Source organism: Mchenga conophoros, linkage group LG15, assembly GCF_057382185.1.
Source record: "Mchenga conophoros isolate Kocher_MC1m ecotype Shallow Benthic linkage group LG15, M_conophoros_male_GT1.1, whole genome shotgun sequence".
NCBI classification, from domain to species: Eukaryota; Metazoa; Chordata; class Actinopteri; order Cichliformes; family Cichlidae; genus Mchenga; species Mchenga conophoros.
Window position 1 is genome coordinate 39,007,604 of NC_140540.1, and position 60,948 is coordinate 39,068,551.

At 40.3% G+C, this 60,948-nt stretch overlaps 5 protein-coding genes across 5 annotated transcripts; all 5 read left to right on the forward strand.

Annotated features, from left to right (window-relative positions):
• The first annotated feature begins 1,295 nt into the window (after window positions 1-1,295).
• Window positions 1,296-4,610, forward strand: LOC146558874 (uncharacterized). Its single transcript, XM_085248265.1, has 8 exons — window positions 1,296-1,371; window positions 2,091-2,742; window positions 2,854-2,914; window positions 3,008-3,088; window positions 3,172-4,077; window positions 4,190-4,229; window positions 4,338-4,398; window positions 4,501-4,610. Exons 1-2 carry the CDS (start codon window positions 1,296-1,298, stop codon window positions 2,696-2,698), a joined length of 684 nt encoding a protein of 227 aa, XP_085104391.1. The 3' UTR covers window positions 2,699-2,742; window positions 2,854-2,914; window positions 3,008-3,088; window positions 3,172-4,077; window positions 4,190-4,229; window positions 4,338-4,398; window positions 4,501-4,610.
• A 16,904-nt stretch (window positions 4,611-21,514) lies between these two features.
• LOC146558875 (uncharacterized) lies at window positions 21,515-24,922 on the forward strand. The gene is made up of 8 exons (XM_085248266.1): window positions 21,515-21,678; window positions 22,399-23,050; window positions 23,162-23,222; window positions 23,316-23,400; window positions 23,484-24,389; window positions 24,502-24,541; window positions 24,654-24,710; window positions 24,813-24,922. The coding sequence occupies exons 1-2, from the start codon at window positions 21,603-21,605 to the stop codon at window positions 23,004-23,006; spliced, it is 684 nt and encodes a 227-aa protein (XP_085104392.1). The 5' UTR covers window positions 21,515-21,602; the 3' UTR covers window positions 23,007-23,050; window positions 23,162-23,222; window positions 23,316-23,400; window positions 23,484-24,389; window positions 24,502-24,541; window positions 24,654-24,710; window positions 24,813-24,922.
• A 3,756-nt stretch (window positions 24,923-28,678) lies between these two features.
• On the forward strand, window positions 28,679-32,067 carry LOC146558876 (uncharacterized). The gene is made up of 3 exons (XM_085248264.1): window positions 28,679-29,309; window positions 29,923-31,175; window positions 31,534-32,067. The coding sequence occupies exons 1-3, from the start codon at window positions 29,229-29,231 to the stop codon at window positions 31,976-31,978; spliced, it is 1,779 nt and encodes a 592-aa protein (XP_085104390.1). The 5' UTR covers window positions 28,679-29,228; the 3' UTR covers window positions 31,979-32,067.
• A 9,935-nt stretch (window positions 32,068-42,002) lies between these two features.
• Window positions 42,003-43,893, forward strand: LOC146558877 (uncharacterized). The gene is made up of 2 exons (XM_085245923.1): window positions 42,003-42,563; window positions 42,655-43,893. Exon 2 carries the CDS (start codon window positions 42,916-42,918, stop codon window positions 43,891-43,893), a length of 978 nt encoding a protein of 325 aa, XP_085102049.1. The 5' UTR covers window positions 42,003-42,563; window positions 42,655-42,915.
• A 10,668-nt stretch (window positions 43,894-54,561) lies between these two features.
• Window positions 54,562-57,965, forward strand: LOC146558878 (uncharacterized). The gene is made up of 8 exons (XM_085247596.1): window positions 54,562-54,725; window positions 55,446-56,097; window positions 56,209-56,269; window positions 56,363-56,443; window positions 56,527-57,432; window positions 57,545-57,584; window positions 57,693-57,753; window positions 57,856-57,965. The coding sequence occupies exons 1-2, from the start codon at window positions 54,650-54,652 to the stop codon at window positions 56,051-56,053; spliced, it is 684 nt and encodes a 227-aa protein (XP_085103722.1). The 5' UTR covers window positions 54,562-54,649; the 3' UTR covers window positions 56,054-56,097; window positions 56,209-56,269; window positions 56,363-56,443; window positions 56,527-57,432; window positions 57,545-57,584; window positions 57,693-57,753; window positions 57,856-57,965.
• The last annotated feature ends 2,983 nt before the right edge of the window (window positions 57,966-60,948 follow it).

Consider the following 60,948-nt stretch of genomic DNA (forward strand, 5'->3'; position numbering starts at 1 on the left):
TGGCCCACGGTATCCCCCCCCTCTCCCCCCCATGCATGCGGTGGGCCTTCTGTAGTAAGAGAGCAGCTTAATGAAGGTGACAAGGTGAAAACAGGAGGACTGATGTGCCGGTGCTGTGAGGGCATGTGTAACACCACCTACCCAAGTGATGAATATAAGGAGGCTTTGAAGAATCTACAATAATTGTGTGTTGTTTGTACATGTGTGATGTTTTCAGGGTTTTTTAAATAAAAATCAGCTTTCTTTTTAATTGCTATTAACTGACAGTCAGATAACCAGCTTTTAAAAACATATTCATAAACACTTTGCAGTCAACAAAATTTGCACAGAGGTTATAGATGAAATAAAAGTATCACGTGTGTTCTAGGTGTGTTTATAACTCTGTTATTGTACATATTCTGTGTTATACATCATAATCATTCCAGTCATTTTTTAACTGTTTTAATCTTTATAAAACTGTTATTTATTTATTTATTTTTGTGATTTCTGCTGCCCTATTGGTCTGGTCTCTCTTGAAAATCTGAGAATGTGATATTCATAATAAAAGGATTTAAGTTTACTGCCAAAAAATGATTGCACTTCATAACAGAAATGTGCTAACTGGCTTGAAATAGATTGAAACTGTTATGAGATTGCTTCAGGGAGCAGACATGACACCGTCTTTTAGGTTTCGCCATCACTTTGTATTATGCGCACAACACCACCCTCCTCTGGCTTCCACATGAACTGCACCTTAAACATCAACTGTTTACAAATGTCATGACACAAACAAACGTTTCAATACCGTAAATCACTTTTTGGACTGCGATCACTTTTTGGCACAACATCGGCTCTGATAACATTTAAAGCGCATTGAAAAACCATTCTTTAATGCTAAAAACCCATTATCAATTGTAATTATTTATTTATTCATTTAAATTTCAGATATCGATCTTCATTTTTGTAAACTGGTGAATTGATGATTTTTTAAAGAATTAAAACGACAAAGTTTGGCAATATATTTTTTAAAAAGGATGAATAAAGCAGTAAAATAAAATGAGAAATATATATATATATTTTAAAAACTATGATAATTAGATGAACTTTATTTTAAATAAATAAAATTGATTTTCGGTGACCCTGGGTGTCATGGTGATGATGACGTGTTTGAGTGCGGGTATAAAAGCAGGAGGAAAAAGTGGAATTCGGGTTTCACGTTTGAGCGCAAACAGGAGCTTTTTCCCACTAGTGCTGTGAAAACTCGGATTTTTCAAACTACAGCTAACGTTTGAAAATCTTCAAGAAGGATTTGCAAAATGACTTCTTCAGACTTGAGTCGCGAGATGCACCTGCTCTCCCTTTTCATTGAGGAGGTGTTAGATCAACGCTATGGTGAGTACAGCAGGCTAATATGTCAGAGTGCTAGCAAACAAATACAACTTCGATTTTTGTCTTTTATTGTTTGGAAGTAGGACTTCATGAGTGTTAACATTTAGGATGAGATGTTTCATACTTGAGTAACATCAATTTTAACATGTGCCAGTACGCTATAAAGATGGCGCCATGTTTTTTTTTAATTGCTAACGACTTAAGGCGTTGGAGGACGCTGACGTCAGCGCGCGGCCGTTTTTGCATGTAGAGGGTTTGAGTTGACATGTTTGGGCCGCTGGCGCTGAGTTATACGTGAACGTTTCATAGATTGTGAATGTGTAAAGCTGGAGAAGCTGGAGTTTTAAAAGTTCACAGAGTCGCAGGATGAGTTTGAGATTGAAACAGTGTGTGCCTGCAATAAGGAGGTGGGAGGTTTCTCACCTAAATGTAGCTGCTTTATCCTCAAAATATCGATGCTCAACTAATATGAAGATATTACTCCTTAATGTGAATGCGTATTAAAACCTCAGTGAAAATCCACGCAGCCTTACACCACATGAAAACTTTTACCAGGTGAAAAATGTGAAGGCTTTCATAAACAATGAGTTCTGCTGGGAGCTTCTTACTGTTTGTGTGGAAGAGCTTATGATGATGTAAAGCCATGTCTGGACAATTTAAATTCAGGCTTTAATTTGTGTGATCACATGATTAACGTAGACGCACGCTTTGCTTTCTCGTAGCTGATCTGGTGAGTCCAGTCACTGCACCTCAGATGGTCGTCACTAACTTGAGGAACCGTGAACTGAGCAGGAGGCATCTGAACTCCATGTCCCACCTGGTCCTCACTCTTTACCATAACCTGGTGACTGGGTCCAAGGACTTTCCTTGCATACCTTTTAAAGGATGGTTCCACCGGGACCTGGTGACGACACCATTTGTCAATGTGAGGCAGAGCCAGAGAGAGAACACCACTCCTTCTCCTCCTACGGACTCACCAGCTGGCATGATGCTGCCGCCTGCGGGCTCCAGCTCTCATCCACGCTTCCTGACTCCAGTTCTTCCAGAGAAAGCAGATCTTGCTGTGCTGAAGGCAGATCGGAGGAACTGTGTCCGCACCCTGACTGTCGACGGCCTCCCCGTCACCAGAGTCATCTCCACTGTTTACCAAACAGAGGACACTGAGATGAAGAACCGCTGGAGAGTAACAGACTACAGCGCGGACGGCAGAGTTCTCACTTCGGTGCTCTGCCGTTTTCTAAATATGTCGGCAAAGCGTGCTAAGAGGAAGGCGGAGGAAGAGAGCAGCATCCGGAGCCCGACTCAAGCAAGGAAGCGCTTGAGATTATAATATACAGTGAAGCATGTCGAACGTCAGCAAGCCTGAACAAAGTGGTAAGTAGTAAACAGTGCTTAAGGTTGTTTCTAAAAGAATGTCCTAAAATATTTGAAAATCGTTGAGGTTTTAACTTTTATTCTTTCTTTTCTGCCTCTTGTTTCTAAAAGTCAGGCAAAAGAGTCACGCTGCAAAGAAACACCACACAGAAGATTTTCCCTCAGTAAAATGGTGAATATATTCATCTTGTTATGACGTTTGCTCACAATAACCAGGAGTGTTTCTGAAGTGATTCACTCTCATTTGGTGTTATTTGATCCAAAGACAACTGAGGGTCTTCAGAGCAGCGTGAACGGGCGTCATCTGAGAGCAAGACAGTCCTGGCGCCTTTGTGGTTCCCTCCAGGTACTCCAGCTTCATCCCACAGTCCAGAGAGATGCAGTTAGGTTGAATGTGAGTGTGAATGGTTGTCTGTTTCTCTGTGTTAGACTGACCTGTCCAGGTTATACCCCCGCCTCTGGCCCCATAACAGCTGGGATGGCTCCAATGGTTAAGCAGAAGAAATGGATGGAAGGATGATCCAAAGAGAAACATTGAAGGCCCTCTCACAAAAAAAGATAAGAACTCATTTTACACATTGTTGAAACATCCTGAAAGTTATTTGTTGTGTTTAGAAACTGGTTGAACTGTCATTAGAGTTTGTTTCGACTTGTTGTTCATTTCTTATTCGGTTCAGCTGTGTTTCTATGTGTCCTTAGTTCCCATAATCAGCCTCCTGTGTGTAAATATAGTGTCAGTCTCCCTTTGTCCCTTGTCAGAGTGTTAGTCTCCGTCCCCTCGTGTTTCCTTGCCTCAGTAGTTCTGTTTCCTACAGTTTTCCCCCAGTATAGGTTTTGGTTAGACTTTTTCAGTTCCCTTTGTCAGTCTTTGTATTTGGTATTTCCTCATCAGTCTCATCACTTTCCTCTCCAGAAAGAAAACAATAAAAAGACCTGAAGAGACGTCTATGCAAACGCTCTCATTGTGAAAGATAAGTATACATCCAACTAATCTGTGATTCTGTCACAGCTCTGATCAGCAATTCTTTCAGGTTTGTCTGTTTTGATGATGTTATTAATTGTTATTATCCTTTATCCAGTTAACTTTCAGAGAGGAGCGGAGGGAGGAGCGAAGCCAGCGTGCTCTGTAAACTGTCATTAAAAAAAAGATAAGTATATATTGATTTTATATTATTATGACAGCTCCTCCTCAGTGAACACTTCCTCTAGTTGCTGAAATCATTTACTAATTTTTTTCTTCCCATTTGTCTTTTGTTTTTCAGAGAAAACAGAGGAGCCAAGGTGACATTAAGACCTAAGACAGGACGGATTGAACCCTTTCTCGTAAAAAGATAAGTATTCACTCTGCTTTTAATCAGAATATTGATAAATATCTAAAATTCTGCTCACCTGGTTGATAAAGTTACTAAAATGATTCCCTCTTTTCTGTCATTTGTCCTTTAGAGAGAAGATGAGGAGAGTGAACGTCAGCAAGAATGAACAAAGTGGTAAGTAGTAAATAGTGTTTAAGGTTGTTTCTAAAATATCCCAAACATTAAAAAACTTGTTGAGGTTTTAACTTTTATTCTTTCTTTTCTGCCTCTTGTTTCTAAAAGTCAGGAAAAAGAGCCAAGATGAGAAGAAACTCCACACAGAAGATTTTCCCTCAGTAAAATGGTAAATACATTCATCATGTTATGACGTTTGCTCACAATAACCAGGAGTGTTTCTGAAGTGATTCACTCTCATTTGGTGTTATTTGGTGTTTGTCTTTGAAAGGAGAGGAGCAGTAACGACACTGGGAGACAAACAACAGGATGATCCAAAGAGAAACATCAAAGGCCCTCTCACCAGCTTTCATTTATTAAATTTGTCTTTACTGAACGATTTCTGGTGTGTACTTGTGTTGATACTCAGACAACAGCTCGTCTTTCTGTTTGTGCTGGAAGATTCAGGCAAACACATATTACATATATATGATTGTTATATGACACAGTTTCACATTTAGTGCTCTATGATAATGATAAGGTCCAGTTTAATGGTATTGCTAGTGTCTAATGAAATGAACACGTGATTTTCAGATCCAGCAAAGTGAATATTTTTCACTGTGGATAAATTACATGGAAACGTTTAATGAGTCATCAGCTATTTCACTACAAAGATGATGTGATTAAAGGTTCTCATACATGCAGGTCAGAAGTTTTGCTCCATCCTGGATGTTAAATGCTGATCAATGTTTACACATATCTGCACATTTCTAACAGCTCATTTCACAGGTCATCAGTCTCCTGACTGCATATGCAGAGTTTTATCATCACGTGTTCATGGCAGACAAACATAATTATGAATTCTTGTTTTAGTTCCATTCAGTCACTCAACATCAGGTGTCTGCTTGTCCTGAGCTGTGAGAACTACAGTGAGTTGCTTTCCTCTTTAGCTTAGTATTAATAAACCAGGTCGTAGGTGGGCACCTGCATCAAGGAGTCGAGAAGCATATTTTATTGTTTAATGGTGAAAACAATGGATTGTTGTTCATTTGTTTAATGGAAAGACTGAAAGTGCGGCCTGGTGTTGACTTACACTTATTCAAAGTGATGAAGTACCAACAGATACTAAAAGTCACAGCCTGAAACACGTCAACTGCTTTATTATTTCTAGTTATAAATAAACTGTCAGTTTATGGCCCCTGTGGCTCGATCAGGACCCTTCCGGGATGTGGAGATATTTATTATTTACTATAACTTGTGCTTATGTTGGTTTTTGCTGTGGTTTCGCTACTGTGTTTTTCTCTTTTTGCTTGTTTTTATTTTTCCAGCAGGTGATCAAACAGATTTTTAGTGTCTTCTCTCTCTGTGTCTCTCTTCTCCTATCTTTTTGCTTTCCATCTCCTTCTGTTGAGCATCTTCCCAACTTCTCTTCATCTTTCTCTTTCCCATCCCCAGTCCTGTCCGTTCTGATTGTAATAATTTCAAAGTAAAGAAAAGAAAGAAATAATAAAGAGCTAATACACTTTGACAATCAAGTGGACCAGTGTGGCAAAAGCTGTAATGATCCAAATTGGGAAAATAAATCTGTTGGACTGGTAAACTAATATACTATAGTAATACGGTATGAAAAATGGCAAACATGAGAATTCTGTGTGTTTTCCTTCTTATCTGCAGACTAACAGTCCACAGGTTTGGTGCTCAGACTCTGATTTGTTCCCTGGAGATGGAGGAGAGAGAGCACAGAGGACAGCAAGGTGGAGGAGTGAAGGAGAAGGTGGTGCAGCTCAGTGTCCAATCAGGAGTGAGCATCTCTATATATGTATATAGAATATATATATATATATTTCAAGTTGTTGTTGTTTTTTGTTTTTTAAAGCAAACACTAAAACTGTCACCCAGACCTCTGAAGATAAAGATAACTAATCATAAATAAAGGGAATATTATCATGATGAGGACACTATCAGAGGTAGTTCAGGGAACTGTTATAGTTCAGATACCAGAAAAATCGTTTTTCTTTTCTTGTTTTTTTGGCTTGACTTCATGGTAGGCAAAATGAAGAAGAGTGCTTGACTGCGCCTAAGCAAGTAAAAGCTGCATGGCAAAACAACACACACCTTCACTGCAGATGCATGCACAGAAACCAGTATTTTTTGTATCTTAAATATTAAGTAGTGTGTGTACAGTAGTCAATATAATGGGATGTGTCCTAAAGCAGCGAAAGAAGAGTTCTTACAGCATTTTGCAATATTTAGGATTTTATTGAACACTTTTACCTTTCAACATTTGTAACATTAGTGAGTAATGAAGCATTGCAGAATAATCCTGTGTTTTTGATTATTTATTGTACACTACAAGTAAACAACAATAAGTTAAACATCTGTCACATCTGTCAGAAGCTTGGATACATTTACTCCTACAAGGATTTTACTCTTATGAAATGTAAAAAGAACACGGAAATTATATTTTACAGAACACGGAAATTATATTTTACAGTTTTTCACATAAACAGTTTTGCTTTGCTTACAGAAACTATAACTTTAATCTCAGCCAAACCGATTTACTCAGGAACAAATAAAATACTAAAAAAAAGCCAAACGATAACATTTTTAAGTTATCTAAGTGACCTATATATGTTTAACCTGAGTAGCGAAAGACTGCGGTGGGTTTGAAAACGATTTGCCAGGAGTCCGGTGTTCTCACAGCTCTAGTTAGCCTAGCCCCCGGCTCGCTATCGAGCTAGTGGGTAACAGACGTCTCTGAAAACGTCGGAGCGCTTTTGAAAATATGTGGTGTCTTGATAAACTGAGCAGATATTTGAGGTTTACACAGTTACAGTCTCGCCTGAAAATATGTGAAACGTTTATTTTGTGACCCATAAAGAATAATAAGAGTAATACTAAAACTAACTAGCTGCCGCCATTGTTGGAAACTGAGCTGGGCTGCGCTATGAATTCTGGGACACAGCTACTTCTTCTTCTTCGGGGTTTAACGGCAGCTGGCATCCTTGTACATGCAGTGCTGCCATCTTCTGTTTCAGTCCGTTATTACACTCTTAAATCCTGCTACTTATTCCTGCGTCTTTTGGGATCTTACAAAGCTTCAAACGACGCTGAAGCTCTACGGTCTGACCGAGAGGGACAAGCAGGACGTGCGGCAGGAGGTAATCAAAGTCTGTAGATCAGTCATACTGGAGATGCAAGATAAATTCCCCGACGTCGTTGACACCGTCCACCGCATCGGTCCCAAGAGGTCCAACAACAACCAACCCAGGGGAATCATCATCCAGTTTACATCCAGGATCTACCGCGATGCTGTCTGGCGCGCTGCTAAGAAGTCCACCTACCTGAAACGTAACAACCTAAAGCTGGCTGAGGATCTGTCCCCTGACGACCGCGCCCGAAGAAACAGACTCTGGCCGTCTGTGGAAGCTGCGCGCAAAGAAAACAAGCTGGCGTTCTTCGTAGGAGGTCGTGCGTTCGTGGAGGGAAAAGAGATTTTTCCAGCCCTATGTAACAAGTGTCACCTGGCAGTTTGTTGCTCGCTGCCAGGTGATTGGCTGAAGAGCTGTGAAAAGGTAGTGGGTGTGTGGGGTGAAGTCAGCGCTCTTCTGTGGAAAAAAACCAGAGGCAATTAATTCACTCAGGTGCGAGTGGGTATACTGTCGGTAAGAGACTTTTGCCATTTTTTTGTTTGGATCTTTTGCTATTGCATGTGCCTATTTTTTTAATGTGTCATTGGACTTTTTTAGTGTGACCACGAATTTTAATAGAAGAATTGATCAAGCCCTAGATCGACTGCGCGCAGGGAAACTGATCAATATTGTAGGTATATTGAGTGTTTGTTTTAGTTTCATGATTTTGAATGGTTTTATAAAATTGCTATTTTATTGGGTAATATTTTAATTGATAATGTTGTTTGTTTTTCAGTTGTGCTGTCTCTGCTGTCCTTTTTTTTTGTTCTTTTGATTGATTTGTAATTTTGTTTTGGTTAGTCCGTCCAGCCGTAGAGGCGGTTATTGATTGAGAGTAAGTTTTGTAAGGGCGGACTAACCTCTCTTTTGTTTTTTTTATTTTAATTGTTTGTGCCACTTCCCTTTATCTCTCAGATCACAGGCCATACATAGCACTGATTCCCAGCTGCGCTGAGACCCGAATTGTTTGCAGTGTGTGCCACGATTGCAGTGTCACTAAGCGGGGTGTGACGGGTTGTAGTGTTATTTCGCACAGTTTGTGTGGTAAGTCTCATGCGCAGCTGGGATATCGGCAGGATGTGTTGTAAGTCCTGTCTGGAAACGACTGGGAATTTGTATGTTTAACTTATGTAATAAATAAATGATCAATTATTTCTTTGCCCCGTTTACTCATCCCTTGTCCTCGGTTACATTTTGGCGTTGTCGACAGGTTTCAAGGGAGTGGCCATTTTGTTTTGTTATTTTGTAAGGACAGCAGGGACAGGTTTGTAAGATTGGAGAGAAGGAGCAGCCAGGTCTCGATCGCCATCATGGAGGGAAGCGAGCAACAAACAATGGCCCAACGTATACAGGAGTTGGAGAATGAACTTAGAGACTTGAAAACAGCATCTGTGGGTACAGAGAGGCCCTCTACATCAACAGGAGCTACAGGAAGTGAATCAGAGACTGTGAGACCCAATCCTGTGGTATACGTACAACAGGATAGAAAGTTGCCAACATTTTCAGGGAAGTTGGACAATATGGGCTCACTGACTCTAGATGAGTGGATTGAGCAAATGAGAGACTTTGTGCGCACGAGAGGCAGAACAGAAAAAGAGCAAGCTCAAATCATTTTTAACCATTTAGAGGGTACTGCACGCACTGAGATAAAGTTTTTGCCAAAGGAACAGAAAGAAAATGTTGAGAAAATTTTTGATACACTGAAAGAAATGTACAGTTGCTTAGATTCCCACATTTCTTTGCAACGCAGATTTTTCAATCGTAAACAATTAGAAGGCGAGTCCTTAATTGACTTTTCTCATTCCTTGATGGCCTTAATGGACCAGATTATTAAAACGGATGAGGAAGCCGCAAGAAAAGCTTCAAAAGATCTGCGTGATCAATTTTGTGATGGTGTTAGAGATCTGACATTGAGGATCAGGCTGAGAGATTTGATTAATGCCAACCCACAGTGGACGATTCGTGAGGCGAGAGCCGAAGCGACCAGGTGGATGGCACAGTATGAGAATCAGCCTTTTAGGTCTAGATATAATCAGTCTGTTTCAGTCTCTGCAGATATGCAAGCTTCTTGTGAAAGTGTCGATTCTAGAACATCAGAATATGCTGAGTTGGTGTCCCTTTTTAAAGCCCAACAGACACAATTAGAGTTGGTCATTAAGGCATTAAACCCACAGGAGGTGGCTGCTTCTAGCAATCACACTTCTCGACGTAGAAGGACGGTGAATGGTAAACCCATTTGTTTTAGGTGTGAGCAAATTGGACATATTGCCCGATTTTGCCCGACATTACCCAATTCTGATGGAAATCAGCATGAAAGAGCAGCTAGGGCTGATGGCCAAACTACTGGGGCGGTGGAAAACTAGTACCCACCAGTGCACAGAGCCACACACTGGTGGGAGGGTTGCAAGGCTCCAGTAATGTAGAACTCGGTCATCTAGTTGGTGAATGCTTGGAAGGGGAGGTTGATTTGGGTGGGGTTATTATTTCATGTTTGCTGGACACAGGGTCCATGGTCACAACAATCACAGAAAGCTCTTTTAAAAATAACTTTTCTCATCTCAGTGATAAAAAGCTTAAAGACTGTGGTTGGTTGGGACTTAAAGCAGCTAATGGCCTACAAATTCCTTATTCTGGGTATATTGAGTTGGATGTTACAATCCTGGGAATTCACCTACCTCGTCGAGGGGTGTTGATTGTGGGAGATCCAACAGATAGCCACATGGCACAGAAAAAGATATCTGTACCTGGTGTGTTAGGAATGAATGTATTGAACCCCCTTTACTCTGAATTGTGTAAACAATATGGTTCTGACCTCTGGGAAGCTCCAGTTTTGAAGACTGCGCCACGTGGTTGGAGAAGAGCGTTGAGATACTGCCAAATGATGGAGGCCATGGCAAATTCTCCTGAACCCCATCGTGTTAGAGTACAGGGTAAGAAGTCTTTCTGTGTTCCAGCTGGAACGCAAAGTTATGTTCCTGTTACCTGTCCAAAGATGCCTGTGAATACACCTATTGACCTCTTGATTGAACCCCTCGGGCCTGATGATGGTTTTCTCCCGGAAGGCCTATTGGTGTCTCCTTCATTGGTAAAGGGAGAAGGAGGGGAGGCTTTTGTTCCAGTTACTAATGTTGGTAAAACTGATGTCTATTTGACACCTCGTCGGGTGATTGCTACAGTTCAACTGGCCAGTGTGCTAGCAGAGGGTAACTCTGAAATACAGGTCTCTGTAAATTCACAGTGTTGTACAGCTTATATTTCCAGTCATACAATGGCAGACAATGCAGCGGAATTGGATTTGCCTGAATTTGAAAGTCTTGAGGAGAGCAAGAAACGGCAAGCAAAAGTTTTATTGCAGAAGTATAGCGGCGTGTTTGCCAAGAATGAGTTGGATGTTGGTTGTAGTAAATTGATCACTCATGAAATTCCTTTGATAGATGAAACACCAGTGCGACAACCATACAGGCGAATCCCTCCGTCTCAGTATGAACTGGCAAGGGATCATATCAAACAGCTGCTGCAAGCTCGCATCATCAGAGAAAGTAGTAGTCCGTACTCATCCCCAATAGTTCTTGTTCAAAAGAAGGATGGAAGTCTACGCATGTGTGTCGATTATAGACAGTTAAACGCCAAGACCAGAAAGGATGCATTTCCTCTGCCAAGGATTGAAGAATCCTTGGATGCTTTGACTGGTGCTCAGTGGTTTTCCACTTTGGACCTGGCTAGTGGTTATAATCAGGTGGAAATGGCTGAGAAGGATAAGATTAAAACTGCATTTTGTACCCCATTTGGTTTGTTTGAGTTCAACCGCATGCCGTTTGGTTTGTGTAATGCACCCAGTACATTTCAGCGCCTGATGGAGCGTTTGTTTGGAGATTGCAGACATCAGTCGGTGCTTTTGTATTTGGATGATGTGATTGTTTTTTCATCCTCCGTGCAACAGCATTTGGAGCGGTTGGAAGAAATCTTCTCTCGTCTGGATAAAGAGGGGCTTAAAGTGAAACTCTCCAAGTGCCAGTTTTTCCAGAGGCAAGTGAAATATTTGGGGCATGTGGTGTCTGCCGAAGGAGTTTCTACTGATCCAGATAAAATAGCTGCAGTGCGGGATTGGAAAACGCCCAGCAATCTAGCAGAACTGCGTTCCTTTTTAGGATTTGCTAGTTATTATAGGAGATTCATAGCTGGTTTTTCACGCATGGCTGCTCCCTTGCATAGATTGGTCTCTGCACTCCTCCCTCCAGGTAGAAAAGGTAGGACCCCCCCAAAACCGTTATTGGATTTTTGGGATTTGGAGTGTGAACAAAGTTTTCATCAGCTCAAGGCTGCTCTGGTTTCTGCACCAGTGCTTGCTTTTGCTGATTTTCAGAAGCCATTTACATTGGAAGTAGATGCAAGCTATGGGGGTCTAGGGGCAGTGCTTTCCCAGGAGTATGAGGGTAAATTGCGGCCAATAGCTTTTGCCAGTCGGAGCTTAAAGCCTACAGAGAGGAATATGAGAAATTATAGTTCCATGAAGCTTGAGCTTGTAGCTCTCAAGTGGGCCGTCACTGAAAAGTTTAGGGAGTATCTTTTGGGTCATCGTTGCACTGTATTTACAGATAATAACCCACTAAGCCATCTGTCCACGGCAAAGCTAGGTGCCACAGAACAGAGGTGGGCATCAGAGCTGGCCGCTTTTGATTTGACCATAAAATATCGGCCTGGGGCTCAGAATGCTAATGCAGACGCATTGTCCCGCCTACATGGAACTGTAATGGAATTGGATGGTCCATTATCTAATGATATTGGAGTGCAGTGTGAGATGATTCCCAGTGTTCAGGCAGAGATAAGCGTTTTACCTGGTTGTTCTTTCTCTGATCTCTGTACGTTACAGAAACAAGACCCTGTGATTGGTCCCTTCTTAAAGTATTGGGAGGTGGCCAAGTTGCCAGATTCAAAGGAAAGAGATGGTCTTGGTAAGGGTTCGAGGGAATTGGTCCGTCAATGGGGGCGGATGAAACAAAGGGAGTCTGTGTTGTATCGCTGCACTCATACTCCTGATGGAGTGAGGGAGGTTGACCAGCTGGTGCTGCCACAGTGTTTACAGGGCCGCGTCCTTCGTTTACTCCACGATGAGCATGGCCATCAAGGGGTTGAGCGTACACTGCAGTTGGTGCGCTCGCGATATTATTGGCCGCACATGTATGCAGATATTGAGAGATGGTGCAGAGATTGTGAAAGGTGTGTTCTTTCTAAGGCTGTTGTGCCAAAGATTAAAACCTTTATGGGTAGTATTTCTGCATCTCGGCCTCATGAAATTTTGGCAATTGATTTTACAGTACTTGAACCCTCAACTGATGGTAAAGAGAATATTTTGGTAATGACTGACATCTTTTCTAAATATACTCAGACTGTCCCTACAAAAGATCAGCGAGCCAGTACAGTGGCAGAGGCTTTAGTGAAGCATTGGTTTCATTTATTTGGGCCTCCAAGCCGTATACATTCTGATCAGGGGCGAAATTTTGAAAGCGCTTTGGTGCAACAGCTGTGTAAAATTTATAAGATAGAGAAGAGTCGGACGACACCCTATCATCCACAAAGTAATGGTCAATGTGAACGATTTAATCGTACACTTCATGACTTGCTGCGTGCCCTGCCTCCTGAACAAAAGCGCCGGTGGCCGCGGCATCTCTCCCAAGTCACATATGCGTATAACACCACAGTACATCAGTCAACTGGTATGACTCCATATTATTTGATGTTCGGGCGAGAGCCACGGTTGCCAGTGGATTTTTGGTTGGGTGCTGGCAGTGAAGTTGATGAGGACGTCACTCTTGAAGAGTGGGTACAGGAACACCAAAATTCCTTGGCTGCTGCATATGATGTTGTGCAGCAACGGTTAGAAAGGAGAAGGGTTCAGAGAGATTTGAATTCCTCTAAATGTGCTAGTCCTGATTTGGAGCAGGGCGATTTGGTGTATATGAGAAACCACTCTGTAAGAGGTCGCAATAAGATTCAAGATTTTTGGGATCCCACGCCCTTTCAAGTAGTGCGACCTCCTCCTGGTCATGGCGTAGTATATTCAGTCGCTCCTGCTGGGCACACTGGTCCACTTCGACAAGTACATCGAACTGAGTTGAGAAACATTCCAATCAGGGAATTGGATGGAGACCAAGATAGTGGCCTACAAATGTCAAAACAGGATGATCTAACCGGAATGTTGGCCACAAATAACAGTATGGTTGATGAAGTGGAACAGATGTTTACAGAACAGGGAGATGGAGGCGATTCTGCAGTGTTGGAGGAAGGGACGTTGAGTCCCACACATGTGGGGGTGCCCCATTTGGATTGTTCTGGGGACCTAGAACCTGGGGAGGAAGATGTTGCCAGCTTGACGCAAGGGTCTCGTAGGTCAATGAGGAAGACTGCTGGACAGCACTCAAACCCATTTAAATTGCCACAATCCATTATAAAATGAGCAAAATTTTAAGTGTGCTCTCTTTTCAGCTCATCGTCGGGTCGCCGATGCCCTTTGAAGGGGAGGGTTGTAACAAGTGTCACCTGGCAGTTTGTTGCTCGCTGCCAGGTGATTGGCTGAAGAGCTGTGAAAAGGTAGTGGGTGTGTGGGGTGAAGTCAGCGCTCTTCTGTGGAAAAAACCAGAGGCAATTAATTCACTCAGGTGCGAGTGGGTATACTGTCGGTAAGAGACTTTTGCCATTTTTTTGTTTGGATCTTTTGCTATTGCATGTGCCTATTTTTTTAATGTGTCATTGGACTTTTTTAGTGTGACCACGAATTTTAATAGAAGAATTGATCAAGCCCTAGCTCGACTGCGCGCAGGGAAACTGATCAATATTGTAGGTATATTGAGTGTTTGTTTTAGTTTCATGATTTTGAATGGTTTTATAAAATTGCTATTTTATTGGGTAATATTTTAATTGATAATGTTGTTTGTTTTTCAGTTGTGCTGTCTCTGCTGTCCTTTTTTTTTGTTCTTTTGATTGATTTGTAATTTTGTTTTGGTTAGTCCGTCCAGCCGTAGAGGCGGTTATTGATTGAGAGTAAGTTTTGTAAGGGCGGACTAACCTCTCTTTTGTTTTTTTTATTTTAATTGTTTGTGCCACTTCCCTTTATCTCTCAGATCACAGGCCATACATAGCACTGATTCCCAGCTGCGCTGAGACCCGAATTGTTTGCAGTGTGTGCCACGATTGCAGTGTCACTAAGCGGGGTGTGACGGGTTGTAGTGTTATTTCGCACAGTTTGTGTGGTAAGTCTCATGCGCAGCTGGGATATCGGCAGGATGTGTTGTAAGTCCTGTCTGGAAACGACTGGGAATTTGTATGTTTAACTTATGTAATAAATAAATGATCAATTATTTCTTTGCCCCGTTTACTCATCCCTTGTCCTCGGTTACACCTATAATTTGATCCAAGGTATTTTGAGGTGAAAACTGAAGTATCTTAAGATTAACTTGGTTTCACTGCCGTTCTTTTTTTGTTTGTTTGTTTTTGTTGTTGGACTCATAAAACGATCAGAGTTAAACTGATGCAGTTTATTTGTTATAAGTTTATTGGTCTTCAGTTTGGCTGCAATATTTTTACTGAAAATGTTATGAGCAAGCTGGATAAGCTTCTTTTTATTTTTTTTTATTTTTTTTATTTTTTTGAATAATTAGTTATTTAAATGGAGCAAGAAAATTTCTATTAAGCTCCCTTTCAATGCTCATATGTGAAGCGTTTATTTATTTTATTTATTTATTTTTACCACATTGGTTTTATTGTTTTAGGCTATTGTATTCCTATTATTATTCAAGTTCACAATTTCCTTACTCAGGGGTTGCAGTTCTCATCTTATATAGGACTCTCTTAAGTGACCAGGTTCCCAATTCAACTGTTCTTCATTTACTTGGTCTAAGCTTTTTCTTATTTGTCACTTTTAATTTTTGTTACTATCATTATGTCTCTGTCTGTTATTTCTTTAAATGCAAGAGGTTTAAGAAACAATGTTAAACGTAAGGCTATTTTTTTGTTTTGCAAGCAGTTCAATTCAGATTTCTGTTTTATACAAGAGTCTCACTCAACAGAACAAGAAAAAACATTTTGGAGATCGCAATGGGGAGATGATCTGTGGATGTCCCATGGTACAGAGCATGCTGCTGATGTCTGCATACTTAAAGGAAGATTTAATGGTCAAATCTTGAATTCTGACATAGATAAAGATGGTCATTACATTTTTCTAATAGTTGAGGCTGCACACTCTATCTATATTTTAGTCAATGTGTATGGTTTTAACTGTCAGAGGGAGAATAAACTATATTTTGATAGGTTGGAGGAGCGCCTACTGCGCTGGTTATCGAAAAATCCCAATTCTTTTATTATTTTTGGTGGAGACTTTAATACAGTGTTTAACAGCTATTTGGACAGATGGCCTTCTAGAAGTTTAGACTCTAACTCATTCATAAGACTGTTTGCACAAAGATTCAACTTAGTCGATTCTTGGAGGGATTCTCATTCGTCTCAGATAGCTTATACATGGTGTAATAAGACTCAAACCAGACACTCGCGTATCGATTTTTGGCTTATCTCAAAAGATTTAGAAAAAGTTAAAACGGATATTTATCCTACACCACTCTCAGACCACAAAATGGTTAGCTTATCGATCCCGTTGTCATCCTCCCTAATCACTAAAACCTCTTACTGGAAGTTAAATAGTACCATTCTTGAGCATAAAGAAGTGATTTGTGAAGTTCAGAGATTCATTAAACTTTATTGGAGTAAAGCTCTCACAAATAATACATTTTGTAGTAACTGGGAACTTTTGAAATATGAAATTGGAAAATTCTTTAGAAAATATAGCAGTGATTTAGCAAAAAAAAGAAGATCTGATGAGACGCAAGTGATACAAAAGATCACATGCCTTACTTCCAAACCAATAGACACCCTCAGTGAATCTGATAAGATAGAACTGGTTGACCTGCAGCACAGGTTAGATGAGCATAGCAAATAGCACATAGCAAAATATTGTTCAAACTTTTATTGCAAACTTTATTCTTCTAGTTATTGCCCTGAAGGTTGTCTGACTTTTTAAAATTCTTTAGACAAAATTACTCAGCTGAACGAGGAGGATAGTCAGCTTTGCGACAGATCAATTTCTTTGATTGAGGTTGCAGATGCTATAAAACATCTAAAGATTAACAAATCACCTGGAACTGACGGCCTTACTGCCGAGTTTTACAAACAGTTCGCTGACAGTTTAGCCCCGTTTCTTTTAGAAGTTTTTAAGGAAAGTATGGATAGAGGTGCACTCCCTCCCACTTTATGTCAAGGTTTGATCACCCTCATTCCAAAACCAGGAAAGGATCCTTTGCTCTTAGACAATTGGCGACCAATCTCATTACTGAATAATGATTATAAGATATTGGCACAAATTCTGGCTAATAGAATGAAACCTGTATTAGATCAAGTTATTGATGAGAGTCAGTCTGGTTTCATGCAGAATCGTCATATCTCAAACAACATAAGATTAATTTTAGACATAATAGATTACCCAGAACTTGTACAGGATGATAGTCTTATTCTTTTTTTAGATTTCTACAAGGCGTTCGACTCCTTAGAGCATGAGTTTATTTTTACTGCTTTAAATAAATTTGGGTTTGGTCAGTCCTTCTGTAATGCCGTTCGGACACTGTATTCCAATAGTAACAGCTCCATAAAGCTTGCCACTGGTATTTCCCCAAGATTATCTCTAAAGCGTGGAGTGAGGCAGGGTTGCCCCCTATCCGTATATTTATTCCTTCTTTCTGTGCAACTCCTTAATTCACACATTAAACTCAGTTCTTTAAAAGGCCTGGTCATTGCTAACAGAGAAATACTCATAAGTCAGCTGGCAGACGATACGGCTCTCTTCCTCAGAGACGCCTCGCAAGTTTCAGTGGCCATTAACAATATACAGCCATTCTCTAAAGCCTCCGGACTTTCACTCAACCTGCATAAATGTGAACTTTTACCAGTTAAAAGTTGTTTAGCAACTTCAATTCATGGAATACCTGTAAGAAATTCTGTAAGATACCTTGGAATTCAAATAATAAAAAATGAGCAATCCAGATGCTCCACAAACTTCATTCCTATTATAGATAAATCCCAAAAAATCTTTAATCATTGGCTACAGCGACACCTGTCATTGAAGGGTAGAGTTCTGCTATCGAAGGCTGAAGGTATCTCCCGTCTAACCTATGCTGCCCAGTCACTACATGTTGATAATACAACCTGTAAGTCAATTAACAAATTATTATACAATTTTTTATGGAAAAATAAAACTCACTACTTGCGTAAATCAGTAGCTTTAAATTCATATGATAAAGGAGGTATAAATTTTATTGATTTCGGTGCTCTTAACAACACCTTTAAAATAAACTGGATTAAAAAGTATTTAAGAAATCCCACTTCTATCTGGAACTTTATCTCACATCATGTGTTCTCTCATTTAGACGGCCTTAACTTCCTACTGCTCTGCAATTACAGTATTCCAAAAATACCACTGAAACTTTCTCACTTTCATCAACAAATTCTTTTGGCATGGGCGCTGATTTACAAACACAATTTCTCTCCACAAAACTGTTTTATTTGGAATAACTGCAATATTATTTATAAAAATAAAACTTTTTTTTTAAATAACTGGTTTAATAATGGAATAATCTTGGTTAGTCAGTTATATAGAGAAGATGGACTCTTATATAATGACTCTGAGTTCCTCAGGAGATGTACCGATAACGCCTAAAGAATTCTCAATAGTGTTCGATGCCATCCCATCTGGTCTGTCCATGTTACACAGATGCTCCCACAGTGCTCCACTACAGGTCACTCCCCCGGATGTGTTACATTCTTCTCTTGGCAATGTTTGCTCTTCCTCTCATAAGTCTATAAATACCAAAATAAGATCTCTCTTTCAGGATGCAATGGTCTCTGTTCCATCAGCCATATTTTATTGGGCCAATTTTGTAACAGATATTGAATGGAAAAAAGTTTGGACTTGACCACAAAGGTTTTTCTTAACAAACAAAATTAAAGAGATTTCCTTTAAGTCGATTCATAAGTTTTACCCTACCAAACAATATTTGTCCAAATTTATGGCTGAAATAAATGTAAATTGTACCTTCTGTCAAGAGCAACCTGAAACAGTTTCTCATCTGTTTTGGTCATGTAAATTTACGTGTAAATTCTGGAAGGATTTCCACAAGTTTATTACTGACTTTGTTCTCCCTAATCTTCAACTATACTATAAGGATGTTATCTTTGGCTATTATAATTTTAAAGACAAGGACAATGATGCTTTCTTCTTTATAAATTTGGTTTTATTTTTGGCAAAATTTCATATACACAAAAGCAAAGTCCTCGGCAGAAAGCCTGAACTTCTTGGATTAAAAATGGAACTTGCACAATATATAAGGACAATCTCCTCATCAAAAAACACTAAGGCTCTCAAGACTGTTAACATCTATATCCGATTGAAACTGCTAACTTGATTTTGGCTCTTGCAAACTTTTGTTTATTTATGTTCCCCTTAATTTATTTTATTTTTTGTACTCACTTTTGTCTCACTGTCCTTGTCACTCTTTCTGTTCCTCATTGTACTACCACAATGTCATCTTTTATGTGATCCCTGTTTTACTTGACTGTATGTTTAAAATGTGATAAATAAAGTTAAAAAAAAATAAAATAACAAATCGTGAGTCTTCGACTAATCGTGGCAGCTCTAATTACAGATATCATCTTTCACTTGTGTATTTTAATGTGTTTCAGAACAATATTTCTGTTGTGCAGACTTACGGTTGGTAAACAGCAAATATCCAAGTCATTCAAAATAACATCTGTCATGTAGCTCCTGACTCCCTAAGAGTCAAAAGCTTTACAGTATTTTTTGAAGACATACAAACGTTTATTTTCAAACTAATAACTGAGTTACAGGGTCAAAAATAAAAAATTAACAGTCAGTACTTTTGTTGTTCTTTTTGACAAATTCCTGTTAAATGTATTGGACCCTCTGTTTTTAGGTTTTATTTTTTTCATCTTGACTTCCTTGGAAATGCTAGCAAGAAGTCAGTTCAACAGATGTAACTTATAGTGAGATTGGAGGCGGTGCAGTATTAATATCAGAATCCCTTAGTTTTGATTATTAATCCTCTGGCTGACCCCATATTGCATTTTTTCATCTTAAAATGATGCACAGTCTTTATGTGAAATGTACTGTCTTCTTGATATTTATCAACCCATCAGTTTGTATTTCTGTGTGTTAATAAAGTTCCAACTTTTGTATTGTAACATTTTTGTCTTTTTCTTTCTTTAGTTTTTCAGACAACTCAAACTTTTAAACACTTGTAATGAGCTGTGTGTGTGTGTGTGTGTGTGTGTGTGTGTGTGTGTGTGTGTGTGTGTGTGTAAGAAGTACCACTTTAACAACTTCATTAATATTGTTTTGTATCATAGTAATAAAGGTTAGTTTTAATGTCTGTATCTCCTTATTTAATCTGAGATGTTCTTTTCTAAAAACCTCAGGATTGTGCAAGTACTTGTTGAGTTTAGAAGGTAAGTGAAACACTAAACAGAAAAGAAAAGAGACAGAGATGTGTGTTTTCTGTTAATACCATAATTGCAGTCATCTTAAACAAACACATGACATTTCTTTGGCACGATTGCTTTTTCACTGATTTGAAACTTTAATGTGTGGTACAACAATTCTTCTAGTTAAATAGAAAAAAAATGGGCTGTCTGTGTAAAAAGCATAAATGGCTGTTTGTCTTGGTGTATTGGTCTTTTGCCAGCATGGCAAACTAGATCAATCTGCTGGGACATCTGATTTGAGGACAATCACTTGCTTTTCCAAAGGACACTGACAACCAGACATTAGATGCCACAGCCCTGGCCCACGGTATCCCCCCCCCTCTCTCCCCCCCTCTCCCCCCCATGCATGCGGTGGGCCTTCTGTAGTAAGAGAGCAGCTTAATGAAGGTGACAAGGTGAAAACAGGAGGACTGATGTGCCGGTGCTGTGAGGGCATGTATAACACCACCTACCCAAGTGATGAATATAAGGAGGCTTTGAAGAATCTACAATAATTGTGTGTTGTTTGTACATGTGTGATGTTTTCAGGGTTTTTTAAATAAAAATCAGCTTTCTTTTTAATTGCTATTAACTGACAGTCAGATAACCAGCTTTTAAAAACATATTCATAAACACTTTGCAGTCAACAAAATTTGCACAGAGGTTATAGATGAAATAAAAGTATCACGTGTGTTCTAGGTGTGTTTATAACTCTGTTATTGTACATATTCTGTGTTATACATCATAATCATTCCAGTCTTTTTTTTTTTTACTGTTTTAATCTTTATAAAACTGTTATTTATATATTTTTGTGATTTCTGCTGCCCTATTGGTCTGGTCTCTCTTGAAAATCTGAGAATGTGATATTCATAATAAAAGGATTTAAGTTTACTGCCAAAAAATGATTGCACTTCATAACAGAAATGTGCTAACTGGCTTGAAATAGATTGAAACTGTTATGAGATTGCTTCAGGGAGCAGACATGACACCGTCTTTTAGGTTTCGCCATCACTTTGTATTATGCGCACAACACCACCCTCCTCTGGCTTCCACATGAACTGCACCTTAAACATCAACTGTTTACAAATGTCATGACACAAACAAACGTTTCAATACCGTAAATCACTTTTTGGACTGCGATCACTTTTTGGCACAACATCGGCTCTGATAACATTTAAAGCGCACTGAAAAACCATTCTTTAATGCTAAAAACCCATTATCAATTGTAATTATTTATTTATTCATTTAAATTTCAGATATCGATCTTCATTTTTGTAAACTGGTGAATTAATGATTTTTTAAAGAATTAAAACGACAAAGTTTGGCAATATATTTTTTAAAAAGGATGAATAAAACAGTAAAATAAAATGAGAAATATATATATATATTTTAAAAACTATGATAATTAGATGAACTTTATTTTAAATAAATAAAATTGATTTTCGGTGACCCTGGGTGTCATGGTGATGATGACGTGTTTGAGTGCAGGTATAAAAGCAGGAGGCAAAAGTGGAATTCGGGTTTCACGTTTGAGCGCAAACAGGAGCTTTTTCCCACTAGTGCTGTGAAAACTCGGATTTTTCAAACTACAGCTAACGTTTGAAAATCTTCAAGAAGGATTTGCAAAATGACTTCTTCAAACTTGAGTCGCGAGATGCACCTGCTCTCCCTTTTCATTGAGGAGGTGTTAGATCAACGCTATGGTGAGTACAGCAGGCTAATATGTCAGAGTGCTAGCAAACAAATACAACTTCGATTTTTGTCTTTTATTGTTTGGAAGTAGGACTTCATGAGTGTTAACATTTAGGATGAGATGTTTCATACTTGAGTAACATCAATTTTAACATGTGCCAGTACGCTATAAAGATGGCGCCATGTTTTTTTTTAATTGCTAACGACTTAAGGCGTTGGAGGACGCTGACGTCAGCGCGCGGCCGTTTTTGCATGTAGAGGGTTTGAGTTGACATGTTTGGGCCGCTGGCGCTGAGTTATACGTGAACGTTTCATAGATTGTGAATGTGTAAAGCTGGAGAAGCTGGAGTTTTAAAAGTTCACAGAGTCGCAGGATGAGTTTGAGATTGAAACAGTGTGTGCCTGCAATAAGGAGGTGGGAGGTTTCTCACCTAAATGTAGCTGCTTTATCCTCAAAATATCGATGCTCAACTAATATGAAGATATTACTCCTTAATGTGAATGCGTATTAAAACCTCAGTGAAAATCCACGCAGCCTTACACACATGAAAACTTTTACCAGGTGAAAAATGTGAAGGCTTTCATAAACAATGAGTTCTGCTGGGCGCTTCTTACTGTTTGTGTGTGGAAGAGCTTATGATGATGTAAAGCCATGTCTGGACAATTTAAATTCAGGCTTTAATTTGTGTGATCACATGATTAACGTAGACGCACGCTTTGCTTTCTCGTAGCTGATCTGGTGAGTCCAGTCACTGCACCTCAGATGGTCGTCACTAACTTGAGGAACCGTGAACTGAGCAGGAGGCATCTGAACTCCATGCCTCACCTGGTCCTCACTCTTTACCATAACCTGGTGACTGGGTCCAAGGACTTTCCTTGCATACCTTTTAAAGGATGGTTCCACCGGGACCTGGTGACGACACCATTTGTCAATGTGAGGCAGAGCCAGAGAGAGAACACCACTCCTTCTCCTCCTACGGACTCACCAGCTGGCATGATGCTGCCGCCTGCGGGCTCCAGCTCTCATCCACGCTTCCTGACTCCAGTTCTTCCAGAGAAAGCAGATCTTGCTGTGCTGAAGGCAGATCGGAGGAACTGTGTCCGCACCCTGACTGTCGACGGCCTCCCCGTCACCAGAGTCATCTCCACTGTTTACCAAACAGAGGACACTGAGATGAAGAACCGCTGGAGAGTAACAGACTACAGCGCGGACGGCAGAGTTCTCACTTCGGTGCTCTGCCGTTTTCTAAATATGTCGGCAAAGCGTGCTAAGAGGAAGGCGGAGGAAGAGAGCAGCATCCGGAGCCCGACTCAAGCAAGGAAGCGCTTGAGATTATAATATACAGTGAAGCATGTCGAACGTCAGCAAGCCTGAACAAAGTGGTAAGTAGTAAATAGTGCTTAAGGTTGTTTCTAAAAGAATGTCCTAAAATATTTGAAAATCGTCGAGGTTTTAACTTTTATTCTTTCTTTTCTGCCTCTTGTTTCTAAAAGTCAGGCAAAAGAGTCACGCTGCAAAGAAACACCACACAGAAGATTTTCCCTCAGTAAAATGGTAAATATATTCATCTTGTTATGACGTTTGCTCACAATAACCAGGAGTGTTTCTGAAGTGATTCACTCTCATTTGGTGTTATTTGATCCAAAGACAACTGAGGGTCTTCAGAGCAGCGTGAACGGGCGTCATCTGAGAGCAAGACAGTCCGCGCTGGCGCCTTTGTGGTTCCCTCCAGGTACTCCAGCTTCATCCCACAGTCCAGAGAGATGCAGTTAGGTTGAATGTGAGTGTGAATGGTTGTCTGTTTCTCTGTGTTAGACTGACCTGTCCAGGTTATACCCCCGCCTCTGGCCCCATAACAGCTGGGATGGCTCCAATGGTTAAGCAGAAGAAATGGATGGAAGGATGATCCAAAGAGAAACATTGAAGGCCCTCTCACAAAAAAAGATAAGAACTCATTTTACACATTGTTGAAACATCCTGAAAGTTATTTGTTGTGTTTAGAATCTGGTTGAACTGTCATTAGAGTTTGTTTCGACTTGTTGTTCATTTCTTATTCGGTTCAGCTGTGTTTCTATGTGTCCTTAGTTCCCATAATCAGCCTCCTGTGTGTAAATATAGTGTCAGTCTCCCTTTGTCCCTTGTCAGAGTGTTAGTCTCCGTCCCCTCGTGTTTCCTTGCCTCAGTAGTTCTGTTTCCTACAGTTTTCCCCCAGTATAGGTTTTGGTTAGACTTTTTCAGTTCCCTTTGTCAGTCTTTGTATTTGGTATTTCCTCATCAGTCTCATCACTTTCCTCTCCAGAAAGAAAACAATAAAAAGACCTGAAGAGACGTCTATGCAAACGCTCTCATTGTGAAAGATAAGTATACATCCAACTAATCTGTGACTCTGTCACAGCTCTGATCAGCAATTCTTTCAGGTTTGTCTGTTTTGATGATGTTATTAATTGTTATTATCCTTTATCCAGTTAACTTTCAGAGAGGAGCGGAGGGAGGAGCGAAGCCAGCGTGCTCTGTAAACTGTCATTAAAAAAAAGATAAGTATATATTGATTTTATATTATTATGACAGCTCCTCCTCAGTGAACACTTCCTCTAGTTGCTGAAATCATTTACTAATTTTTTTCTTCCCATTTGTCTTTTGTTTTTCAGAGAAAACAGAGGAGCCAAGGTGACATTAAGACCTAAGACAGGACGGATTGAACCCTTTCTCGTAAAAAGATAAGTATTCACTCTGCTTTTAATCAGAATATTGATAAATATCTAAAATTCTGCTCACCTGGTTGATAAAGTTACTAAATTGATTCCCTCTTTTCTGTCATTTGTCCTTTAGAGAGAAGATGAGGAGAGTGAACGTCAGCAAGAATGAACAAAGTGGTAAGTAGTAAATAGTGTTTAAGGTTGTTTGTAAAATATCCCAAACATTAAAAAACTTGTTGAGGTTTTAACTTTTATTCTTTCTTTTCTGCCTCTTGTTTCTAAATGTCAGGAAAAAGAGCCAAGATGAGAAGAAACTCCACACAGAAGATTTTCCCTCAGTAAAATGGTAAATACATTCATCATGTTATGACGTTTGCTCACAATAACCAGGAGTGTTTCTGAAGTGATTCACTCTCATTTGGTGTTATTTGGTGTTTGTCTTTGAAAGGAGAGGAGCAGTAACGACACTGGGAGACAAACAACAGGATGATCCAAAGAGAAACATCAAAGGCCCTCTCACCAGCTTTCATTTATTAAATTTGTCTTTACTGAACGATTTCTGGTGTGTACTTGTGTTGATACTCAGACAACAGCTCGTCTTTCTGTTTGTGCTGGAAGATTCAGGCAAACACATATTACATATATAGATTGTTATATGACACAGTTTCACATTTAGTGCTATATGATAATGATAAGGTCCAGTTTAATGGTATTGCTAGTGTCTAATGAAATGAACACGTGATTTTCAGATCCAGCAAAGTGAATATTTTTCACTGTGGATAAATTACATGGAAACGTTTAATGAGTCATCAGCTATTTCACTACAAAGATGATGTGATTAAAGGTTCTCATACATGCAGGTCAGAAGTTTTGCTCCATCCTGGATGTTAAATGCTGATCAATGTTTACACATATCTGCACATTTCTAACAGCTCATTTCACAGGTCATCAGTCTCCTGACTGCATATGCAGAGTTTTATCATCACGTGTTCATGGCAGACAAACATAATTATGAATTCTTGTTTTAGTTCCATTCAGTCACTCAACATCAGGTGTCTGCTTGTCCTGAGCTGTGAGAACTACAGTGAGTTGCTTTCCTCTTTAGCTTAGTATTAATAAACCAGGTCGTAGGTGGGCACCTGCATCAAGGAGTCAAGAAGCATATTTTATTGTTTAATGGTGAAAACAATGGATTGTTGGTCATTTGTTTAATGGAAAGACTGAAAGTGCGGCCTGGTGTTGACTTACACTTATTCAAAGTGATGAAGTACCAACAGATACTAAAAGTCACAGCCTGAAACACGTCAACTGCTTTATTATTTCTAGTTATAAATAAACTGTCAGTTTATGGCCCCTGTGGCTTGATCAGGCCCTTCTGGGATGTGGAGATATTTATCATTTACTATAACTTGTGCTTATGTTGGTTTTTGCTGTGGTTTCGCTACTGTGTTTTTCTCTTTTTGCTTGTTTTTATTTTTCCAGCAGGTGATCAAACAGATTTTTAGTGTCTTCTCTCTCTGTGTCTCTCTTCTCCTATCTTTTTGCTTTCCATCTCCTTCTGTTGAGCATCTTCCCAACTTCTCTTTTCTTCATCTTTCTCTTTCCCATCCCCAGTCCTGTCCGTTCTGATTGTAATAATTTCAAAGTAAAGAAAAGAAAGAAATAATAAAGAGCTAATACACTTTGACAATCAAGTGGACCAGTGTGGCAAAAGCTGTAATGATCCAAATTGGGAAAATAAATCTGTTGGACTGGTAAACTAATATACTATAATAATACGGTATGAAAAATGGCAAACATGAGAATTCTGCGTGTTTTCCTTCTTATCTGCAGATTAACAGTCCACAGGTTTGGTGCTCAGACTCTGATTTATTCCCTGGAGATGGAGGAGAGAGAGCACAGAGGACAGCAAGGTGGAGGAGTGAAGGAGAAGGTGGTGCAGCTCAGTGTCCAATCAGGAGTGAGCATCTCTATATATGTATATAGAATATATATATATTTCAAGTTTTTGTTTTGAGTTTTTGTTGTTTTTTGTTATTTAAAGCAAACACTAAAACTGTCACCCAGACCTCTGAAGATGAAGATAACTAATCATAAATAAAGGGAATATTATCATGATGAGGACACTATCAGAGGTAGTTCAGGGAACTGTTATACTTCAGATACCAGAAAAATCGTTTTTCTTTTCTTGTTTTTTGGCTTGACTTCATGGTAGTCAAAATGAAGAAGAGTGCTTGACTGCGCCTAAGTAAAAGCTGCATGGCAAAACAACACACACCTTCACTGCAGATGCATGCACAGAAACCAGTATTTTTTGTATCTTAAATATTAACTAGTGTGTGTACAGTAGTCAATATAATGGGATGTGACCTAAAGCAGCAAAAGAAGAGTTCTTACAGCATTTTGCAATATTTAGGATTTTATTGAACACTTTTACCTTTCAACATTTGTAAGATTAATGAGTAATGAAGCATTGCACAATAATCCTGTGTTTTTGATTATTTATTGTACACTACAAGTAAACAACAATAAGTTAAACATCTGTGACATCTGTCAGAAGCTTGGATACATTTACTCCTACAAGGATTTTACTCTTATGAAATGTAAAAAGAACACTGAAATTATATTTTACAGAACACGGAAATTATATTTTACAGAACACGGAAATTATATTTTACAGTTTTTCACACAAACAGTTTTGCTTTGCTTACAGAAACTATAACTTTAATCTCAGCCAAACCGATTTACTCAGGAACAAATAAAATACTAAAAAAAAGCCAAACGATAACATTTTTAAGTTATCTAAGTGACCTATATATGTTTAACCTGAGTAGCGAAAGACTGCGGTGGGTTTGAAAACGATTTGCCAGGAGTCCGGTGTTCTCACGGCTCTAGTTAGCCTAGCCCCCGGCTCGCTATCGAGCTAGTGGGTAACAGACGTCTCCGAAAACGTCGGAGCGCTTTTGAAAATATGTGGTGTCTTGATAAACTGAGCAGATATTTGAGGTTTACACAGTTACAGTCTCGCCTGAAAATATGTGAAACGTTTATTTTGTGACCCATAAAGAATAATAAGAGTAATATTAAAACTAACTAGCTGCCGCCATTGTTGGAAACTGAGCTGGGCTGCGCTATGAATTCTGGGACAGAGCTGCTTCTTCTTCTTCGGGGTTTAACGGCAGCTGGCATCCTTGTACATGCAGTGCTGCCATCTTCTGTTTCAGTCCGTTATTACACTCTTAAATCCTACTACTTATTCCTGCGTCTTTTGGGATCTTACAAAGCTTCAAACAACGCGTCGACTTTTGATAGTCAACGTAATCGTGACTCTTCGAGGGGGGGGGGGGGGAAGCCCAAGATGGCGCTCTGAGCAGTCACATATCGCTGAGCTCTGCGAACCTGGCCTTTTTTAAAATATATATTACACACAGTGAACAGAGACTTTATTTACGCCTACGCAATAGTCATCTTTTACGTCTCATTTTGGTATCTATTTGTGAACCAAAATGAGCAAACCCGAGAAGAGAAAGACCGAATCTAAGAAGTTGCATGCTAACAGCGGCTCCGTTAGCAAGCTTGCTAATGTTAGCCAAGCTGCTCAGTCTTCTCTCGCTACTGAGATGCCCGCCGACACTAAAAATACTCTCATCGACTCCATGCACGACTATTTGGAGGCAGTTTCCGAACCGCTTCAGTATTCACGGATGGAAGAAGAGTTTCCCCCTCTCCCTATCACTCCACGTGCCTCTCCCGCGGGTAAGCTAAGAAAAGTTGCGGATACGGAGACATCTACGGTTCTCTCCCAGCTCTCATCACTTACCATGTTGATTAACTCGAGTTCAGACACTTGAAAAAATGGTGAGTGACAACTCCATAGCCATCTCCGAGATGAAAAAAGCTGTCCAAGAGAACACTGAACATATCACAGCTGTTAAGGAGTCATTTGATGCTGTCTGTGCTGAGTTAAATGATATGAAGAGCAGAGTTGTCAGTGTTGAGGCACAGCTCGAAAAATATAAAGCAATCGCTGAAGCACAGGAAAAGCGCATCTCTCACCTGGAGAGCTATTCACGGCGTTGGAATCTGAAGCTCTACGGTCTGACCGAGAGGGACAAGCAGGACGTGCGGCAGGAGGTAATCAAAGTCTGTAGATCAGTCATACCGGAGATGCAAGATAAATCCCCCGACGTCGTTGACACCGTCCACCGCATCGGTCCCAAGAGGTCCAACAACAACCAACCCAGGGGAATCATCATTCAGTTTACATCCAGGATCTACCGCGATGCTGTCTGGCGCGCTGCTAAGAAGTCCACCTACCTGAAAGGTAGGGTTGCCAACCGTCCCTTAAAATACGGAATCGTCCCGTATTGAGCTAATAAGGGACGCACTTTGTCCCGTAATACAGTGAGAATCACAAAAAGTCTATAAATGTTAATGGATTTAACGCTTTGTTTGAAAACATAATTCCCAGCCCCTCTCCTGCTCTGATACCAATGAGCTGACAGCACACTTAGCACGAGTATAACGATTCAGATTACCGCTTATCTAATTGGTCGAGGAAAGGTGTGCGGAGAAGATACCGGAAGACAACAGATGATCAGCATGGCCAACAGAGAGACAAACACTGACACTGCGGCGCGACTCTGGGACGACAGTACACCTTTGAACAACAGTGCTTGTTCCCCTCCTAGAAAGAAAAAAAAGGTTGCAAAAATACAGGGAGGAATGGGAAAATGAAAACAACTGGCTGGGAAAAGTGCGCGATAACACGTATAAAGCGCACTGCACATTGTGCCGGCGCACTTTTTCCATTTGCCATGGTGGACTGACTGACGTTAAGCAGCATGCTTCTACTTGTGGGCACATGATGAATATGAGGGGCGTGAAAGAAAGAGGAACCCTTGACCAATTTGTTGTCCACCAGGCCACGGCAGAAGCAGATATGGTATGTAAACATTGTTGTTTTTTTAAACCCTCTGGTTAAGGTTAATATGGGCATGTGCAATGAATATCAGCACTGTGTGGCCAGAAGTTTGATAATATAATTTGTTTTGTGTAATAAACAAGGATAGATGATTACAACGAATAGATGACTAATACATAAAAGTAATACATAGATGAATAATGATGATGAGTTATGATGCGTAATCATGGGAACAAGTGGGTTTACAAACTGGAGCAGCTGATTAGCATTAGAAAAGCTGAAATAATACCTCAACTGAAGCCACAAAGCCCGAATAAATTGACACAGAAGAGACTTCCGTTTCAAGGCAAGGCAGAGATCCTTCCTTCCCACAGTGATTGTGGTCTTCAACAACTCTTTGAAGACTTGATTAGTCTGAGCTGCAACAACACCTAATTTCCCTCTGGGATTAATAAAGTATTACTGAATTGAATATATATAAAGAATACACATTATATTGAAAACATACATATATATGACCATACCCATTTCTTACAAGTTGCATGCGTAATTTATACTTTAAAGTCAGTTGATAAACTACACAAACTATACAGATATACTGTAATATATATATATATATATTTCTATTTTATAGGTGACTGCTGCAGAGGTGACCCATGTCTACCACACTGTAAAGCACGGTTTAAGTTATAACTCGGGTGACTGTGCACTCAAACTGACTGTACGAATGCTGAATGACTCCAGTATTGCCAAAAAGATGTCCTGTGGGAGGACGAAAGCTGAAGCAGTTGTCACAGATGTCCTGTCTCCAAAGGCAATAGAAGAGGTGATCAAAAAATTGAAAAGTGGTGCAACTCCACTCCCATTCTCTCTTCACACTGATGCTTCAAACAAGGGAAATCGGAAGATGTTTCCCTTGGCCTTGCAGTTTTTTACACCAGAGGCTGGAGTTGTCAACAAGATGTTGGATTTTGTTGAAAATCCAGATGAGTCTGCAGAGGGAATAGTAAAAATAATACAAAGCTCTCTTGAAAACGTGGGGCTATCCTTAGATCAGGTTTCTGCATTCAGTGCTGACAATGCAAATGTAAATTATGGCATCCACAACTCAGTCTTCACAAAATTGAAAGAGACCAACAGTGAGATCCTTCGTGGCAACTGTCATGCACATATTGTTCATAACACTGTGAAAAAAGCCCTGGACAAGCTCTCAGTAGATGTGGAAAATATTGTCCTGAAGATATACAGCTTCTTTTCCACCTCTGCCAAAAGGAGAGAGTCCCTGAAAGAGTTCTGTGAATTTTGTGACGTTGAATTCCATGATATCCTGCGCCATGTTGTGACGAGATGGCTGTCACTCAACCCTGCAATCACCCGCCTGCTGCAGAACTGGGACCCGCTGAAGTCATATCTCATCAGCATTGGTGAGGAATGTCCAAGGCGCCTGAAGGAATTGCTGAAGTTGACAGAAGATGCTGCTGGAGTTGAGGGAGAGGCAGACATTGTGGAAGTCTACCTCCTCTTCTGTAATAATGTCATGTGTCTGTTTAAAGAAGTGGTGAAAAAACTGGAGAAGAATGTAACCACGTCTGTTGACCTCTATTCCATCATGGAGTGTTTCCTGACAAGACTTATTCAGAGAAGAGATGATGGGTTCTACGGGTACCTAACAAGACAAAAGCTCCAGCATCTCTCGCCATCTGATGCTGATGGTGCCAGGCAGGAGTTTACAGCCTTCCTAGACACTGCCATCAGTTATGTCTGGAAGTGGTTTGACTTTTCAGAAGAAAACTGGCTTTTCCACCTGCAGCCCCTCTCTCTAGCATCTGGGAAGATTTCCTTTGATGACATGGAGAAGATCATTGAACGGCTTCACCTGGCTGGCAGGTAAGAATAAAACATTTAGCAGTGAAATGATAAACCATGTTTTAATAGTATTGATGGTTAAAAATAAACAAATACAATTGATAGATAACATATATAAATAAAACCATAATCATTAACTTTGTTTGGAGTGTATATACACACGCATGCAATCTTTTATACACTATTTTACAAATTGAAGGAGTTCATATACTTAATATAAGGATGGATAAATACATAATAAATAAACTATACTTATTGTATTGTTTAAATGCTATACAACGTTATAAACATATACAATACATTTTTTCCATTTATTTACCACTGTAAATGTTCTATGTACCACTTAGGATTTAGGTCAACTTCTCATCTCTATTGGCAGGTTAAACATCTCTATGGATGAGCGTTATGAAGAGTGTGTCACTGCAACCAGTCTTCTGAAGCACCTCACCAAAGAACATCAGGAGAAGGAAAAGTGGCAGTCCAAGGGAACAGCAGAGAAGTGGATGGAAATTCTTCAGGCAGCTGACCTCCCCAATATGCAGGCTGTTGTATCCTTTGTACTCAGCATCCCATCTTCCACTGGGTTTGAGGAGAGGATTTTCTCTCTTATGAAGAATAAGTGGACTGATGTGCGGAACAAATGTTCTACTGAATTAATTAGAAGTGAGCTCATTGTCAGTCTAAATTATGATATGTCTTGCTCAGAGTTTTACTCTGCAGTACTGAAAGACAAACAACTCCTAACTGCAGCAAGAGCTCAAAAAAATACAAATGGAAAAAGTAGTCTGTTTCCACATAATGTAGCATTGAGCTTGAGTTCATGAGTTTGTTGTTTTTTTTTAACTTCAACTTTCAGCTACAGTCAAGGCCTTTGTATGGAATGCCAGGACTGCCATAATGAATTAATTAAATACACCATTAAATAATTAATTAAATGTGTCAATAATTAATTAAAATTGGAATTAATTAATTAAATAAATAGTTATGACACATGTAATTAATTAATTATTGACACATTTAATTAATTATTTATGTATTTCACATTTTAATTAATTATTGACACATTTAATTAATTAATTATTGACACATTTAATTAATTATTTAATGATATATTTATTTATTTCATTTTGGCAGTCCTGGCGCCTGGCTCTCATCATGAAATAATTTTATCTGTCAGCCTCACCCGTCAAACTCAGGGGGCGGGGTTAACGCTGCCATGCAGCTTCTCTAACATTTGATTGGTTGCCGTGCAAAGTAAGTCAAAACAGGTCGATCCTAGATAATCGATTGCTTGTGTAGACTTGGGGCAGCCAGGTATCCCAGAATGCAGATCAAATCACAGGCAGCAATGGTGGTGGTGTAGTTTTTCTGTCACCAGCTACACTTTTAACAGTGTTTTAGCCGCGAATGTCGCGCCGTATGTCTGGTCAGGTTGTCAACATAGAACATGTTTGCAAAAGTGCTCAGATGTTTTCAGAGATTTCACTAGCTCTGCTAACAGTTAGCATGCAGAGTGCACCGAGGGGGTTACGTTAACCGGTTTGTTTACATATTCCACTCTCCGTGTTCCACATGTTGCATTCGCAGATTCTCATTTTCACCGAACGATCGTCTCTTTCCGCCTGGTCTTGTGTCTCTGTGCTTCTGTAACATAAAGAACGAGCTGACATTTTTCTCACGAAACCAGCGATCAGCTCAACAGACCCTCAGTTTACCTGCATGCATCCTCCTCCTCATCATCTGTCAGCTGTTTAACACCTGCTGCTAATTCAAGAAACACGCCTACGTTTCCTGGTGATAGTCACAGTTTAACTGGGCAGCCGGTGCTCGATATAACGCAATGTCAGCGCATTTTTCTGCACAAGATAAGTAAATATAGTGTTTTCCCCGAGCGCAGAGCTGCTGGAGCTTGTTTCCTTACAGAGCACTTTCTAGGCGAACAGCTTCATCAGCGGCTGATGTCCAATCACCGGCACACAGCTTTGAAACCTCAGCTGAGTTTTAACTCTCAGTGGTTAAATGCTGGACTTCATTCACTCAGGTTCTGTCTGTCGGGTCACGTTTACTTCGCTGTTTTATTTACAACTGAGCAAATCGGTTTGGCTGAGGTTAAAGTTACGTTTCATAACTGCATAGTTTCACAGACGTTTAATGGTTCACTGGCACATGTGTTAGACTGAACTATCATCTAAATATCATCTGTTTTTTAATAGTTATTCAACTGTATTCTAAGCACCAGCTGTCTGTTAGAATGTGATTTTTTCTCTCTCTCTGTTGGCAGAGGTATAAAAATGCGCAGAAAAATCTGACGTGCATGGCGAACTTCACCGACGATATTTAGGGAGGAATAAACACACATCAAACATAAATGAACCATTTGCCTGTCTCCATAATTGAGAGTATTTTCTCTTCTTATTGTTACGCCCCCTAGTCTAGGCGTGTAGGGACGCACATAAGGTTGGAGGAGAGAGAGAGACAAATCCCCGCCCTGGTTCCCAAGCCAAACATCCAAACCAGTTGTGAGTAAAAAGGTGATTTTATTTAAGGAAAAGAAGCATAGCTCCAGGGTGAGCCCAGGCCAAAATAATAAACAAAACCAACTAAGTCCCACCAGAGAAAAACTAACTAAACCCTAGGAAAGAAACAGAACAAACAAATGACAGAGCTATCCCTCGCTCCCTACCCGGAAAACAGGAGAAAACGGTTCCAAAAGAAAAGGCGGCTCACCCCTTCCGCTTCAGCCCAAGAGTGCCTACGCTCTCAGCTAATGCACTAGGAGCAGCTTTCACAATTCACGCTCACACAAATACACAATAAAAATACAGGCTGGGAAAGTCAGGGTCAGGGCCGCGTCGGCTGTCAAGCTACTCGCTCGCTCGCTCCACTCTCTCTCCCTCTCCCTGTAGATCTGTCAGAGCGGCTTTTTGAAGGTAGTCACCCGCTCCATGGTCCAATCAGCCGCTCACTACTCTTCATTAGGGGAGGGACCTGGAAAGAGTCTTAAGCACAGTACAGAAACACAGAAAGAAAACAGCCCACACAGGGTCCTCATGGCCACAGCCGTAACATTATGTCAACACTCTCTCTCTCTCTTTTTTTCTTTCTTTCTTTTTTTTTTTTTTTTTTTGCTTTTTCGGTCATGTGATGTTTACCTATCAAAGGCTTGTTACAAACACATGAAACAACATGAAACACATGGTGCAGACTTCTGGATGTTAGAAGAAAACTAATACTGCTCATGAATGAGACTAAAGGCAGGAAGGTGTCCTTTAAAACTAAACATGTTAATAGGACCTCCCTATTTATATCATAGTTTATGATATAGCACGTGTATTTCAGTAATAGCCTGCTGATTTCAGTGTAGTGGTGAACAGTCGCACAGCTCACGTGGGCGTTATCTGTGATACTCCTTAACTATAATTTATCCAAGTTAACTTCAGTTAACCATTCAGACAGTTCTTTTGCAGTGAAAAACATAAACACCCATATGCTGCCGGGAGGTTTCCTCAGTGCCAGCTGTTTACATTATAGCTGCTTATGCAGTAACCATGGTAACCACGGACTCTGAGCGGCTGGATCGACGGAGGTCAGACAACAATTTTACATGTATGATCTTAAAACAGGACACAGCCACTATACGTGCTGGCCTCATATCAAATGTGAAGGCAGACTGAGTCTATGTTTGACGTTTTTTATATCTAATCTTCCTTTTCAAACATTTAAACAGCAGCGAGTCTGCAGCTGAGGGAATACAAACTCAAATTGTCGGAACAGGTTTGCTCGTTTCTTGGATTCATTTGGTGATTTATTAAATGTATAACTGTTATTCTAATCTGCTGCTGAGTCTCTTACACTTTTCTTTATGCTGTATATTTTCACGTCTCTGGAATAGTTGGAAGTTAGATAGTCAGCTGGGAAACTTTGTGTTAACTCATGGAGCTGAGGATATCGTGGATATGCTGACCTCGCTGCGTGGTGTACAGAGCGAGGTCAGCATGATTAATATTCACAATAAAAATATTAGCCGAACATCATGAAGTCTGTATGTGTTTCATAGTGTCGAACAACCTTTGTACAGTTAAAGCCAGCAGTTACTACATGACGGAAACACCAACGTTATCTCTTTTATGCGTTTATACACAGGTCACGCTGATTACTGAACAAAAACCCAAAGATCAGATGTTAAACAGATTTATTTGCTCTCTCTCCTCCTTAAACATGTTTTTAATGTTAGTTATAATTCAGAATTGGCGACTGAAACACGTAGGACACATAAGAACATCAGGAAATAAAACACCGATAAATATAACCTCAGTGAAAGAAGTCAGCGGGGGTTACTACAGCTGTGTACCGGGGCCTGCGCTTTGTCGGTGGGATTGCTTGCGAGGCGAGCGGGTCTATCCCACGCTTTGCCGTGAGACTGGGCTGGGCAGACATCTCCGAAATCATCGAAGCACTTTTGCAAAGAGGCTGTATCTTGACAAACCGACCAGACACATGAAGATTAAACCACTACATTCTCGGCTAAAAAAATATTAAAACGGTATTTGGTGACACACAAACAGGGTTTTTCAAAGTTCAGTTCTGTTAGCTTCCACATGCCGGTTGTTGTGTGCTAGAAACAATGGCCACCAGGCCAAAGCAATGGTTTTGACTCGATCAGCGTTAACCCCGCCCCCTGAGTTTGATGGGTGAGGCTGACAGATAAAATTATTTCATGATGAGAGCCAGGCGCCAGGACTGCCAAAATTAAATAAATAAATATATCATTAAATAATTAATTAAATGTGTCAATAATTAATTAAATGTGTCAATAATTAATTAAATGTGTCAATAATTAATTAAAATGTGAAATACATAAATAATTAATTAAATGTGTCAATAATTAATTAATTACATGTGTCATAACTATTTATTTAATTAATTAATTCCAATTTTAATTAATTATTGCCTCATTTAATTAATTATTTAATGGTGTATTTAATTAATTCATTATGGCAGTCCTGGCGTTCCATACCTTTGAGGCAGAAATGTTGTGTTTACAGGTGTTCCACAGACTTTTTTTGCACTTTTCTAATTGCACTAAATGTGCACTGTTACAAGAATGTTTTTCTTTCTATTGTTTTCTATTAATTTATATAATTTTAGGTTAAGCAGGACAGAGTTCCTTGTGTTAATTTTGTCATTTTGCACAAAAAGTGAAGCGTACCAGTCTTTCGTTTAGGAAAGAGACCTATTTTATTGTGTTAATGTTGTCATTTTGCGTTAAAAATAAATGGATAAATGATCATTTGTTTCCCATGTGTTCATATCACAAAGAATATGCATCTACTTAAATCAACTTCAAGTCAAATGGTTAAAAAAAAAAAAAATTCACACTCAAAAAAAAGAGCTAAAAAAATTCACCACACAGGGAAGGGTGAAGACAATTGGGTCGCCTGGCCCTGGCCACTAGGTGTCCCTTATTTTTTTTTCAGGGAGTTGGCAACCCTACTGAAAGGTAACAACCTAAAGCTGGCTGAGGATCTGTCCCCTGACGACCGCGCCCGAAGAAACAGACTCTGGCCGTCTGTGGAAGCTGCGCGCAACGAAAACAAGCTGGCGTTCTTCGTAGGAGGTCGTGCGTTCGTGGAGGGAAAAGAGATTTTTCCAGCCCTATAATTTGATCCAAGGTATTTTGAGGTGAAAACTGAAGTATCTTAAGATTAACTTGGTTTCACTGCCGTTCTTTTTTTGTTTGTTTGTTTTTGTTGTTGGACTCATAAAACGATCAGAGTTAAACTGATGCAGTTTATTTGTTATAAGTTTATTGGTCTTCAGTTTGGCTGCAATATTTTTTACTGAAAATGTTATGAGCAAGCTGGATAAGCTTCTTTTTATTTTTTACTTTTATTCTTTTTTGAATAATTAGTTATTTAAATGGAGCAAGAAAATTTCTATTAAGCTCCCTTTCAATGCTCATATGTGAAGCGTTTATTTATTTTATTTATTTATTTTTACCACATTGGTTTTATTGTTTTAGGCTATTGTATTCCTATTATTCAATCAATCAATCTTTATTTATAAAGCACTTTTCATACAGAAAAAATGTAGCACAAAGTGCTTTACATAGTTAAAAGCAGCCCACCCCACCCTCCAACTCACTCCCCACACTCTCAATACACATATATCCCCCCACCCCCACCCACATACACATACACACACGCGCACACTTAAAGAGTAAAAATTGGGCTGGGCTCGCATGAGCCAAGTGAGGAAACATTATAACAGAGAGCCGTCTGCACCGGGAGCCGGTCACAGACCGCAGCCTCCGGGCTGGGCACACAGCAGGAGGGAGGCCAAGGAGCCCCCCAACCAGGCTGAGAGGACCCCAGAGACCCAGCAGTCACGGTCAATAACAGCCCCGGTGCAGAGAGCCCCCTCCGAGGAAACACTGGAGATATGCCACAATAGGCTATATACAGGGTAAAATGATAAAATAAATAAGAACGGGTTACAATATAAATATAAATAGAGTAAGAAGATTAAAAAATGGATAAGAATAAAATCAATAAATATTAGGTAAAACCTGAATTAATAATAAAATAACAGGATAGAATAAATAAGCATAAAATAAATAAACGTTAGGTGAAAGCTAAATTAAAAAGGTGGGTCTTGAGCCTGTTCTTAAAAACATGTACGTTCTCTGCGGCCCTGAGCTCCTCCGGCAGGCTGTTCCACAGACGAGGACCATACCACTGAAAAGCTGCCTCTCCGTGAGTATGTGTCCTGACTTTAGGGACAATCAAAAGGCCAGTGCCAGAGGACCTCAGGGTCCGCGAGGGTTCGTATGGTAAAAGCAGATCTGAGAGATAAGAAGGCCCAAGACCATTAAGACATTTAAAAACCAATAAAAGAACTTTAAAATCGATCCTGAAACACACGGGGAGCCAGTGCAGCGATTCTAAAACCGGTGTAATGTGAGCCCGCCCTCTGGTCTTCGTCAGCACACGAGCTGCCGAGTATTATTCAAGTTCACAATTTCCTTACTCAGTATGGAACGCCAGCACTGCCATAATGAATTAATTAAATACACCATTAAATAATTAATTAAATGTGGCAATAATTAATTAATTAAATGTGGCAATAATTAATTAAAATGTGAAATACATAAATAATTAATTAAATATGTCAATAATTAATTAAAATGTGAAATACATAAATAATTAATTAAATGTGTCAATAATTAATTAATTACATGTGTCATAACTATTTATTTAATTAATTAATTCCAATTTTAATTAATTATTGCCACATTTAATTAATTATTTAATGGTGTATTTAATTAATTCATTATGGCAGTCCTGGCGTTCCATAACTCAGGGGTTGCAGTTCTCATCTTATATAGGACTCTCTTAAGTGACCAGGTTCCCAATTCAACTGTTCTTCATTTACTTGGTTTAAGCTTTTTCTTATTTGTCACTTTTAATTTTTGTTACTATCATTATGTCTCTGTCTGTTATTTCTTTAAATGCAAGAGGTTTAAGAAACAATGTTAAACGTAAGGCTGTTTTTTTGTTTTGCAAGCAGTTCAATTCAGATTTCTGTTTTATACAAGAGTCTCACTCAACAGAACAAGAAAAAACATTTTGGAGATCGCAATGGGGAGATGATCTGTGGATGTCCCATGGTACAGAGCATGCTGCTGGTGTCTGCATACTTAAAGGAAGATTTAATGGTCAAATCTTGAATTCTGACATAGATAAAGATGGTCATTACATTTTTCTAATAGTTGAGGCTGCACACTCTATCTATATTTTAGTCAGTGTGTATGGTTTTAACTGTCAGAGGGAGAATAAGCTATATTTTGATAGGTTGGAGGAGCGCCTACTGCGCTGGTTATCTAAATATCCCAATTCTTTTATTGTTTTTGGTGGAGACTTTAATACAGTGTTTAACAGCTATTTGGACAGATGGCCTTCTAGAAGTTCAGACTCTAACTCATTCATAAGACTGTTTGCACAAAGATTCAACTTAGTCGATTCTTGGAGGGATTCTCATTCGTCTCAGATAGCTTATACATGGTGTAATAAGACTCAAACCAGACACTCACGTATCGATTTTTGGCTTATCTCAAAAGATTTAGAAAAAGTTAAAACGGATATTTATCCTACACCACTCTCAGACCACAAAATGGTTAGCTTATCGATCCCGTTGTCATCCTCCCTAATCACTAAAACCTCTTACTGGAAGTTAAATAGTACCATTCTTGAGCATAAAGAAGTGATTTGTGAAGTTCAGAGATTCATTAAACTTTATTGGAGTAAAGCTCTCACAAATAATACATTTTGTAGTAACTGGGAACTTTTGAAATATGAAATTGGAAAATTCTTTAGAAAATATAGCAGTGATTTAGCAAAAAAAAAGAAGATCTGATGAGACGCAAGTGATACAAAAGATCACATGCCTTACTTCCAAACCAATAGACACCCTCAGTGAATCTGATAAGATAGAACTGGTTGACCTGCAGCACAGGTTAGATGAGCATAGCAAATAGCACATAGCAAAATATTGTTCAAACTTTTATTGCAAACTTTATTCTTCTAGTTATTGCCCTGAAGCTTGTCTGACTTTTTAAAATTCTTTAGACAGTCTGTCTGACATCTGCATTTGCTCATATTTGTTTAACAGCCCGGGTCTGCGCTCAGGTGTCGCACTTTGGATAAATAAGAGCCGCTAAGTCTGACGTGAAAGTCATTTCTCAGTAGTCAAGTACGCGAGTCCGTACAGCGCAATCGTTTGAAAGTGTACTTGATGACATTTCTGTTACAGAGTTTTTACTGCCACCCCCTCTTAATTTAAATATGAACAGAAATTACACAGATAATTAAAAAATGTATTTTAAGCACGTTGGGACCATTAGCTTACATGTTTTCAGTTTTCAGTTTTATTTGTCATATGCAAGTTAGCACAGGGTCAACATTGCAATGAAATGTGTTTGACGAGCAGCAGTCACTCAGCAGCATGATACAGTAGGAGAAAATATAAGAAAATAAAATAATAAGAAAAAATAAAAATAGTAAGGAGCAAAATATTAGAGAGACATGGTAAAAGAGAAAAGATGACTAAATATATATTTATCTATAAATATAAATATATGTACACTAGTGATTAAATAAGAAAATCTTGAAAAGAAATATGACGGGAGGGCAGATGGGATATTGCACAGGAATGAGCAGCAGAAAATTACAGTATTGCACTTTTAAATATAAATATCAATGACAATAACGTGGAGTGACCAGTGCAGATTAAACATTATATGTATTATGAAACAGATGGTTTGGTGACAGTGGTCCAGGTAAATGCTACATGGACACCTGATCAGAGGACAAGGGCTTAAAAGGTGTCTGTGTGTCTGTATGTTTCTATAATTGTACATATGGAGGACAGATAGCTGCATCGATGTGTTGCTCATCAATGACCAGCAATTAAGGGAGAGATACCAAATGACAGTTTGTACAAAGATGGCATTACATCCCAAGCCTCCACTGTCCCAGTAACAACAGATTACCATGGAGAATATGGTTTTCAGCTGAGATTTCAGAAGGGTGGTAAAGCAAAGATGAATACATAAATAAATAAATAAAAAATAAAAACAATAATGAAAATGTCATTCTGCCTAATTCAAAATTTCCTAAAACCATACTGGCTGATCAGTTACCGTACAGTGAGATACCGTTTTCTTACTCAAGTACATAAAGGTTGGCTAGATTATAAGAGCGAAAGGTGAACAGTGAAGCTGTTAGTATGTTACTTGAAATTATAAAAAATGGACTTTATAAAATAAATACCTAAAGGTTTTTCAGAAATTATTACATAGAATAACAAAGCCATACTTTTACATATACTGAAAACAAAAAAAGCTTTATCTTAAATGTACATAGTATCAGGGTAGGGGAGCTTGAAAGGAGCATGAAGGGTTTATATTCTCGATTTATTGGTCCTTTCCCAGCGGAAGCAAAGTTAAATCCTGTTACCATTCAGCTGGTTCTGCCTATTAAGGTGAAGATGGATAATATTTTTCATGTCTCCCAGGTGAGGCGAGTTTGTGCAGAAATAAGTTAAGTGTGTGTGTGTGTGTGTGACAGAGAGACAGACAGAGAGAGAGAGAGAAATCACCAAGCACTAAAATTCAAATTTTGCACTGCAGACCTCACAGTGTCTGTCTGTCTGTGTGTGTGTCTGTGTTTGTGACAGACAGAGAGAGAGAGAGTGACACTTGCTGTGTATTTAAAAAACAAACGAAAGACAATGACAGACGCAGAAGGCGATTGGACTGTTTGTGGCAACAGACGACTCGTTGCTCTCCCCTTGTACAGTGCATCCTGAAGGCATGTGTGGACCAGGAGATGATGCAGTGCTCCAAAGGCCTGGTTCTGCTGTCCCTCTACACCTCTTACTTTTTCAGTTATTCCACTTTTGTCCCATCCTCTCCTGGCTTTTCCCCCATAACCCTAACCTAACCCCTAACCCTGACCTTCGGGGTCCGTGCTCCCAAATTTGATTTACCCTAACCCCTTGTTTTCCCTAGCCCTTCCGGACTCTTTAGTTGTGTTCCCCAGGGACACATAAGCCCTCACGCCACGTCAAGGCAGAGTCCATGTGAGGGTATGTTTTTTTTTTTTTGTTTGTTTTTTTTTTTTTTGGGGGGGGGGGGGGGGGGGTAGGATTTTGGAAAATTTAACTTTTTTTTTTTTCGTTTTCTCTCACAAATGTTTACAAAAATAACATATATTATTTGTTACGGAGTATAGCATGGTGGGAAAGGACGGAGAGAAAACCCCCCCCCCCCCCCTAAGTTTTGTTGGTTTTGTTTTTGAGTTTGTTTTGGATTAATTGCATGTTTTTGTGTTTATTTACGGTTGTTGCACCTGTGTGGGAGGGGAGATTTTACTCTAGCCCAGCTGCCAGTGAGGCGGAGTTGAATACAGGGAGCGGCTGATTGGAGTTCCTCTTTATAAAGGGGAGAGGAAGCAGGAAGTGTTGTTGTTGTTTTTAGTAGGACCTCGGTGAAGCAGGAGAGCCCCGGAGATCCAGGACAAAGTGTGCGCATTTTTAATAGAAAGGATCTTTTTTTAGCCTGGCCTGGTTTTTGCTTTTAACGAAACGGAGGACGTGGAAAGGAGGACGTATTCCTATGGAGCTGTGAGAGGACGTGCTGGAAAAGAGAGGACGTGCTGGAAAAGAGAGGACGTGCTGGAAAAGAGAGGACGTGCTGGAAAAAAAGGGACGTGTTGGAAAAGAGGAAAACGAGCACTAGACTGGAGACCTCCTGCGCCCCGATAAGAAGAACTGGACCAGCTCGGGGAAGTTTAACTGCCGGGAGGTAATGTGGAGACCCAGCCTCGAACAAAGTTAAAGCCTGAAAAGGTGGGTGGCAAACCTGTTTTAGGGAGCTGCAGGATTGATACGGTTGGTTGCGTGTTCGTGCTGTGACCCTCTCTCCCCTGTTTGTAACTAGGCGAAGAACTCGGACCGCGGTGGTCTTTGGGCTTTGGATCCCTGGCCGGGGTTGTCTTCAGCCGGTAGTTTGCCTAGAGGAAGAACAAATAAATTTTGTGTAACCCATTGCAGTGTGTGCGTGGTGGTTTGTTGCTGGTCCCTACTAGAATTCCTATTCTTTTTGCACGGAGGCTCTCTTAACAGACCTCCCGTAACATTTGGCGTTTGTCGACAGGATTTGTGACCAGTATACAAACCTACCTGCCTTAGACTGATTAATATGGCGGATGAGTTATCTGAAACCAGGAATATGGCGTCACCATTTTTTATCGGTGCGCCCTGGGTACCAAAATTTTGTGGGCTTAATACGAATTATGAAGATTGGGAGAGTCAAATTAGCGCAATGCTCCGTGCTCAAAAGTGGTCGATAGAACAGCAATGTGATTTTGTATTGAGTGCATTAGGAGGAGAATCACGACGTGAAATTCTTATTCTGGAACAAGCGGAGCGGGATACGCCAGATAAAATCTTTCTTCAGCTTAAAGAACTGTATGGGGACAAAACAGCCGTGGGTACCCTGCGTGCCATGTTTTATGAAAGGACAGAAGAGCCTATTAGAAAGTTCACGTTACGCTTAAGGGAGTTGGGCCATCGCCTGCAGACAAAAGAGCCACAAGGGTTTCGGCGGGCTGACCTGCACCTGCGTGATCAGTTTGTCTTGGGTCTTAGGGAGGGTGAGATACAGCGTGATCTGCGGCGTTTATTAAGGCACGATCCTGACCTCTCATTTGAACAGGTGCGTAAAGAGGCTCTGCAATTGGAAGCGGATGCGCTGTATGGCGTACATGAGGACTCCGCTTGTGCTGTAGTAAGAGGGGATTTAAAGTGGCAGGATACTCTGAATTGGAGAGATAAGTTTAAAGTGGAGATCCTTGCAGAAATGAAGGAGCAAATTATGGATCTCAAAAATACTCTTCAGGAGGAGCTGAGGGAATTTGTCCGACCAGCACCAATGCCACGGACGTTTTCAGCTCCTAGAGGTGAGCGAGAAAGGTGGAACCTTAGTTCCCCTCAATATAGGGGAGGTGTTGAAGTGTCCGAGCCACCCCCGGTGACAAAGCAAACCCCACGGTTAGTGGAGCGACCACGGCACAAGTGGGATGAGCATGGGCAGCCTATTTGTAGTAGGTGTGGAGTTAGTGGACACATGGCAAGAGAGTGTCGGGGCACTTCATCTCAGATGGCTTTAAACGAGTAAATCCAGTCGCTATGGGCCAGGTGATTGGAAAGGATGATAGTGGTCCAACTCAGTTAAACCACCCTCAATTTTTAGGGGCATGCCGTCAAGTAGAAGTATTCATTGATGGTAAAGAAGTGACATTTTTGCTGGATACTGGGTCTAATGTAACATTAATGCCACAAGCCTGTTTTAGGAGATTGTTTGGTGAACAGGAGCCGGGGAAAGAGAGTGATCTTAATTGGCTAAAGCTGAAGGCCGCGAATGGATTGGCTATTCCTTACGTGGGCTATGTGTTAGCTGAAGTACAGGTGGGAGACATTACCCTGAAAGATATGGGAATTGTGATTTCAAAGGACGACCCCAATAATTCTAATGCATTACCTATATTAGGTATGAACATCATCGTTCCATGTTGGGATGTGTTTTTTTTGAAACCTCAGACGCAGACCCAGACCTGGCCTGTTGGCTCGACTGTAGACGCTCAACAAGCGTGGGCATCTGCTTTTCAGGACTGTCAAAGAATTCAGGCAGCTGTCCCCGTACCACAAGTAGGGACCCTGCGACCCGCTTACCGCCACCCGGTGAAGATCCCTGAGCACAGTGAGCAGGTGATTTGGGCTAGGGCCCCACAGACACTGAGGAAAGGACAATGTATCTTGGTGGAGCCATTGGAAGGGCCTAGTACAGTTGCCGTTGCTCGATCGCTAGGAACTGTCTATAGAGGCCGGGTCCCCATCAAAGTAAGGAATCTCAATCCTTTTCCTATTACGTTACGACGTTATGAGGCCCTGGCTACATTCTCCACGGAAAATGTCGACATTCAGGAACCTTTTGAAGTCACGTTTGAGCAAACCAGGCCAGGCATCGTTGAAGTGGGCGTATCCCAGGTGAGCTCGGAACCATCTGGTAAAGCTCCTCACATTGAAGTTATGACACAAGGGCGGTCGAATCTATCTATGGAGGAGCAGGAAAAGTTAAATGGTCTCTTGAGGAAGTGGGGCGATGTGTTTGCTGCCGACGAAGAGGATTATGGCCACACAGATGTAATTACGCACTCTATTCCGACAGGTATGGCACCTCCTATTAGAGAGCGGTATAGGCCAATCCCCCCTAAAATGTATCAGGAAGTGCGAGAATTGCTGAATAATATGATTCGATCAGGGGTGGTGCGAGAGAGTACAAGTCCCTGGGCAGCACCCATTGTCCTGGTAAGGAAAAAGAATGGGGAATTGAGATTTTGTGTGGATTACCGCAAGTTGAATGCAGTGACACATAAAGACGCCCATCCATTACCTAGAATTGAAGAGACCTTGACGATGCTGACTAAATCAAAATACTACTCCACCCTTGATCTAGCAAGTGGGTATTGGCAAGTGAAAGTTTCTGAAGCTGACAGGGAAAAAACTGCATTTTGTACTCCTTTTGGCTTGTATGAGTTTGAAAGAATGCCTTTTGGATTGTGTAATGCTCCAGCAACATTTCAAAGGTTGATGCAGAGTTGTTTGGGAAGTCAAATCACAGAGTCCGCTTTTGTCTATCTGGATGATGTGATAGTATATTCACCGGATTTTGACAGCCACCTAGAACATCTGCAGGCAGTGTTTGCAAGATTGAAGAGCTATGGGCTGAAGTTGCGACCTGATAAATGTGTTCTTTTCCAGCAACAGGTGAAGTTCCTGGGTCACCTGGTGAACAGTGAGGGTGTGGCTCCGGACCCTGATAAGATTGCCGCTGTACAGAAGTGGCCGGCCCCGCAGACTATTCATCAGGTGCGTTCCTTCTTGGGCTTTGCCGGTTATTATCGGCGGTTCATTGCAGGGTTTGCGGGTGTTGCTAGGCCTCTTAACTCGCTGCTAGTGGGAGTACCGAAGAATAAAAAACAGAATATCCCCATAAATTGGGATGAGGATTGTCAGCAGTCCTTTGATCTTCTGAAGCAGAAATTGCTCGAGGCTCCTATTTTAGCTTTTGCTGATTTCAGATTACCCTTCCGGCTTTATACGGATGCCAGTAAAGTGGGCCTTGGTGCAGTACTGTCTCAAGTACAAGATGGGAAGGAATGTGTGATAGCCTATGCTAGCAGAAGCTTAGCACCCGCCGAAAGGGATGATGCAAACTATAGCTCCTTTAAACTGGAGCTGCTCGCTTTGAAGTGGGCGGTGACTGAGAAATTTAAAGATTATCTATGGGGGTCTCTGTTCACAGTTTATACTGATAATAATCCATTGGTCCATTTATCGACTGCAAAAGTGGGCGCAGTGGAACAACGGTGGGTAGCCCAGCTCGCAAATTATCAATTTGATATTAAGTATCGGCCTGGCCAGGAAAATGTGAATGCTGATGTTCTGTCTAGAATGCCATTGCAGGTGCAACCCCAGGATTTGGTGCCTCCACAGAGTGTGGACGAAAAAGCATGGGTTCAGGCTGTGAACATCGATTGGGATCCAGGATGCTGGCAAGGCTTACAAGAGCAGGACCCCACGCTGCATAGAGTGAGGTACTACATGGCCCGAGGAAAGATGCCATCTGGGGAGGAAAGACGCCAGGAGCCTACTGCAGTCTTAAACTACATGAAACAATGGTCACGGCTGGAGTTGTTGGAGGGTGTTCTGGTCCGCAGGGGGGTGGATTCCAACACCTGTGAGGCGTACTACCAAATCCTTGTTCCTTTGGAGGAACAGCAACCAACATGGAAGGCTTTCCATGAAAGGAATGGTCATTTGGGGGTGGCAAAGACACTTTCGATGCTGCGCCGTAGTTTTTATTGGCTTCAAATGGAGAAGAGAGTGCGGGACTGGACAACATCCTGTGAACGGTGTGTACGTCATAAAGGTCGTGGTGACGGTCGGGCCCCACTTAGCCCTGTTCTTACACACGCACCTCTCCAAACCGTGGCAGTTGATTTCCTGACATTAGGTAGACCGGCAGACTCATACCAGTACATTTTGGTCGCCACTGATTTGTTTACAAAGTATGCTTGGGCAATACCTACCAGGGACCAGACCGCTGCAACTACAGCGAAGATGTTGTTGAGACATATTATTCAGCCAATTGGATGCCCAGAACAACTGCACTCGGATCAAGGTGCTAATTTCGAGTCCACCCTCATAAAGGAGCTCTGTCAGTATTATAATTGTCAGAAAAGTCGAACTACTGCCTATCATCCTCAGGGAAATGGGGCCTGTGAGCGTTTCAATCAGACATTAATAAATATGCTGTCCACCCTAGAGGAAGAGAGGCGGACTCGGTGGGTACAATGTTTGCCCGAACTGCTCCAGGCTTATAATAACTCTGTCCATGCGTCTACAGGTTACACCCCCCATTACCTGATGTTTGGATGGAATGCTCGTCTGCCAGGCGAGCTGTTTATGGGGACGAAGAGACCCATGGAGTCAACCACGACGCAGGAGTGGGTGAGGAGACATCATGAGCGCTTGAGGCTGGCATACCAGATGGTGGAAAAGAGCAGCCAGAAGGCTGCAGGCCGGATGAAGGACAGGTATGATGTTGGGGCTAGGGCAGCACCATTGCTCCCGGGGGAAAGGGTTCTAGTCCATACGACAAGAAGGGACGGACAGGGTAAACTGGCAGCACACTGGGAGGAAGAGATCCAAATTGTAGTTGGCCAGCCAAACCCTATGAACCCAGTCTACAGAGTTCGGCCAGAAGGTAAAGATGGGCCTGTTAGAGTGGTCCATCGTAATCGCCTGCGCATATGTACTTTCTTGCCTTCCGTCAATGATAAAACAGGAGGTGGCGCCTTAGAACCAGGAACGGCAGCTGCGCATGATATAGCGACAGCCTCAGACCAGTGGTTACTTCTATGGAGTATGGCACAGCAGATGCCAGGGCCAAGTCACTATCCGTCCTCCAACAAGTCCGCCCCTGCAACTCAGGAGGGTTTAAGGAGATCTGCCCGTGAAAATCTCGGGAAGCCCCCACCTCGATATACTTAGTAGAGTGCCCGAGGACGGGCTAGGAAAAAGTTGGGGTGGGTGTTACGGAGTATAGCATGGTGGGAAAGGACGGAGAGAAAACCCCCCCCCCCCCCTAAGTTTTGTTGGTTTTGTTTTTGAGTTTGTTTTGGATTAATTGCATGTTTTTGTGTTTATTTACGGTTGTTGCACCTGTGTGGGAGGGGAGATTTTACTCTAGCCCAGCTGCCAGTGAGGCGGAGTTGAATACAGGGAGCGGCTGATTGGAGTTCCTCTTTATAAAGGGGAGAGGAAGCAGGAAGTGTTGTTGTTGTTTTTAGTAGGACCTCGGTGAAGCAGGAGAGCCCCGGAGATCCAGGACAAAGTGTGCGCATTTTTAATAGAAAGGATCTTTTTTTAGCCTGGCCTGGTTTTTGCTTTTAACGAAACGGAGGACGTGGAAAGGAGGACGTATTCCTATGGAGCTGTGAGAGGACGTGCTGGAAAAGAGAGGACGTGCTGGAAAAGAGAGGACGTGCTGGAAAAAAAGGGACGTGTTGGAAAAGAGGAAAACGAGCACTAGACTGGAGACCTCCTGCGCCCCGATAAGAAGAACTGGACCAGCTCGGGGAAGTTTAACTGCCGGGAGGTAATGTGGAGACCCAGCCTCGAACAAAGTTAAAGCCTGAAAAGGTGGGTGGCAAACCTGTTTTAGGGAGCTGCAGGATTGATACGGTTGGTTGCGTGTTCGTGCAGTGACCCTCTCTCCCCTGTTTGTAACTAGGCGAAGAACTCGGACCGCGGTGGTCTTTGGGCTTTGGATCCCTGGCCGGGGTTGTCTTCAGCCGGTAATTTGCCTAGAGGAAGAACAAATAAATTTTGTGTAACCCATTGCAGTGTGTGCGTGGTGGTTTGTTGCTGGTCCCTACTAGAATTCCTATTCTTTTTGCACGGAGGCTCTCTTAACAGACCTCCCGTAACATATTTTCATCTCAACAATGATTTTTTAACAGAACATGATGTCAAAAACAGAATTATCAGATATATTTACAAAGCGAACATTTCTTGTTTGATTACAAGAATTAAGTTTTCAAAGCAAACAAGGTAAAATTAACAATTTTGGAAACATGTTTACAACCGTAACATGGCATCACACTCGTGTAACATGGGAAAAAAATCAAAACTTAGTTAAAAAAAAAAAGACAATAAGTTTTTCATCACATCATAACTTGAAAAAGCACTGGATTGGTGAATTCTGTAACACCAATTCTTTATTTGTCCAACTTTGACACCGAGTGCAGTCTTTTCTTGACAAATGCCTGGTAAGACCGGGCAGACAAGCCTGCAGCCTTGCAATCCCGCACATACTGTGCATATGCATTCTTTACCCTGACTGAAGGGTCCGTGTTCACAAAGCCTATCTCTATGTCTGACCAACGCCTGCTGACATTGGCAGGGATGAACACTGCGCTTGTGCTCACAACCTGAGGCTCTTCATCCTCCAGCAGGACGGGAAGTTCCACGTGATCAAGCTCCAGTTGCAGTGTTGGAGGCTTCTTCTTTGGATGCACTGGCTGGATCACCATACGATATGGGATGTCGTAGTACAGTTTGTACAGGGTGAATCCAAACGTACGCTGACATGGAGATGTAGACAGAATCTTACATTTCTGAAGGTCCGCTTGACTGACCTTTAGCTCGAGTAGCAGATCCTTGATTTTCTCAAAAGATACGAAATCCCGGTTCATCAGGAGGCCAACTGAACTCACCAGAACGAGAATTTTCTTCTGAGTTTCAGGATCGATCTGTTTTGGAAGCCTTTTCAGTACATCGACCAACCATGGCATGCCATGTTCCTTGTATCTGTCAAGATTCCGGGCATAGCAAAGCGAACGTCGCTCCATCTCCATTGAAATATCTCCAACCATGGCTGATGACTGTGCCTCCACCGAAGGCTGTTGGTCATCGTTGGTCAAGGTTTGATCACCCTCATTCCAAAACCAGGAAAGGATCCTTTGCTCTTAGACAATTGGCGACCAATCTCATTACTGAATAATGATTATAAGATATTGGCACAAATTCTGGCTAATAGAATGAAACCTGTATTAGATCAAGTTATTGATGAGAGTCAGTCTGGTTTCATGCAGAATCGTCATATCTCAAACAACATAAGATTAATTTTAGACATAATAGATTACCCAGAACTTGTACAGGATGATAGTCTTATTCTTTTTTTAGATTTCTACAAGGCGTTCGACTCCTTAGAGCATGAGTTTATTTTTACTGCTTTAAATAAATTTGGGTTTGGTCAGTCCTTCTGTAATGCCGTTCGGACACTGTATTCCAATAGTAACAGCTCCATAAAGCTTGCCACTGGTATTTCCCCAAGATTCTCTCTAAAGCGTGGAGTGAGGCAGGGTTGCCCCCTATCCGTATATTTATTCCTTCTTTCTGTGCAACTCCTTAATTCACACATTAAACTCAGTTCTTTAAAAGGCCTGGTCATTGCTAACAGAGAAATACTCATAAGTCAGCTGGCAGACGATACAGCTCTCTTCCTCAGAGACGCCTCGCAAGTTTCAGTGGCCATTAACAATATACAGCCATTCTCTAAAGCCTCCGGACTTTCACTCAACCTGCATAAATGTGAACTTTTACCAGTTAAAAGTTGTTTAGCAACTTCAATTCATGGAATACCTGTAAGAAATTCTGTAAGATACCTTGGAATTCAAATAATAAAAAATGAGCAATCCAGATGCTCCACAAACTTCATTCCTATTATAGATAAATCCCAAAAAATCTTTAATCATTGGCTACAGCGAGACCTGTCATTGAAGGGTAGAGTTCTGCTATCGAAGGCTGAAGGTATCTCCCGTCTAACCTATGCTGCCCAGTCACTACATGTTGATAATACAACCTGTAAGTCAATTAACAAATTATTATACAATTTTTTATGGAAAAATAAAACTCACTACTTGCGTAAATCAGTAGCTTTAAATTCATATGATAAAGGAGGTATAAATTTTATTGATTTCGGTGCTCTTAACAACACCTTTAAAATAAACTGGATTAAAAAGTATTTAAGAAATCCCACTTCTATCTGGAACTTTATCTCACATCATGTGTTCTCTAATTTAGGCGGCCTTAACTTCCTACTGCTCTGCAATTACAGTATTCCAAAAATACCACTGAAACTTTCTCACTTTCATCAACAAATTCTTTTGGCATGGGCGCTGATTTACAAACACAATTTCTCTCCACAAAACTGTTTTATTTGGAATAACTGCAATATTATTTATAAAAATAAAACTCTTTTTTTTTAAATAACTGGTTTAATAATGGAATAATCTTGGTTAGTCAGTTATATAGAGAAGATGGACTCTTATATAATTACTCTGAGTTCCTCAGGAGATGTACCGATAACGCCTAAAGAATTCTCAATAGTGTTCGATGCCATCCCATCTGGTCTGTCCATGTTACACAGATGCTCCCACAGTGCTCCACTACAGGTCACTCCCCCGGATGTGTTACATTCTTCTCTTGGCAATGTTTGCTTTTCCTCTCATAAGTCTATAAATACCAAAATAAGATCTCTCTTTCAGGATGCAATGGTCTCTGTTCCATCAGCCATATTTTATTGGGCCAATTTTGTAACAGATATTGAATGGAAAAAAGTTTGGACTTGACCACAAAGGTTTTTCTTAACAAACAAAATTAAAGAGATTTCCTTTAAGTCGATTCATAAGTTTTACCCTACCAAACAATATTTGTCCAAATTTATGGCTGAAATAAATGTAAATTGTACCTTCTGTCAAGAGCAACCTGAAACAGTTTCTCATCTGTTTTGGTCATGTAAATTTACGTGTAAATTCTGGAAGGATTTCCACAAGTTTATTACTGACTTTGTTCTCCCTAATCTTCAACTATACTATAAGGATGTTATCTTTGGCTATTATAATTTTAAAGACAAGGACAATGATGCTTTCTTCTTTATAAATTTGGTTTTATTTTTGGCAAAATTTCATATACACAAAAGCAAAGTCCTCGGCAGAAAGCCTGAACTTCTTGTATTAAAAATGGAACTTGCACAATATATAAGGACAATCTCCTCATCAAAAAACACTAAGGCTCTCAAGACTGTTAACATCTATAACCGATTGAAACTGCTAACTTGATTTTGGCTCTTGCAAACTTTTGTTTATTTATGTTCCCCTTAATTTATTTTATTTTTTGTACTCACTTTTGTCTCACTGTCCTTGTCACTCTTTCTGTTCCTCATTGTACTACCACAATGTCATCTTTTATGTGATCCCTGTTTTACTTGACTGTATGTTTAAAATGTGATAAATAAAGTTTAAAAAAAAATAAAATAACAAATCGTGAGTCTTCGACTAATCGTGGCAGCTCTAATTACAGATATCATCTTTCACTTGTGTATTTTAATGTGTTTCAGAACAATATTTCTGTTGTGCAGACTTACGGTTGGTAAACAGCAAATATCCAAGTCATTCAAAATAACATCTGTCATGTAGCTCCTGACTCCCTAAGAGTCAAAAGCTTTACAGTATTTTTTGAAGACATACAAACGTTTATTTTCAAACTAATAACTGAGTTACAGGGTCAAAAATAAAAAATTAACAGTCAGTACTTTTGTTGTTCTTTTTGACAAATTCCTGTTAAATGTATTGGACCCTCTGTTTTTAGGTTTTATTTTTTTCATCTTGACTTCCTTGGAAATGCTAGCAAGAAGTCAGTTCAACAGATGTAACTTATAGTGAGATTGGAGGCGGTGCAGTATTAATATCAGAATCCCTTAGTTTTGATTATTAATCCTCTGGCTGACCCCATATTGCATTTTTTCATCTTAAAATGATGCACAGTCTTTATGTGAAATGTACTGTCTTCTTGATATTTATCAACCCATCAGTTTGTATTTCTGTGTGTTAATAAAGTTCCAACTTTTGTATTGTAACATTTTTGTCTTTTTCTTTCTTTAGTTTTTCAGACAACTCAAACTTTTAAACACTTGTAATGAGCTGTGTGTGTGTGTGTGTGTGTGTGTGTGTGTGTGTGTGTGTGTAAGAAGTACCACTTTTAACAACTTCATTAATATTGTTTTGTATCATAGTAATAAAGGTTAGTTTTAACGTCTGTATCTCCTCCTTATTTAATCTGAGATGTTCTTTTCTAAAAACCTCAGGATTGTGCAAGTACTTGTTGAGTTTAGAAGGTAAGTGAAACACTAAACAGAAAAGAAAAGAGACAGAGATGTGTGTTTTCTGTTAATACCATAATTGCAGTCATCTTAAACAAACACATGACATTTCTTTGGCACGATTGCTTTTTCACTGATTTGAAACTTTAATGTGTGGTACAACAATTCTTCTAGTTAAATAGAAAAAAAATGGGCTGTCTGTGTAAAAAGCATAAATGGCTGTTTGTCTTGGTGTATTGGTCTTTTGCCAGCATGGCAAACTAGATCAATCTGCTGGGACATCTGATTTGAGGACAATCACTTGCTTTTCCAAAGGACACTGACAACCAGACATTAGATGCCACAGCCCTGGCCCACGGTATCCCCCCCCCCCCTCCCCCCCCATGCATTCGGTGGGCCTTCTGTAGTAAGAGAGCAGCTTAATGAAGGTGACAAGGTGAAAACAGGAGGACTGATGTGCCGGTGCTGTGAGGGCATGTATAACACCACCTACCCAAGTGTTGAATATAAGGAGGCTTTGAAGAATCTACAATAATTGTGTATTGTTTGTACATGTGTGATGTTTTCAGGGTTTTTTAAATAAAAATCAGCTTTCTTTTTAATTGCTATTAACTGACAGTCAGATAACCAGCTTTTAAAAACATATTCATAAACACTTTGCAGTCAACAAAATTTGCACAGAGGTTATAGATGAAATAAAAGTATCACGTGTGTTCTAGGTGTGTTTATAACTCTGTTATTGTACATATTCTGTGTTATACATCATAATCATTCCAGTCATTTTTTAACTGTTTTAATCTTTATAAAACTGTTATTTATTTATTTATTTTTGTGATTTCTGCTGCCCTATTGGTCTGGTCTCTCTTGAAAATCTGAGAATGTGATATTCATAATAAAAGGATTTAAGTTTACTGCCAAAAAATGATTGCACTTCATAACAGAAATGTGCTAACTGGCTTGAAATAGATTGAAACTGTTATGAGATTGCTTCAGGGAGCAGACATGACACCGTCTTTTAGGTTTCGCCATCACTTTGTATTATGCGCACAACACCACCCTCCTCTGGCTTCCACATGAACTGCACCTTAAACATCAACTGTTTACAAATGTCATGACACAAACAAACGTTTCAATACCGTAAATCACTTTTTGGACTGCGATCACTTTTTGGCACAACATCGGCTCTGATAACATTTAAAGCGCACTGAAAAACCATTCTTTAATGCTAAAAACCCATTATCAATTGTAATTATTTATTTATTAATTTAAATTTCAGATATCGATCTTCATTTTTGTAAACTGGTGAATTAATGATTTTTTAAAGAATTAAAACGACAAAGTTTGGCAATATATTTTTTAAAAAGGATGAATAAAGCAGTAAAATAAAATGAGAAATATATATATATTTTAAAAACTATGATAATTAGACGAACTTTATTTTAAATAAATAAAATTGATTTTCGGTGACCCTGGGTGTCATGGTGATGATGACGTGTTTGAGTGCAGGTATAAAAGCAGGAGGCAAAAGTGGAATTCGGGTTTCACGTTTGAGCGCAAACAGGAGCTTTTTCCCACTAGTGCTGTGAAAACTCGGATTTTTCAAACTACAGCTAACGTTTGAAAATCTTCAAGAAGGATTTGCAAAATGACTTCTTCAAACTTGAGTCGCGAGATGCACCTGCTCTCCCTTTTCATTGAGGAGGTGTTAGATCAACGCTATGGTGAGTACAGCAGGCTAATATGTCAGAGTGCTAGCAAACAAATACAACTTCGATTTTTGTCTTTTATTGTTTGGAAGTAGGACTTCACGAGTGTTAACATTTAGGATGAGATGTTTCATACTTGAGTAACATCAATTTTAACATGTGCCAGTACGCTATAAAGATGGCGCCATGTTTTTTTTTAATTGCTAACGACTTAAGGCGTTGGAGGACGCTGACGTCAGCGCGCGGCCGTTTTTGCATGTAGAGGGTTTGAGTTGACATGTTTGGGCCGCTGGCGCTGAGTTATACGTGAACGTTTCATAGATTGTGAATGTGTAAAGCTGGAGAAGCTGGAGTTTTAAAAGTTCACAGAGTCGCAGGATGAGTTTGAGATTGAAACAGTGTGTGCCTGCAATAAGGAGGTGGGAGGTTTCTCACCTAAATGTAGCTGCTTTATCCTCAAAATATCGATGCTCAACTAATATGAAGATATTACTCCTTAATGTGAATGCGTATTAAAACCTCAGTGAAAATCCACGCAGCCTTACACACATGAAAACTTTTACCAGGTGAAAAATGTGAAGGCTTTCATAAACAATGAGTTCTGCTGGGCGCTTCTTACTGTTTGTGTGTGGAAGAGCTTATGATGATGTAAAGCCATGTCTGGACAATTTAAATTCAGGCTTTAATTTGTGTGATCACATGATTAACGTAGACGCACGCTTTGCTTTCTCGTAGCTGATCTGGTGAGTCCAGTCACTGCACCTCAGATGGTCGTCACTAACTTGAGGAACCGTGAACTGAGCAGGAGGCATCTGAACTCCATGTCCCACCTGGTCCTCACTCTTTACCATAACCTGGTGACTGGGTCCAAGGACTTTCCTTGCATACCTTTTAAAGGATGGTTCCACCGGGACCTGGTGACGACACCATTTGTCAATGTGAGGCAGAGCCAGAGAGAGAACACCACTCCTTCTCCTCCTACGGACTCACCAGCTGGCATGATGCTGCCGCCTGCGGGCTCCAGCTCTCATCCACGCTTCCTGACTCCAGTTCTTCCAGAGAAAGCAGATCTTGCTGTGCTGAAGGCAGATCGGAGGAACTGTGTCCGCACCCTGACTGTCGACGGCCTCCCCGTCACCAGAGTCATCTCCACTGTTTACCAAACAGAGGACACTGAGATGAAGAACCGCTGGAGAGTAACAGACTACAGCGCGGACGGCAGAGTTCTCACTTCGGTGCTCTGCCGTTTTCTAAATATGTCGGCAAAGCGTGCTAAGAGGAAGGCGGAGGAAGAGAGCAGCATCCGGAGCCCGACTCAAGCAAGGAAGCGCTTGAGATTATAATATACAGTGAAGCATGTCGAACGTCAGCAAGCCTGAACAAAGTGGTAAGTAGTAAACAGTGCTTAAGGTTGTTTCTAAAAGAATGTCCTAAAATATTTGAAAATCGTTGAGGTTTTAACTTTTATTCTTTCTTTTCTGCCTCTTGTTTCTAAAAGTCAGGCAAAAGAGTCACGCTGCAAAGAAACACCACACAGAAGATTTTCCCTCAGTAAAATGGTGAATATATTCATCTTGTTATGACGTTTGCTCACAATAACCAGGAGTGTTTCTGAAGTGATTCACTCTCATTTGGTGTTATTTGATCCAAAGACAACTGAGGGTCTTCAGAGCAGCGTGAACGGGCGTCATCTGAGAGCAAGACAGTCCTGGCGCCTTTGTGGTTCCCTCCAGGTACTCCAGCTTCATCCCACAGTCCAGAGAGATGCAGTTAGGTTGAATGTGAGTGTGAATGGTTGTCTGTTTCTCTGTGTTAGACTGACCTGTCCAGGTTATACCCCCGCCTCTGGCCCCATAACAGCTGGGATGGCTCCAATGGTTAAGCAGAAGAAATGGATGGAAGGATGATCCAAAGAGAAACATTGAAGGCCCTCTCACAAAAAAAGATAAGAACTCATTTTACACATTGTTGAAACATCCTGAAAGTTATTTGTTGTGTTTAGAAACTGGTTGAACTGTCATTAGAGTTTGTTTCGACTTGTTGTTCATTTCTTATTCGGTTCAGCTGTGTTTCTATGTGTCCTTAGTTCCCATAATCAGCCTCCTGTGTGTAAATATTGTGTCAGTCTCCCTTTGTCCCTTGTCAGAGTGTTAGTCTCCGTCCCCTCGTGTTTCCTTGCCTCAGTAGTTCTGTTTCCTACAGTTTTCCCCCAGTATAGGTTTTGGTTAGACTTTTTCAGTTCCCTTTGTCAGTCTTTGTATTTGGTATTTCCTCATCAGTCTCATCACTTTCCTCTCCAGAGAGAAAACAATAAAAAGACCTGAAGAGACGTCTATGCAAACGCTCTCATTGTGAAAGATAAGTATACATCCAACTAATCTGTGACTCTGTCACAGCTCTGATCAGCAATTCTTTCAGGTTTGTCTGTTTTGATGATGTTATTAATTGTTATTATCCTTTATCCAGTTAACTTTCAGAGAGGAGCGGAGGGAGGAGCGAAGCCAGCGTGCTCTGTAAACTGTCATTAAAAAAAAGATAAGTATATATTGATTTTATATTATTATGACAGCTCCTCCTCAGTGAACACTTCCTCTAGTTGCTGAAATCATTTACTAATTTTTTTCTTCCCATTTGTCTTTTGTTTTTCAGAGAAAACAGAGGAGCCAAGGTGACATTAAGACCTAAGACAGGACGGATTGAACCCTTTCTCGTAAAAAGATAAGTATTCACTCTGCTTTTAATCAGAATATTGATAAATATCTAAAATTCTGCTCACCTGGTTGATAAAGTTACTAAAATGATTCCCTCTTTTCTGTCATTTGTCCTTTAGAGAGAAGATGAGGAGAGTGAACGTCAGCAAGAATGAACAAAGTGGTAAGTAGTAAATAGTGTTTAAGGTTGTTTGTAAAACATCCCAAACATTAAAAAAATTGTTGAGGTTTTAACTTTTATTCTTTCTTTTCTGCCTCTTGTTTCTAAAAGTCAGGAAAAAGAGCCAAGATGAGAAGAAACTCCACACAGAAGATTTTCCCTCAGTAAAATGGTAAATACATTCATCATGTTATGACGTTTGCTCACAATAACCAGGAGTGTTTCTGAAGGGATTCACTCTCATTTGGTGTTATTTGGTGTTTGTCTTTGAAAGGAGAGGAGCAGTAACGACACTGGGAGACAAACAACAGGATGATCCAAAGAGAAACATCAAAGGCCCTCTCACCAGCTTTCATTTATTAAATTTGTCTTTACTGAACGATTTCTGGTGTGTACTTGTGTTGATACTCAGACAACAGCTCGTCTTTCTGTTTGTGCTGGAAGATTCAGGCAAACACATATTACATATATAGATTGTTATATGACACAGTTTCACATTTAGTGCTATATGATAATGATAAGGTCCAGTTTAATGGTATTGCTAGTGTCTAATGAAATGAACACGTGATTTTCAGATCCAGCAAAGTGAATATTTTTCACTGTGGATAAATTACATGGAAACGTTTAATGAGTCATCAGCTATTTCACTACAAAGATGATGTGATTAAAGGTTCTCATACATGCAGGTCAGAAGTTTTGCTCCATCCTGGATGTTAAATGCTGATCAATGTTTACACATATCTGCACATTTCTAACAGCTCATTTCACAGGTCATCAGTCTCCTGACTGCATATGCAGAGTTTTATCATCACGTGTTCATGGCAGACAAACATAATTATGAATTCTTGTTTTAGTTCCATTCAGTCACTCAACATCAGGTGTCTGCTTGTCCTGAGCTGTGAGAACTACAGTGAGTTGCTTTCCTCTTTAGCTTAGTATTAATAAACCAGGTCGTAGGTGGGCACCTGCATCAAGGAGTCAAGAAGCATATTTTATTGTTTAATGGTGAAAACAATGGATTGTTGGTCATTTGTTTAATGGAAAGACTGAAAGTGCGGCCTGGTGTTGACTTACACTTATTCAAAGTGATGAAGTACCAACAGATACTAAAAGTCACAGCCTGAAACACGTCAACTGCTTTATTATTTCTAGTTATAAATAAACTGTCAGTTTATGGCCCCTGTGGCTCGATCAGGACCCTTCCGGGATGTGGAGATATTTATCATTTACTATAACTTGTGCTTATGTTGGTTTTTGCTGTGGTTTCGCTACTGTGTTTTTCTCTTTTTGCTTGTTTTTATTTTTCCAGCAGGTGATCAAACTGATTTTTAGTGTCTTCTCTCTCTGTGTCTCTCTTCTCCTATCTTTTTGCTTTCCATCTCCTTCTGTTGAGCATCTTCCCAACTTCTCTTTTCTTCATCTTTCTCTTTCCCATCCCCAGTCCTGTCCGTTCTGATTGTAATAATTTCAAGGTAAAGAAAAGAAAGAAATAATAAAGAGCTAATACACTTTGACAATCAAGTGGACCAGTGTGGCAAAAGCTGTAATGATCCATTTGGGAAAATAAATCTGTTGGACTGGTAAACTAATATACTATAGTAATACGGTATGAAAAATGGCAAACATGAGAATTCTGTGTGTTTTCCTTCTTATCTGCAGACTAACAGTCCACAGGTTTGGTGCTCAGACTCTGATTTGTTCCCTGGAGATGGAGGAGAGAGAGCACAGAGGACAGCAAGGTGGAGGAGTGAAGGAGAAGGTGGTGCAGCTCAGTGTCCAATCAGGAGTGAGCATCTCTATATATGTATATAGAATATATATATATATATTTCAAGTTTTTGTTGTTTTTTGTTTTTTAAAGCAAACACTAAAACTGTCACCCAGACCTCTGAAGATAAAGATAACTAATCATAAATAAAGGGAATATTATCATGATGAGGACACTATCAGAGGTAGTTCAGGGAACTGTTATACTTCAGATACCAGAAAAATCGTTTTTCTTTTCTTGTTTTTTTGGCTTAACTTCATGGTAGTCAAAATGAAGAAGAGTGCTAAGTAAGTAAAAGCTGCATGGCAAAACACACACCTTCACTGCAGATGCATGCACAGAAACCAGTATTTTTTGTATCTTAAATATTAAGTAGTGTGTGTACAGTAGTCAATATAATGGGATGTGTCCTAAAGCAGCGAAAGAAGAGTTCTTACAGCATTTTGCAATATTTAGGATTTTATTGAACACTTTTACCTTTCAACATTTGTAACATTAGTGAGTAATGAAGCATTGCAGAATAATCCTGTGTTTTTGATTATTTATTGTACACTACAAGTAAACAACAATAAGTTAAACATCTGTCACATCTGTTAGAAGCTTGGATACATTTACTCCTACAAGGATTTTACTCTTATGAAATGTAAAAAGAACACTGAAATTATATTTTACAGTTTTTCACATAAACAGTTTTGCTTTGCTTACAGAAACTATAACTTTAATCTCAGCCAAACCGATTTACTCAGGAACAAATAAAATACTAAAAAAAAGCCAAACGATAACATTTTTAAGTTATCTAAGTGACCTATATATGTTTAACCTGAGTAGCGAAAGACTGCGGTGGGTTTGAAAATGATTTGCCAGGAGTCCGGTGTTCTCACAGCTCTAGTGAGCCTTGCCCCCGGCTCGCTATCGAGCTAGTGGGTAACAGACGTCTCTGAAAACGTCGGAGCGCTTTTGAAAATATGTGGTGTCTTGATAAACTGAGCAGATATTTGAGGTTTACACAGCTACAGTCTCGCCTGAAAATATGTGAAACGTTTATTTTGTGACCCATAAAGAATAATAAGAGTAATACTAAAACTAACTAGCTGCCGCCATTGTTGGAAACTGAGCTGGGCTGCGCTATGAATTCTGGGACACAGCTACTTCTTCTTCTTCGGGGTTTAACGGCAGCTGGCATCCTTGTACATGCAGTGCTGCCATCTTCTGTTTCAGTCCGTTATTACACTCTTAAATCCTGCTACTTATTCCTGCGTCTTTTGGGATCTTACAAAGCTTCAAACGACGCTGAAGCTCTACGGTCTGACCGAGAGGGACAAGCAGGAGGTAATCAAAGTCTGTAGATCAGTCATACCGGAGATGCAAGATAAATTCCCCGACGTCGTCGACACCGTCCACCGCATCGGTCCCAAGAGGTCCAACAACAACCAACCCAGGGGAATCATCATTCAGTTTACATCCAGGATCTACCGCGATGCTGTCTGGCGCGCTGCTAAGAAGTCCACCTACCTGAAACGTAACAACCTAAAGCTGGCTGAGGATCTGTCCCCTGACGACCGCGCCCGAAGAAACAGACTCTGGCCGTCTGTGGAAGCT

Coding starts and splice junctions, on each gene's coding strand:
- LOC146558875 (XM_085248266.1), top strand. CDS start 21,603: ATGACTTCTTCAAACTTGAGTCGCGAGATGCACCTGCTCTCCCTTTTC. Junction 21,679..22,398: donor GGTGTTAGATCAACGCTATG/GTGAGTACAGCA, acceptor GCTTTCTCGTAG/CTGATCTGGTGAGTCCAGTC.
- LOC146558878 (XM_085247596.1), top strand. CDS start 54,650: ATGACTTCTTCAAACTTGAGTCGCGAGATGCACCTGCTCTCCCTTTTC. Junction 54,726..55,445: donor GGTGTTAGATCAACGCTATG/GTGAGTACAGCA, acceptor GCTTTCTCGTAG/CTGATCTGGTGAGTCCAGTC.
- LOC146558874 (XM_085248265.1), top strand. CDS start 1,296: ATGACTTCTTCAGACTTGAGTCGCGAGATGCACCTGCTCTCCCTTTTC. Junction 1,372..2,090: donor GGTGTTAGATCAACGCTATG/GTGAGTACAGCA, acceptor GCTTTCTCGTAG/CTGATCTGGTGAGTCCAGTC.
- LOC146558877 (XM_085245923.1), top strand. CDS start 42,916: ATGGCGGATGAGTTATCTGAAACCAGGAATATGGCGTCACCATTTTTT.
- LOC146558876 (XM_085248264.1), top strand. CDS start 29,229: ATGATGAATATGAGGGGCGTGAAAGAAAGAGGAACCCTTGACCAATTT. Junction 29,310..29,922: donor CCACGGCAGAAGCAGATATG/GTATGTAAACAT, acceptor TCTATTTTATAG/GTGACTGCTGCAGAGGTGAC. Junction 31,176..31,533: donor CGGCTTCACCTGGCTGGCAG/GTAAGAATAAAA, acceptor CTCTATTGGCAG/GTTAAACATCTCTATGGATG.